This window comes from Leptodactylus fuscus, chromosome 8 (genome assembly GCF_031893055.1).
Source record: "Leptodactylus fuscus isolate aLepFus1 chromosome 8, aLepFus1.hap2, whole genome shotgun sequence".
NCBI classification, from domain to species: Eukaryota; Metazoa; Chordata; class Amphibia; order Anura; family Leptodactylidae; genus Leptodactylus; species Leptodactylus fuscus.
The window spans coordinates 64,612,417-64,684,505 of NC_134272.1; the positions used below are offsets into that span (position 1 = coordinate 64,612,417).

The window sequence follows — 72,089 nt, forward strand, 5'->3', positions numbered from 1 at the left end:
AAGAACTATTCATAAATCTGAGTCTGTGTCACAGATCCCATTATATAATGGGAAAAACAGCGTTGCATCAAAAGGACAGACCCCATTGTAAATGAGTGTTATTTATCAGATACTGCTGGGATCTGTTGTGTCATGTATACAGCTATGCATTGCAGTTTCCATGATAGCAAATGTGAACACAGCTTTAATCCTACTGAGAAGTTGATGTGCCAGTACTGTAATACAATATCACATCCCTTTTTCTTCTGCTGCTTATAAAGTTACATCTAAAGCCAATGTAATTCAATATGACATCTTATCCACATTTGTATTGATACATTTTATAAAGAGTCCACCATTGTATAGAAAATTTAGACATCCAAAGTGTAGACAAGATAACAAAGAAAAACTAGGAGGCTGTATTTTCTAAAAAAGAATATGCCTATTTGGATGGTGCCAACAGGTTCTGCAGTGTTGTACAAAGAATGGAATCTCTCACATTCCTGCCCATGATAGGGGTCATTATCTAAATTCCCTTAAGCATACACTTGTATACAGACATCAATCTTGAGACTTGACAGCTACACGTATGTAATGTGATCTAGAGTCCATGTTAGTTGTGCCTACTTATACTGCACAAGGAAATACAATAGTAATAGAAAAATGATAAGATATGCATTTGCTTAACTTTTTTTTTCTATTGACTATTCCATTAGACAGTGCATTGTTTGCACATCTGTACATGTCACAGACTATATTATTTGCTTGGTAAAGGTATATGCACTCATATAATTTCTGTGCACGTAATAATATATCTTATCTTACAGATACCATGCAGCCCAACCTGTTTGTTTGCTGCCTCCTTCTCCTTTGCTCCGCTCTGGGAGAAGCAGCCACAAGGAAGCCGAAGAAGCAGCCAGCACCTGATGCCAGCAGCAATGCCAAACCTGATTCTGAACCTACTGAAGGGTCTGTGACTCAACCCAAAACCCTTGCAAGAGGCAAGTGCCATTGTGTTCTAGAGGGGAGGTTACTCCCATATGTGTCATAGATTCAATAGAGTCATTATAAATGACAACACCTAAGAAACTGAGACCTGAGGACATTATGGTTAGTGTAATGGCATTGTCTCTGTTTTTTGCAGGCTGGGGTGACAGCATTGAGTGGGTGCAGACCTATGAAGAGGCTTTGGCCAGAAGTAGGGAAGCGTAAGTATAGGCCTTGTGAGATTAAATGTAAATTAAATATTAGGGCCATTCTTATCTTAGGTAGTCCATGCACATATTATACCATGCACGTGTGTGCGTTCACTTTTAATTCACTTATCAAATTCCCTTTACAGAAGGAAACCACTTATGGTGATTCATCACTTGGAAGACTGTCCCTTCAGCCAAGGTAAACCAGAATCCAGGATAGACCTTGTGTAGTAAAAAAAAAAAAAAAAATCCTAGATAAGTTTTCAGCAAGACCTTGACAATTTTTCTGTCTCATGCAGAACTGAAAAAAGCGTTTGCTGCTGATAATATGGCTCAGAAATTGGCTCGGGAAGATTTTATCATGTTGAACGTTGTGGTAAGTCTAAGGTTATAATGTCACTTGAACAGTCTTATGTAGCTTTGGTACATGAAAGGTGCAAAGAGGTATGGAAGAACTACTCCTTGGTAAACTTTGCGTTAAGTAGCCGACAAACATTAGGTATGGCGACTGAACCTGCTTATTTCTATGGGTTTGGCTGACCATCTAATGCAGGGGTAGGGAACCTTGGCTCTCCAGCTGTTGCAAAACTACAACTCCCAGAATGCATACTTGCTCTGCTGTTCTTGGAACTCCCATAGAAGTGAATGGAGCATGTTACGAGTTGTAGTTTCATAGCAGCTGGAGAGCCGAAGGTTCCCTACCCCTGATCTAATGTATATGGGGCCTCCCAACTTTCCATGCTGGCAGATATTGGGGGACATAATGATTGGGCAGTTGGATTTCATGAGCCACTACCATGGCAGATCATTTCTCCTTGCCCACATTCATGTACACATCTACAGCTCAGCCGAGCATGCACATGTTTAGGTGAGTTACATGGCATTCAACAGACAACTATGTCATATGTATGGCTGTCTTTAGCCATAAGACAGTAACAATAATCTTTCCTCCTGAGTGCACTTTCAGCTTACCCCCATTCCATCCCTGCCTAAAGGACACACAAAACCAGAGTATAAATTGGGGCAGCATAGCGGCTCAGTGATTAGCACTGCAACACTGGAGCCCTGGGTTCAAATCCTACCAAGGACAACATTTGCAAAGAGTTTGTATGTTCTTCCTGTGTTTATGTGGATTTCCTCCCACACTCCAAAGACATACCGATCGGGAAAATGTACATTTGCAGCAAAAAAAATAAATAAATCCAGAATACAAATCTTGTCATGCTGCACCCTGACTTCCAATGCACCGTCCTGAGTATTAACCCTAGAATATTGGTATAAGATTCCTGGATTTAATATAATACTAAAATCTAAGCCCTAATACTGCACCGTGCATTTAAAGCCATGACCTATTACGTATGTTTTTGGCAGCAACAAGGTTATTCTGCGTAAATTGGGGGGGGGGGGGGGGATTGTAGAAAGAAAATGCACAAAAATGAAACATTTTGAAAGTGAACCTAAAAATAAAATTGGGAACTTCAACAGTATGGAACAGATGTATACTGTTCACCACACATTACTTAAGGAGACGTCTTTCTTTACAGCACCCTGTAGCTGATGAGAACCAGTCTCCAGATGGATTCTATGTACCCAGAGTCATGTTTGTGGGTAAGGATTTCATCGATTGAAATATTGCTATTACATACTCTGCTTTTTGTCTCTACTTGACTTTTTATTCTATTGTATCTATGAAATGGAGATGTACTAGTTTAATGTAGAAGACTATAAGCCATTCAGGGTCTTTACTATTCTACGTTCTATACCACAGATCCATCAATGACTGTCAGGACAGATCTTGCAGGGCGGTACTCAAACAGACTGTATGCCTATGAAGCTGGTGATATTCCAGAATGTAAGTATAATCCAAAATACACATGCTGTATCTCCATAGACATTCAATGGGGACACAAAAATGAAAATCATTCAAGAACGGAAATTCTCATTTTAACCACTAAGACTGTGAAACTCAATGCAAATCACAACCCTTTTAATATGGGAGTGGCAGTGTTCAGAGGGTCTAGTTTTGAAGACCTAGCAAATGGCTGATTTTGCTGGAAAAAGCTGCAGACAGCTAGATGTGACTATTTAGGACAATGGTCGTCTATACTATACATGGACCAACCAATTCCACCACAGTAAGAAACCGTTGTATTTATGGGATTGCCACTCTCCATTTAGGCTTGTGATAATAGGACATATACACCTTATATTTCTTTGCCTGTTTATTAAGGCTGGAGACAGAAATGCAGCTTCTAATATTAGTCAATGAACCTCCATCGCTGTAGCCTGTCACTCCAACCATGTCTTTGGTTGTGTTTCACTTGCAGTTGTGCAGTTTTTGTAGGGTTACATTGTAGTAACTGTCTGTATACTTCTCTAATCCACAGTGATCACAAACATGAAGAAAGCTAAAATTCTGCTACACACCGAACTGTGAGCATCTGATCTGAGACGTTTCTCCAGTGCGTTGACGGTGACCATGATGCATTGAACGCCACCAAGACAAGAGACTATAGTAGCCCCATAGACAAAAAAAAAAAATCCTTATTACTACCGATCCAGTGTGTCAAAAACTCCGTTAACTTCCTCCCTCTAGAATGCAAAGTCTTCCCTACTGTTACAGTTTCCTACCTCTTGTATAGACTTCAGCTTGTATCATGTACTTGTTCTCTTATGGCCCAGACATCTTGATTCCCTATTTGTTATGTATGAACTTTGGTTAAATTACGTGCTTTGACTTATGCATGTGTTCAGCTAAATATCTATACTATTCGGTGACCGACATAGCGTTGTGCAAACATAAGAAACAGCCTTTGGTCAATATTAGTCTTCTTAGCAGATGATAGATACATTGAATGAATACACAGCACTGAGCTAGTAACAGCAGAAGTATGAAATGTTATGGCGGGTTCTCCTAATATTTTACTTTGACGTTGCTGATAATATTGCTGACAGTGGTCTTTGCACTCATCTTTTAACATTTCTATAATGCGTTCCTTAAATTTCCCACAAAGCATTGCTGCATCTATTTAGATGGTATGCCAATACACAACTGTGGGCAACTGGAAATTCTCATTTACTTCTCTTACCCATATACTATCTGGGCAACAGGTCACTCATGTAACTATAGACATTTTATACAAACTATTTACTATATATTTGTAACAAATAAACATGTTTTGTCTCAAACTTTTTCAACTTATATCTTCGATACGGTCAACTCCTTGCATTTTCAGTGCATATAGGACATATTGGGGGGACATATAGGCAACTGCAACACTTTAGTGGCAAACTATAAGCTAATTCAGACAGTACGAAACATGGCTATGTCAACTGCTTGACAACCAAACTGAGTTCACTACATCATAGATCAGTATGGAAATAATAACAGTAGATCACAGATCACTATTATGCAGTGAGTTCAGTTCAGCCAAGCTGTGGTCAATCCATCATGTGGATCCGTGTGACCTAGATGACCGAACACATCCACCTGAATGGGCCCTTAGGATATAGTTACACATGGCAGATTTATTTCAAAAGTTAAAAAACCCCCAAAACCGGCAAAATCTCCAACAAAAAAGCTGCGTTTCTGTAATGTGGGGCTTCAGTCTGAATTATCCTGCCCAAAATAAAATTTTCATTCTGTTGACCTGTCCAGCTGATCTCTGCAAGGCCCAGGTGTTGGACCCAGACAGATTATGTTCTAGTGTCAAAAGAATTTATTAACATATAGCAGGAACAGAAAATTACTGAAAATATCAAGGCAACAATAATAAAAATGGCACAAAATCCATGATATAATTAGAATACAGAAAAACTACTATATAGGTAAAGTGTGTGTATATATATATATATATATATATATATATTCTCTCTCTATATATATATATATATATTCTCTATATATCTGGCAGGGGATAAAAAGGCACAAAAACCAAAATCAAACATAAGGGGTATGAGTGGGTAGAGGGAGACAAAATATGAGCCAGAAAGAGACCCTATCTGAGTAAAGGGGAATAGGAAGCACATTCGATCTTATCACCCAATCATAGCTGAAGACAGTATGGCAGACCTGAGATATGTGGCCAATTGAACCAGGGCGTCCAGACCTTGTAAAAGATCTGATAGGTGTCAGCGATGGTGGCATTGATTTTTTTTTTTTCATGGAGCATGACCGTGTCAATTCGCCAAACTAAATCGGTCAACGACGTGAATCCAGGCAGCCATCAAAATGTACTGAAGTCATTTGAACTGAGCATATGTGAGGCCTGCGGGTTTAAGATTAAGAAGAAAGCTGGGGGCCGACAACGTGAATGACTGTCCCGAAATCCATTGTGCCTTTCAAAAGTGGTGGGCAGGACCATCAGATATGGATAGTAGCGCCTAGACAGAAACTTTCCATTATACTACAGTTCTGAGATACAGTAGTCAAATAGATTTTCAAAACAAAATGGATATCTTAGTCCTCTGTGTGCCCTCTATATGCGTGGATATGAAAGATGACAATGCGGAGTATCTGCAGCTGTAACTAGTGGGAGCTTTGTGCCAAGTGTGTTACTGTGTTCAATATATAAACCATATCCAATAAGCTTCTAAGTTCCCGGTACAAAAACAAACATTTTCCTTATACCAAGTTCCTTCTAGCAATTCATTGTTAGTAGTCTGTTGGGTAAGCAATGCTTCAGGTAAACTTAGAAACTCCTTTAACCTTTGCAAAAGCAAAATGACATAGACATGAGATTTATCAGAGGAAATATTTATTTTCCATACTCTTAACAGAAATGATTGGTTGCCTCCCCGCCATACAATACACTGCTCCTCATCCATGTCCTGTTGACAGGAGATTTTCCACCTGCAAGCAGCACTTACATTTAGTTTTGCTTTTATCTTAAAAAAAAAAAAAATGACCACAGTTATTGCTCTAGCATTTCTAATATCAATAATATAAATAGGGTTTCTTTATGTTGCAGAATACGACACACTTTTAGCTCTGGAATTGGTATAGAAATGACCTAATGCTCCATCATTTTATGCTTTTCCGTGTTCCTCAGGGGTTTTCGCACCATAAATATTGATACAATTTTGATAAGAACCAAAAGATGCGCCTTTGCCATTATTTTAGAAGCTCCGCTGACTTACCACTGTGTGAAGAATTAACAGCCCAATACTAGGTTATAGTGGGAGGCTTTAATGGCCGGATAACCAATGCATGTACTGGTTAATAAATTAAAGTTATCTTAAGCCTGGTTCACATCTGCGTTTGGGTCATTCCGTTCCCCTCTCCATACAAAAAATGCAGAGAGAAAAGTCCTGCAAGCAGCACTTTTCTCTCCGCAATTTTCATGCAGAAACTACATGGACCCCATTATAGTCTATAGGGTCTATGGGTTTCTTTAGGTAACCGTTTTTCTATGCGGAATAGGTTTCTGTTCAGGGGGTCCCCAAGCGGACTTCCTGAACGGAAACCCATGCGCAGATGTGAACCGGGCCTTAGAGTGGTTGTACAGACTGCAGGTCTTTTTTTTTTTTTGGTCAGTGCAAATCTGCACATGACCACTGAGACTAAATCGGTGGCCCTAGCAGTCGCGGGAAAGTGACCAGTGATGTCTGTAAGTGACTGGTCTCAGCAGCCAGGGCTCTATATATGCTATGTTACATTAGTAGGGCTGACAGTCTTAGGGCCTCACTTCCAGTAGAAGTTCTTTTCATATGGATGTAACAAAGACAACATAGGGGACCTCATAAAACAACTGGTATGGTTTCTATAGCCATGAAATGGAACAGATTGGGCAAACTTTAAACGCAAAGTGTAGCCTCAAGTCTGAACATCCCAATGTTTTCTTGCATGGATCTAGAGTATTAGAATGCAGCTCTAGATGGTAATAAGCTATAAAATATACCGTATATACTCGAGTATAAGCTGAGTTTTTCAGCACAGTTTCCCCCCCTTGGCTTATACTCGAGTGAATAAGTTTTCCCAGTTTTTGTGGTAAAATTAGGGGCCTCAGCTTATATTCGGGTCGGCTTATACTAGAGTATATATGGTACTCCAGTCTGCAGATGCTAAGCATTCCCTGCTTACTAGCAACTATAGCCTTTGCAAAAAGAACTGTACAAAATACAGCATTATAGAAGGTCAGTTGCAATGTGAAAGGGATTGTTCCTAGTAGTCAGAAGTTTCCCTTGCAGATCACAAAGTGTCCATCTGTTGGAATCTGCAACAATCAATTAAGATCAGTGGAAAAAAGCTAGCAGCAAGGGTGCATTCACACAGAGGAAAATGGCGCTGAATTTGAAGTGGAATAAGAGTCAGATTCAGCACTGAAAAAAAAGCCTCCCATTGACTTCAATGGTTTCCTTTTTCTGCTAGCACCCTTAGGGCTAAGTTCACACGGAGGGGCGGGTTTTGGCACGGAGAGTGACACCAGAGAAAACCCGCCTGCCATGACTGTTGCGGCCCCCGACAGTCGCGACTTCCTCCCCCTGGAGTCACCGAGCCGTGGAAACTGCCTGAAGAAAGGGCAGGCTGCTTCTTTTTTCCACTAGCGGCAAAGAACCGCTAATGGAAAATTGAAAGCTAGCGTTTCACATAGGGCCCCTGAAGGCGGATTTTGAGGCGAAATCCACCGTCAAAATTATGCCACAAATATGGTCCATTTTGAGTAATAAATCTCCCCCAATGTGTGAAAACATCTTTTTATACAGGTGTTACATCTTGAACCACACCCCTTCCACATATAGCCACACCCCCTCTTCTGCAATGTGCAGAAGTGTCTAACATATTTCATAAATGTGGCGTAAGTGGCACAAATTATGCAGAATTCTTCTTTTTATAAAATTCATGCATTATCTACAAACATACTAAACGCTGACAGATTTATTAGGGGTTGGAGATCACTAACCATTAACTTTTAATAGGGATATTCCCAACCCTGCAAATAATGGCGAGAGGAGAATAACTAGCCTGAAGACCTGACCCCAAGGGATGGACTTACGGAAACAGCCGTACAGTGCTGCTCTACACTGGTTCAATGATTCCTATTCATTTGTACTGAAATGATGGAAACTGCATAGCGCAGCCCCACTTGGCTGTTTTTGTGCATCCCACCCTTGGAGGTTTGGACTTGCACCCAGTTATTCCGATCTCAGCTGTGCTTTGCTGACATAGGAATAAGTCTTATAAATGACCCTAAGCAAAATGGAGAAGGTTAAAAAAACAAAAAATCTTTACAAATACCAGGAATTTTGCACCAGCACTCCAAGAAAGACGCAAATCCAGAACTATAATAAGCCTACAAGAAGAAATGCTTAGCCTGCGCAAGATCACTGCTATTTTTTCATCAACCCCCTAATACAGGAAAAACGCATTATTTTATTAGATTGCCTCTTTTTTGTTTTAAGTATATTCTCTCTCAGTGGGCTGCACAGGGTTAATATATCTGACAAAGACAGGGCACTATGACAAAGTAACTCCTACAGCAGAATGGGTAAAGGCACATTAAGGAGAATCTCAAAGGTGAATTTCAAGCGGATGTACTGTATACCTGTTGCTCTGTAAAAGACGACTCACTTTACATGACTGTTACCTTGGACTGCAACAAGTACTCCAAAATTGCATGTGTCTGAACAAGCCCTTAAAATTCTATCTAGGAAAAGATTGCATTTAATGAGACCATTCCCTCATTTTTGTAAGAGCGGCGACCAGTGGGAATGTAAATCTTAACCGCGCAATCCCACAATGAAGGGGATCATCATGAGTGGCTGTATTACATGTGAGCTCATGAATATAGTAATGTGCTTTTCTCTAAACACTACAGCAGCAACTGGACAAGAACCGATACAAGTGATTTGCAGGAGATGATGAGAAGAGAAGGCACGTCCACAGAGAAAAATGTCCCTGATGGTTTGCAGAAGAGGTCAGTGACAAGCACTGTAATACAGCAAATCCAGATGGTGCGGCACCGGATGATGACCTCCAGGGGAAGAGAGAGACCAAGATACCGCAAATCACACTGCCTTCCAGTGACAGTATATACCTATCCCTGAGAGAGAGGGAAACCGTATCCCAAACTGTATGCTCCAACCTCTGGAGCAAGTCTTTGTTATCTGAACACTCCCACTCGGATGGAGAGAGGGACTTCTGTCTTCCGAACATTTGGGCGACCTTTTCCATTGCAAAGCGCTGAACTGTAAAAATTAAAGCGGGCACAGAAGTTATGGGAAGGCTAAAGCAATTACTGCATATATTAACAGATGACCATTTGATATCTAACAAAACTGTATCCACAATAAGGGGTCAAGTATCCATACCTGGAGAAATATATATATTTTGTTAGTAGTAACTAAATGGACCTTTAAAAGATAACATCACACCATCTCCGATTCTGTCTAGCCCCTACTGTTCCCAAGCAATCAATGCTGTTAGTGTTGGTACCTGATTTGTTATTTAGGCCCTGTACTGTCAGGAGGGCGGTGTCAGGCAGGGGGTGTGATTCAGAGCTCCAATCAGAGGCAGCCAGTGTCAGAGCTCAGAATCACACCGCCCTGTGGATATGCAAGACTGGATCACCAGAAACATGCGAGTGTTTTTTTTCTTTTTTTTCTCACCTCCCTGAGCCTAATTAAAAAATAATAAATTTATCCTGGACAACCCTTTTAATGCAAAGAAAGTCAACTGTTAAAGAGGACCTTTCATGGATTATGGCACAAGCGGTGTTATATACCGCTGGAAAGCAGACAGTGCGCTGAATTCAGCGCCCTGTCGGCTTTCCCGATCTGTGCCCCGGGTGGTGAGCTATCGGTCCCGATACCGTAGCTCTTCAGTCAGAAGGGCGTTTCTGACACTCTGTCAGGAATGTCCTTCTGCACAGCAGTGCCTACAGAGCTGTACTGTGTGAGCGGGGAGGAACGCCCCCTCCCCTCCTGATAATACTCGTCTATGGACGAACACTGTGAGCAGAGGGAGGGGGCGTTCCTCCCCACTCACACTGTACAGCACTATAGGCACTGCTGTGCAGAAGGACGTTCCTGACAGTGTCAGAAACGCCCTTCTGACTGAAGAGCTATGGTATTGGGACCAATAGCTCTTCACCCAGGGCACAGACTGGGAAAGCCGATAGTACACTGAATTCAGTGCACTGTCGGCTTTCCAGCGGTATATAACACCACCTGTGCCCAAAATCCATGAAAGGTCCTCTTTAAACTGTAAACAAATGACCAGTGTGGTGCAGATACAGGGAATTTCTGCTCCTCTCACAGAACCTGTTTTCACCTGTGGTCACCATCCAGTGCCACCCTCTAACATAAAGATTGACAAATCCTTGATGTGCGATGACCATATGCAAAAAAGTGCGCTGCAGACACATGGCAAGGGCACTGAACGGCAAACTTGCAAGGTATTTACAGCTGATTTTAAACGGTAGCAAGACTACACTTAGCAAACATACCTTTTCCGTGTCAATGTCACTAGCTGCCCCTACAAGTGGTTGTAGATTGCATTCAATATTACTGTACTGTGATTTACTATTATGGTCTGGCATTTTTCCCATTTGTGAACAATATGGATCACCGGATCCTTTTAAAAGTCCCATCCAAAAATACACAAATGTGATTCTTACCTCTTTTTGCCTTCTGCAAGCTGTTTTTGCTTTTCCTTGGCTATAAAATCAGCTTCTGAGCTGAAGTCCAGTCTGTCATCTAGTAAAAGGTTCTGTCCAAAACATTATAGAAGACAAGTCAACAACTAGAATCCTTCCCACATCAATATGCATAGAAATAGTCTGCTCAGAAATACTACTCACCTTCACCCCAATAATGTCACCATCTTTTAGGTAATATGGTGCCCCCTGGAGGTTATCTGCTTTCTTTTTCTTCTTTTTCTTGGAAACTTGCTGAGTCTGTAGAGTAAAATATATCAGATATACATAAGTAGTCTAAGTAATCACAAAAAAACTGAATCTGTCTCTACCATGGATAAATCCATTGTGAAGAGAAGAAACATCAAAGTCATTGGTGATAATAGGCTTGATGAGTAAATTCTAAGAATGGCAAAGTGGACTAGTCTATCTTACCATAAATTTTAGATATCTTTTTTTTCTCTTTTAAATATAAATTGTGAGTCCCATATAGAGCTCAGAATTTACATTTTTCCCTATCAGTATGTCTTTGGAGGGGGCAACACAACGGCCCAGTAGTTAGCACTTGCAGCGCTGTAGTCTTGGGTTCGAAACCCACCAGGAACAACATCTGTATGTCTTTGGAGTATGGGATGAAATCCACGCAAACATGGTGAGAACATACAAACTCCTTACGGATCTTGTCCTTGGCAGGATTCAAACCCAGGACTCCACTGACCAGAGCCAATGTGTTGCCCCCTTGTAAGTTCTATATATCATCAGAAACATTCTCATACATATACTCACCCAGCTGGATATTGGAAGCCATTCATGTTTATCTGGAAAATACTTTGCAATCTCAACTTTATCCACAGGCAAAGAGCAATGGGAGGCAATCTTCTGGCGTAGAGCAGACGCTGTGCAACCACGAGAGATATTCCAAGCAATGTCCACAGATGGGAAGTATCGACATTCCCCTGGGACGGAAAGTTGTACCCGCAGGAGCACATCTTGAGGTCTAATAGGAAGGAAATCCAAGAATTTGTTTCATGCTCTTATAATATCAAGCTACATGTCAGTCAGTAATGTATTGTTTAGTCTCATAATCACCCTAGAATCTCCTCCATCTGTAGTGGCTCAACACAGAGTGTCGTGTTAGTACCCAGTTTGTAGTCACTGCAGAAAAAAAAGGAAATAAAATAAGAATAAATTATCTTAAAGGCTAATCTGGTCTCAAGTATGATGAGGTTCGTCCAACTTTGTCTAGCTTTTTGCAATGGCTGCCATCTTGGATTTATCCATCCTGTTCTATAGGCATTATGGAAACAACTGAGCTTGGCTGTTTTAGTAACTCCCACAGAACAAAACAGCTATATCACAATCTCTTCAATTCTCTGCCTGTATGATGTGGCAACCAGGGGAATGCCTTTCTCAACAGGACCGAGACATTGCAGGTGGAGGACTCAGACATTTACGGTATATTCTTGTGGCATAGAATAAAAGTCTGTTGGGAATGTCCTTTAACAAAAAAAACGCTAACTAGGACTTCCTCTTTCCTCCTTTATTGACTCCATATGTTCACCCTCCCGCACCTTCAGATTTGGCTACTTATATAGGGCCCACATATTCTATAGCACTTTATATCACTCCTCAGTAGGGTTCACTATCTAAATTTCCAATCAGTATGGCTTCGGAGAGTGGAAGGAAACCGGAGTACCCGGAGAAAACCCACGCAAACATGGGGAGAACATACAAACTCATTGCAGATGTGATCAGATCAGTCCAATTGGCTGGAGGAACCTTTCCTACTGCTAATTCAGTTGACGGTGACCAAGTGAGCTAACACTGTACCAAGCAAATGGTCGCTATCAGAAATAAAGGAGAAAACCAGAAGACTATTCCTAGTTTTATCCTCTAGATGCCAAAAAGGGATTGTTAGAGATCAGAGACAACCCCTTCCAGACTTGAATTTTAGATGGGAATACTGAGAGTGGGCCCCCTTCTATGAAGTCCATATGCCCTGCAAGGCACATTGACAAGGGTTGTCTTCTCAGGAGAACCCTTTTTTTCTATCTTTTATCTATCTGTGGCTCTTGACTTCCAGTCAAAGTTGAATGTAGTTCACAGTCAACAAAACAGAATGAGCCATCAGCAATCAGGTTTGTAGGAGGAAGCTGCTGGTTCTTATTGTGAAAAGAATTGTTATTATATAGTGCCTACTGAACACACTAATGTAAAACACATCAATCCTCCCCCCCCCCACGATGCACATATACACTCAGAGGTCACCTGAGTTGTACGTGATTTAACCGCAGTAATTTTCCTAAACGTTTGTTGTCCAATGTCCAGATACGAAGGTACTCAGGAGAGGGAATCCCAAGAGCATCAAAAACTGTTAATGTCATGATCTGAAAAGAGAAGGAAACAATGGAAATGGGCAAACATCTGCAAATCATGGTGGAAAACATGGAGGATTCGTCAAACTTATTTGTTATTGTCACTAAACACAAGACTTAGGTAGACAATTCATGGGATACCCGTCAGCCAAATGCTCATTCAACAAACCTATCCGTTCCAAACGTGCACATTGTATAGGGGAGAAATCTGCTGTCAGACATCTTTACCTGTCTTTATTCCCTCCTATATCATCTACCATCAAAGGGAGTGTCAGTGAGACCCTCAAACACATTAAATGCTTGGATGGTCTTACTGAAATAAGCGAGTTTGGCCGACAACCGTCATGTAATGTGTACGGCCAGCTTTAGCACTAGATGTATAGATACCTGCAATTTAAGGTCTTGTAGTGAAGCATCTTTGGATATCTCTATGTGGCACACAAAGCATAGATCAGACTCCATATCTTCCTGTAAAGAATTATCTGTAAAAGACCAGGAAAGAACATTGAGAATAGTACTAAATAACCCATTACGTTGTTCAGTAGAGAAGTAGTAAAGATCTCTCATGGGTGATGGCCCAAATATCAGTGTCATAAATCTTATATGGGCTTCATCTCTAATGAAACTCAACATTAATAAATCTCATGGTGAACATATCCAGGTGATTTCTATAATACGGAAGATTTCCATGGCTTGGATCAGATCATTGTGATAGAACAGTAATAACAACAAGAACAGAAAATCACCTGCAAAAATAGACATGAACTCGGCTACATTAAGATGATCAAGGTCTTACTTTTTTCTACTTTCCCAACCTATCACTTGATTTTTCAAAGATTTTTTAAGACAAAAGCATACATAATAATTTCCTACATGTTTCACAACATTGTCAACTAAAACTTTGAAGTGAATGGGAAGTGTTTAGAAGCGCTCGCATGTACGGCTCGGAATGAGCCGAGCGCTTACGCCGTGTGAAGGGGCCCTAAAGCACAACTAATAAATATATCCCTTGATAGAGGACTAGGAGACCTCCGTTCTGGTGAGCACTGGGAGTCGGGCGACCAATGACCATACACTTCCACCTATACTGTCCATAAGACATACGTGTTAGTGTTGTATACATGTTGTGTTTTATAGCATAGAAGACCGTTTCTGATAATTAAAAAGCAAAGGAACCTACCTCCAGATGGGGTTATCTGCAGCGCAAATGTACGACAGTTGACATGGTTAACAGAGTTTTGCTGCGTCTTAGGACAGTGCAGCCATATTGGTAACTTCAGGAAGCCCTGTGAGAAAGTTATTACATACAATTAGGTTCTGTACTAGTAGCACTATGGCTTAAAGAAAAATCACACAACGCAGTTGTGATACTAAGTGATAAGAAACGCTGACCTTGGGTGGGAGTCTTCCTTCTGTTATCACAAGAATGTCCCCAGATCCAATTTTTAGATCCTTCAATGAAGAGTCCTGAAAGTACGGGAATAAGAGGATAATATATCATCAGGTGTTTCATCACACTGGTTATAAACAGCGACCATGTATTTGTAGGAAACACACAATCCACATTCACAATAGGTGATTCTTAAGCTTATCAGGTCACAGAGCACGCCTAAAAAACTCTATATGGGGACATATAAAACACTGATAAACCGTGTATGAATATTATTTTTGGGAATGTACTGTACTACCGCCACCGTCTTATTTTTATAAAAAAAAATTCTCTTGGCACATGTGCTTATGCCTCTCCTTTGGCACTGAATTAAAGTAATTTCTTGACAGGTCAATTATTATATAAGGAGGATTTGATGGAATGACTCGCATGACTGAGAACTAAGTAGGATTAGAAGGAACATACAACAGGAACAAAGAAAAACAGGTGACGCCAGCATATAAAATGGTTGCATCCTTAGGTGCCATTACCTCTTCAGTCAGAGCATCTCCAGCTTCATAACACCAGTCCATCTTTCTTAAGTGCCAACCAGCATCACCTAATAAAACAAAGACTCCTATGAAACACAATGCCCTGAGCTAGAGTCTATGTGATAATGCAATAGTGCCGTGTTGGGTGAGCAGGGGGAAATCTTGATGGGGAATATGTAAGCAGTAGAGATGAGCGAGTACTGTTCGGATCAGCCGATCCGAACAGCACGCAGCATAGAAATGAATGGATGCACCTGGTACTTCCGCTTTGACGGCGGCCGGCCGCTTAACCCCCCGCGTGCCGGCTACGTCCATTCATTTCTATGCGAGCGTGCTGTTTGGATCGGCTGATCCGAACAGTACTCGCTCATCTCTAGTAAGCAGGTAGCTTGGGTTTTGGTTTCTTACTTGGTAAGCCAGCTTTCTGCAGCATTTGTTCCAAACACTGAAATAAAACATAAGCAATGAGATATCTAATACTGTGAACTCACCCACTGGAAATGAAAAAGACAACCATTTGGCAAGAAATATTCTCAATTAATATTGTCAAAGAAATCAATAATATGCAAGTTGGAAAGAAAAAAAAAACAATCATGAATTTATACCTATTTGGTACATGAATGATTGATATATTGTATATATATATATATATATATATATATATATATATATATATATATATATATATATATATATATATATATTATATATATATAGGAGCATTTAGGACAACTGTATATAAAGCTATGTAAACTAAAGGGGCATATGGGAAATAAACACGTAATTGAATAGATTACAAAAAATCTGGCTCTAGAAACTAAGAAGCTGAAACAATCTCTGTGCAATAATCAAGATTTATCCTTTATCATTAATATAATGAGCACCGACATCTACCTCCTTTACGGTCAGCGTCTCATCCAGAATAATTTCTTGCTCCTGTCCTTCCTGGAGATCTGTTCCGAGAATAAAAGACAGGAAGACCTGTGGAAGTATACAAATAGTTTATACAAAATGTGATTTATACATGAAACACTCTAAAATTGTATAAAAGGAGATTTCCATACTGGACTTCTATGGCTTATTCACTGCATGAGTCCAACCAACACCTATATATTTAACAGGGGAGCCCTGACCCACCTTGTGGGGTGGCCAAAAGATTAAAGCAGAAAACGACTGGAGAGGAGGTCATATATGCGAGAGTCTTTTTCCATTCACCTCAACTGAGGTGCCTCGATGCTTAAAGTTTATATATATTATCTTACAGCATTACATTAGCGATATGAATATATGAGAAAACAACGGAACCACAGAGCATTAAAGTCCAGAGGGGTCCAGTGATAGTACGGAGCTATTCTCTTACCACCCCTCGACAACAATAGAACAGGATTATGTACCTAGGCACCCCATTCTTATGATCAGTGTGAGTACCAGTAGTTACTCCCCAACCAATATAACCATTACTAGCTGGTACCCGCGACTTCGTCTGCGGTGATTGTAAAAGTGGGTATATGCAGGCGCGGGTAAGGTTTTCGTACTGTGTATAAGGTATGGGATATGAAATGTAACTTTGTATCTTTTTTTTGCTGCAATACCATTATAATATGTTAACAACAGCGGAAGACATTTCAACCAATTTTCCATATTACAAATGTTAGAAGATGATGTTGGTAGTGTCCATGAGCTGGAATGCTTGCAGATTACAGACTAAACCGTTCCTAAATTATATATACTGGATTGATAACATCTCTTTCACACATACCTCAGAGGAGTTAGGAGCTCTGCCCTTGCACAACCCTAAAATGCTCCCAGGTTTAATGTCCGCTTCCGGCACTGTAATATGCTCAGGAACTGGAAGAAAAGAAAACGTGTTACCAAGATAAAGTTAGTAAGGAACAGCTTTACTAGAGACCAAATTTATCTATTAGACTGGATTAATTTGGGTTTAGGATCAGCAATCGGCATAGTTTGCCATATTTCTCACCTGGTGGGAACAGCTTTCCGGTTCTATGCACAGGTCTCAGGCAGGTGTCACCTAATATAAAAAGAAAAATCCAAACAGTATAAATCCTTGTTTTCTGAAACAAACGTCAGGTTTATGTACAGTATGAGCTATCCTGTTATATAAAGAATGAGCGAGGGCACAGAATTGAATTGCTTACCACATTCCCCTGGCAGCTCCATCAGTTCGGCTGCTTTACTGCGGATAGTCAACATTGTCTGAAATCATAAAACAGGGCCATTGATCTTTTCAATTTCCCAAACTTTACATTGAGAGCTCTGAAAATAGCTTATGCTAAAGCTGCATACACCTTAAATAGCTGTTGGCCAAAAGGTATGATTGGTTGACAGCCATTTTCTCCTCTCAGATATGGAGACTTGATTCTTGGAGGCAGTGGACCTTCAGCAGGAACAAAGAATCAGACATACTGAATTCCAGTATGCCCAAATATCTGCCATCTGGGGAAAGATTGGTGTTCTCCACACACAATCGATAGTGTGCTGATTCCATTGACAATGGTAGATTCGGATGATTATCTGTATATTTACTCCCAGTAGGTAATTCTAATGTCTGTGCTAGTAAAAACATGTATAATGTACTAAACATGCCAAGCACTAGCTACAGTACATGACCTGTCACCACGTTTTGGTGTCCTCTATAAGAACAACCTAATGTAGCGACAGCCGTGTTGATTCTAGTGCAATGTCTGTTCTTTGAGTCTGTAAAGTACTTTATAAAAAACTTCAGTGGTCGTGCTCATGTCACACTGGGAGCTTAAATAAGTTGGGTGACTTGTCCTGCCTTCTGACCACTGATTGACAGCTTTCTCCCTATGTACAGTAATAAGAAAGCTATCAATTTAATGCAAGGTTCTGTGGTGCTACCTCGCAGGTCATGATTACATTTACTACTTTGTTATAGCTTACCATTGTCTTTATATGGTCTATACTGGTCGCCATATATTATCATATAATAGGGAAAAACAAATGACGAATGTAACATCCTTATTACTCACAGTGTCAGGATTTGCAGTAACTTGGACAATTCTCTTCTCAGATCCTGAACTATACAAGTCCTGGACTTGAAAGTAGCATAAGTTTGGGTCAACAGCTATCTCCTTTCCTGCAGCAAGAACCATTTCCCTAGAATGACAACGTAGGAATTAAATTGTATATAGTAATCCAGTTATCAAAGAATATTGTGATAAATATGAAATGTGTGTATTCCAACTGTTGAGTCCTTACCCCTCTTCCTGTGAATCTAGCAGAAGAAGGGAGCTGCCATCTTTAAGGCCCAACATTTTGAGGGTTTTGTTCATATCTTCCATGGCAAAAGCACTCCATCCCTCACTTGTTTCTGTGGAGGGGGAGCACAATAGAGACTCTTTTGAGGGGCTACCAGCTAATGTCTGCTGCAGGTCTCTCAGCTGAAAGTTGGATGGGAAAACTTTCTGAGTTTCTGAGTATTTCTGTGAGGAACCGTTGCTTTCAGTTTTGCATGGACGCATGATTGTCAGGAGAAGAGGAGCACAGTCTGGCCCACTCTGGACACACAGGCCGCCAACCTGCAATGCAAAGAAAAGCTGTAAGATAGGCTAACATAGATATCCACACAAGGCTACATATATTACATTTATTATATACTGCATAGGAATAAGGTTTACTACTATAAAGATGATACTATGACCAACTGGCAACTCAATAAGCAGGTTAGTAAACAATGAATGACAGCAAGCAGAGATCTAGAAAAACCATGAGGAATTGATACAGAAAGTATACTGGAAAACTGTATAACTTTTCATCAAGCAAACAATAACTTTCATTTTCTGAAACTGGACAACCCCTTTAAAGAGGACCTTTCACCTCCTGGGTCACATGCGGTGTAATACACCGCTAGAAAGCAGACAGTGCTTTCCCCTTCTGTGCCCCTGGTTTAGAACTACTGATGCCTGGCAGTCAGGAACGCCCCTCTTCAAAGTAGCGTCTATTGCGCTGTACTGAGATGGGATGTTCCTTACCACCAGCCATGACGCTGAGCTGTGAGGAACAGTCTACCCAGTACTTCTCTATGGACGAGTACTATCAGGAGGGCAGGGGCTCTCACAGTACAGTGCAATAGACGCTACTGTGAAGAAGGGCGTTCCTGACTGACTGTCAGAAACACCCTTCTAACAGTGAAGAGCTACGGTAGCGGCACCGATAGCTCTTCAGAATGTGAAAGTTGATAGTGCACTGAATTCAGCGCACTGTCGGCTTTCTAGCGGTATATAAAACCATATGTTAATCAGGAGGTGAAAGGTCCTCTATAAGGAGGATGAATTTTTTATTTTATTTTACCCATTTACCCACTAAATGAGGTTTCAACAGCATATGCCATAAATATGAAACTGTGGGGTCCCACTGCTCAGCCGTGGCCAAGTGAGATTTCGTGTTGTGCCTTACCTGTTTTCCATTCCACACAAATATGTCACTTCCCTCATGTACTCCAGCACTCCCAAGGCTCTGCTCAGCATCTAGAATAAGATAAAACATAAAAGCAATAAGACTTGCTTATAAAAACAAATGCAGATGAACATTTGTTGGATTTCCATTGCCTGCCAGATACATATAAGGAGACAATTGTAAAAAAGACCTACTGTCTCTCAAAGAAATAAGAGTGCAGAAAGATAGGGGCACTGAATGTTAAAATAGCGCCCAACCACTAAACTCTAACAGTGGGCTGCAAGTCAATGTACATAAAATGCCTATATTGATATTATTACTTCATATAAGATATTTTATTCATATTATTTCAGATACCTTTATAAACAATTGTTATAAAGCAACCAGTAGATATATGGTGTATCATTTCAAATAAGTGATAAGTATGACATTGTAAAGAAAATTCTCTATTTTACCTTTCATTATATAGATGAAATTGCAAGTATTTCTAATACTCACCACATAGGTCCTGGAAGACATGTAACCCTGCTGGCAGAAGTTTTGCTATGCTCAGAACATGTCCTTCTACTGATGGATCCAAAAGCTAAAACAAGATGTATGTATAGATTATTTATTTTAGAGCACCATTAAATTCATGTATGTATAAAAAGGGTTACATAAAAGAAAAACAACTAAAATGAGACAGACAGGGAGAGTCCTGCCACAAGGTTTACAATGTATAAGGGAAAGAAATAGGAGATAATGATTCAAGTTAGTGTATTATAGTGACTATAGGCTGTCACAAAGGGTTGGGTTTCCAGGTTGCAATTGTAGGGAACAGTGTGGTGTTTTTCAGTGTGAAACTTCAGAATATGGGGCATGCATAGGAGAAATCTTGGAGATGGTTGTGTTAAGAGAAGAGGAAGAAGGAGGTGTTGTGAGGACCAGAGGTTACGTGTGGTGGTTATCGTGTGTGATTTGTAAGTAAATACACACACGATAATAAATTAGCATGTCAATGTGGATTTTTATGAAGTTGGTCCTAGAGTGTGTGTGTGTGTGTGTGTGTGTATTTGTATGTATGTATGTCAAAACTATTTTTATGTAAATGCAATTTTTTCGTACCTTTTTTTTTTGCATTTGAAAATCTACAAAATGCAGCAAAATTTTAAAATCTGGGTGGAATGCAGAGCACACAGTAGATCTTAAACTGCCCAAAATGTCTGATTTCTAGCATTCTGTCTGACAATGAAAACACCACAAAATGTTCACTGAATATTTTCAGCTGGCTAAAACTATGAGTATTTGGCTGCTTTTTACAGCTCATTAGCCAGTATGCACACAATGCAGCCATAAAAAAATGACAGTCTACGGCCAGCTTTATTCTGATTCTGGATTTAATTTAATTTGTAGGTTAAATCTAATGCAAACCCATGGTAAATATCTCATGTTGCCAAGTATGGATTTTGAAAAAGATGCTCCGATCGCTGTCCGAAATGTGTGAGGATAAGGCCCCATGTATTGAAGCGCAGAAAGCCCGCAGAGTTTTCCTCTGCCGACTTTCTGCCCCTATTAGACCTACACAAGAAAACGCCAGCGTTTCCACAGGTATAACGGACATACTGTGCTTTTCCACTGCAGATTTATTTCTACAATGTGTGGATGGGAATAGCCAGAATCTCATCCACTTTGCAGGTAAAGTAAAACATTGCATTTTTGTAACATGGAGCCTTGGCCTAACACTGTCAAAACATTGCAGGAGCTGCATTCTTTTTTAAGATATTTTTTCTTTGTATTGTTTCAGAGTCAGCTTTGACGAAAGACCAAGCTACAGAGGGCTCCTACAAAAAAGGACCACAAATAAAATAAAAATAAAGAATGAAGCATACAGAATGTAAACTGCTGGGTACATATAATTCAACATAAAGAGGAAAGTAATGTACAATGACAACAAACATAGATTCTGAACCCTTTGCAGTAGAATGACTGACAATGTTGGTATACCGCTGTAGAATAAGTTAGTGCTATACAAGTAAGAAAAAAAATAAATAAAAATAAATCATCAATTTACCTGGAAAATAGTTTGCCTCAAGTCCCCCACAATCCCTCGACCGTCCACACTGATTTCAAGGGTACTGTCTGCTAGGGAATTCACAGGGTGTAGCGCACCATTATCCAAACGGTAGCAAGATGACAAGTGAAGACGCAGGTTCAAGCTATTGACTTTCCTGTCAGATTCCAATCTAAATGGATAGGACATGTTATGAAATGCAGCTATCACTTTAAGGTCTTACCAAACTGAACAGAACAGAAACAGACCTATATAAACTACCGTACTTCTACTACATAACTAACAACGCAATCTATCCATCTAGAAATAATGTTCCTTTAAAGAGGAACACTCAATGTTCTCTGACATCGGCAGTACTACATAACGCTATAAAGTTGGCAGTGTGCTGAACACCACCACTAATGTCAGAGGCCATGAAAGGTCCTCTTTTTAAATGATATCTACACAGAAATAAAGATGAAGACGTACAGATCAGAAATAATAGAAATAGAAGACTGAAATATAGAACATGCCTTTTTTGCTGCAGCTCCTTATTAGCTTCGTCCATCTGGCGTAGGAGGTATTCTGGGACGCCATACTTAGCATTGCCTTTGGCTATAAAGCATAAATATGTATTGTATAGAGTACATTGCAAGTATGTAGAAATATTACATGATGGGGCAGGTAATATAATACATAGTATTACCTTCTTGTGGCCTCTTGAGTTGGCTTTTGCGGTAGAAGAGCATATACGCACTCTCTTTTCCCTGGAACTGTCTCTCAATGTCCTTTTCCTGGATGCACTGCACTGAGGAGTCATTGAAGTCAAACCAGTGACTAGAACTTCTTTGTGGAGGTGTCATTTTTTCTGTATTATTTGGCCTACAACATTGCGGATCGGTGCCATTTACTGAATGTGCCAAGCCAACAAGAGAACCATCTGAACTCAACTGAAAAATGGAGGCATGGTTCTGCAGGAACTAGAAATGAAAGACTGTTTAGCCAACAATATACTCATTGTAAATCGCAACTTATAAAGCTGTTAACAGGAATATGTTTAGTTGAGCTTTGGCTTTGATGTTATTCTCAGATTTTGTTAATACACAGTAACCTTATCAGACCTCACATATAGATCCATAATGATCTCTTAACAGGGGTTGTGAAGACGTACACTCTCTCGTGATGTCATACTAGGCAGTAAAGTATGCCTGGACAACTCCTCTAAAATATTGTATGCCAGATTAAAAAAGGACTTGTCCCCACATTAATGCCATGAGTCACCTACTTGGATACTGAATAGTAAATCAAAATCACTGATTCATGTATTCAGCCTACAAGGAGTGTACTGTGCGTGTACCATGTCCATTTAATGCTTGTACCTTACGGAGGGCTCCATGCTGCTTCCTATAAACCTTATTCCAGGAAGATCCTGTGTGCTCCAGGAGCTTTTGACTCAGTTGATCCATGGGAACCATCTTATCAACACCAGCCTAAGAGAAAATAAAGGAAGGCATTATATTCAGCAATGTTGTGTATAGGTATGTAAATTTATTTCTAGGTTATTTTATACTTCAAAAAAATTAGTATATGCTATTTTTTTTTTTGGCGTACTGCTTCAATCTCTGCCTCCCATTGCAAACAATGGGTGGAAGAATAAAGGTGGAATTCACCTTAAAATCAGCACAAAATTCTATGGGGTTAAAGGCCCCTTATACATGGTGATATGCCGAGTTGAGGGCCTGAGGGGATATTGCATAACAAAACTTTGTGGTTGTCCTTCCCATCTACTATTTAGCCTTAAATATAAATCAACTTTTTCTTTATTTAGTTTTATGTTCGTGTAAGTACCTCTGCAATTATAGCAGCAAGGGTAGCTGCAGGACAGTCTTGTTCATCCGCTAGGTCGCCAACTGCTCTGCTTTTATTCTCTTCCTGTATAGAAAGTAAAGGAGAAATTTAAAATAAGTCATTTTATATATTATTATATACATACATAAAAACACACTTGATACTATTACTGCTGATAATATTCTGTCTTAGGGAAATCCTGCCAAGCCAAATCAGTATTAGAGTCTAATGAGACATGCAGAAAATCTAATGTTTATGACCAGATTTAGGTAAAAAGTGAAACAACTACATTAAAAATTGTAAGTTATGTACAGTTAACAATAGGCTTAATTACCTGACAACTCGAGTGCCCCAATTCATCTACATCCCGGATGTATACATGATAATGACCTCCATAACATCCTCCCTTGTGTATAATAACTGAAAAGAGCTCGTACATTTGTACTGAATCCTCCAAGTGATTCTACATGACAGAAGAGAGGCAGTGAATGACAATGTAAGCGAAGAGGAAAGCATAGGCAAGCACAATATCAGAAGAGTCCTTAAAGGTTGACAAAACGTACTAACGTTTATAGGGGTTTTCTGGTCCCAAATACATTTTTCATACAGATGATCTATCTACAGGATAGATCCTAAGTATCTGATACCTGCCCAGATCAGCTGATCCAGGGTGCAAAAGCAGGCTGCTCCTATTCAAGTAATGGTGGCATACCTGTAATTCCTGGCACCAGAGTGGATTGGGATGGGATGGGATGCGTAGAAAAGGAGCAAACAGCTTCTTCTCCCCATCCACTGTTGTAGCTTATAGTTCCCAGAGGCCTGCTGATCTGTGTGGGTTTGGGTGTTGGACCACCACAGATCAAATACTGATAACCTATCCATCATCAGTATGAAAAATGCATTTGGGGCTGAAAATACTATTTAAGTGGGTATTCCCCATTTGAAATACATATGAAATAGCCACTGAATACTCCACAAAAATCTGATAGGTCCCCCCCCCTTGGGTCACTTTAATAATACTTAAGATAGAAGTAAACTTTAGTAATATTATCCAAATTACAATTGTAAATTTCCCTAATGAATTTCCCTATGGTGGGACTAGTAAAGGATTATCTTATCTTATCTTAATGACAGCAACACTTTTCATCACAATAAATAAAATAGGAGTCAGTGCTAAAATTAGAGAAAGAATCACTCAATTTTTGGGGTATACAAGGCTAACTCACCAATTTCATTTTAACTGTGTCAAATGTGTCACTTTAGCTTAGTTGTACCCATATTTTCTGAACCCCTTCATTATGGGAATGGGTGGACGTGTGATCCCAGACTAACCACCAGCCCACAGCTTACTCTCCTGTATAGAATGCGTATCCTGTGAGCTATAGGATTTCATTAGCTTTTAATAGACCCCTCTGTGCAGCTTTAAGACCCTAACCTGTATGTCCTTCCATGTATAGAAATCTGTCTTATCTAAGGAATCAAGGATGCATTAATATAGTAAGAGATTCCCTGCAATGATTCACTGTAGAACTACAAAACTACCACAACTTACACTGCCTGACTATACTTCCAGTGTATGCAGAACCTTCTGTGGATTTCTAAAAGATGGCGTCTCACACTGCTGTCCCAAGAACCAAGTAATGGTAATTATTCAGACAGCCAAAAGCGATTATCTAAGCCTGGATATTAATGACCTCATCAGTACCAGATAGGATAGGTCGTCAGTATCAGAACTGTATGAATGGAATCTACAATAGCGTAGCATAACCAATACACAGTGCAGCTGGCTTCATTCACTTTGCTCCAAACAACTGATCATGAGGGTGCTAGGTGTTGGACCTCCACCAATCTGAAAATTCATAACCTACATTAAAATAGACCCTCAATATCCAGACTTTGATAACTCCTTAAAGAACGTTCCATTGCAAATTCTCCAAATGTACACACAAGTGCTTATACACAGACATTTATAACAGAAAATAAAAAAGTGAACCCCTTTCAAACCTGCTCACAAAATGGGCGGATGTTGAGGCGCGTAGGGAAGGTGTATCGTGAGGTCTCTTTATACCGTTCACATTTTGTGAAGTCGAAGTTGAACCTCAGAAGAGAAACCGTGAGGAAAGGCGGTAATTTTCCCAGTTTGGCAGACTGTAGAAACAAAAACGGAACAAAATGAATTTTAAATGGGAACTTTCTGGCTGTAGACTTTTAGATTTAAAAGGGGTTTCTAGTGGATAGATCATTAGTATGAAAAATCGATTTGGGGCTAGAAAACCCCTTTAGGCTAAGGCCCCCACGGTCCTAAAGCGCTGCGGAAAGAACCACTGCGTGATCGCATTGCGGTTCTTTCCGCAGCACTTTCAACAGAAAGTTTGCAGAGTTTTCCTCTGCGGACTTTCTGTTACAATTATATCTATGGGAAAGCCGCCGGTGTTTCTGTAGGTATAATTGACATGCTGCGATTTGCAAAGCTGCAACTGCTTTGCAAATCGCAGCGTGTCCGCACTGCGTTTTTTTCCGCAAAAGTGGGCATGGGATTCGCATGAATCCCATCCCCTTTGCTTGCACTGTAAAACGCTGCGATTTACCCGCAGCATCTCCGCTGCGGGCAAATCGCGGCGTTTACGTCCCTTTTTTTTCTAGTTGACACGTCGGAATAGCCTTAAGAAAGATTATTCTCCTATCTTTAGAAGTCGTCTCCGCCCCGCCGTTCGGTTAAAGTCCTGGTTTTCATGTGTATGCAAATGAGTTCCCTTGCAGCACTGGGAGCGTTCCCAATGCTGCGAGAGAACTCTCTCCAGCAAACGCCTCTTCACTCGTCTTTTTCCGGCTGGGGTCACACTTCGACACCTTCGCTGTTGGCTCTACCATCGGGCCGCAGGCACAGCTGAGTGCATATTGCCAATGCCCATTTTTTTGTGGCCGCTTACACGAGCATGCTCAGTACGCTCTGTACTTCATAGAGCTACAGGAGCCGACTGTGCAGGTGTCAAAGTGTGACCACAGCCGGAAGACGACGAGTGAAGAGGCGGTTGCTGAAGAAGACGGAGGCGTCACTGGAGAGAGTTCTCTCGCAGCATTGGGGACGCATCCAGATGAAAACCAGGATGTTAACCGAACGGTGGGGCGGAGACTACTTCTAAAGGTAGGAGAAGAATAGCCTTTCTTAAGCCTTTTAAGAAAAAAAAAAAAGAGAGTTTTATTGGTAGAATCATTTTAAGAGGGCAAACGGAAGAAGTCACCTTAGCGGCAGGGACAAGCTTGTCACAGGCTCCGCAGCGGTACAGGTTATCGCCATCAAAGAATTCTTCTTCCACGTACATACTGTATAAAGACTCCTCTAAACTGCTCATGTCCTTCACGGCTGCAGTAAGATCCAGGAAATCTTCCTGTATATAAGCAGAAGGAATTAAGAAGTAATTAAAGAGAAACTATTACATAATATTTCCACATTTTTACATTATTTAGCTATGACTGTGGAGTAACATTGAAGCCTTCTCATTATTTGTTTTCTGACAGGCCTTTTTAGATGCAGTCAATGAGAGGTCAGTAGACCTTACCTGTCTCTCACTGACATGTCCACATTCCTGGCACTGGATACGGTTGACAATGGTTCCATGATATAAGTTTTTGATGAGATCATGGCCAGAAGTGCCCTCCAGAGAGCTTTCCAAGGCACTAAACAAAATGCGGTTTAACTCCTGGACATCTTGCTGGCCTGTTTCCTGTAAAGGCCAAAGCAAACTAAAACTAGGATACAGAAGGATAAACAACAAAGACCTAATGGGAATACTGTATATTAAGCACCCCTACACAGCCTCAGCTTCACTGATACTCATACTCCACCATACTCAGAAGCTTTAAAGAATTCTGCTGCCAACAGAGAAATAGGGGAAGAACACAGAGGGGATAGAAAGTGGATATCAGCACAGGAAAGGAGTCAAAATACATTTAGAAAATATATTGCTTGTGTATATAAATGTAGTAATGACAGAAATGCTGCCAGAAAATTTTGGTACACTTTAAAAGATTTTCCTGGATTTAGATATCAATGACCTATCCTTAAGGGATACATCTATAGGGTAGGCCATAAGTATGAATACACCCAGATAAAATGGAAATGGTTGCTGATATCACGTTATTGTTTTTGGCATATTAGTACATGGGAGGGGGGAAACATTTGAGGCCAGGTGACACCCATGGCAGCCGTCTGTAAAACTGCAATTTTGGATTCAACTTTTCTTTTTTCAACGGGAAGGGGGTCATGTGACACATCAAGTACAAGGAAAATTGCACAAGAAAAACAGATGGCCGCCATGGGCGTCACCCATCCTCAAATGCCCCCCATGTACTAATATGCCACAAATGGTAAGGTGATATCAGCAACCACTTCCATTTTATCTGGGTGTATTCATACTTATGGCCCAACTTGTAGTTTTAAATTGATGGGAGTCCCAACATCAGACACCCCCGTTGACAAGCTGATGTTCGAAGCAATGGCCCCTAAAACTAAGAGTATATGGAGCCAGAAACATACAGCTCCATACACAGTGCAATGGTTGTTCCTGGTTACTGCAGCTCAGCACCTATTTATATGAAAGAGAACTGAGCTGCAGTAACCCGTTCTACAGTAATCTTAACCAAGAACGGAAACCATCCACATTTGCATACCATAATAGATTTGTCATTTAAAAAATAAATAAATGAATGAATGAAGCTGAACTGACCTCACTATTATCCCAACCAAAGCTGCTTGTAAGGTCAGAGGTTGAAGCAGCCTGTTGATCCACTAAAAGAAGTTGTGCAAACAGTCGCTGTAACTGCAATGGAATGATTCGAACCTGAAAAAGAACAATACTGTAGCAAAAACTAAAAGGTAAAATGTAAGGGCTCGTTCACATCTGCGCTGCCCTCTCCATTGTGCAGGTTTCTGTTTCCTGCCTAAAACAGAGCAGGAGATGGAAACCTGCAGGATTCTTTCTCACCTATTCATTTGAATGGGTGAGAAAGCTGTCCGGCCGTGAGCGGCAGTGAGCGTTTTGCGCTCTCCGCTGCGAAACCGGGTTTTATAATCCGGACACAGAGTCGGACATGCAGTACTCTGTGTCCGGATTAAAAAATCCGGTTTCGCGGCAGAGAGCGCAATACGCTCACCGCCGCTCACGGCCGGACCCGGTCTGTGCTTTGCGTCTTCTGGCATGCAGAAGACGGAAAGCACAGAACGGAAGGCTGAACGCAGGTGTGAACCTAGCGCAAGTCTTATTTCTGTTGTTTCTTTCTCCAAACTTTTGTCACTCCTCAGTCCATTATCTTCCAATTTTACAAAAAAACAAACAAAAAACATTAAAGCTGAAGACCAAACACTGGAAACGCAACTTTTTTTTGTTGCAGATTTTACTTCAGTCTTTTGATCCAAAGTCAGGAGTGGATTTAGTAGAAGGAAGGGAGAAGTTTAAGAACTTCTTAGATATTTCCTATTCCTTTTGAGGCCATTTTTGGCTTTGGCTCAAAAAAGCACAGCAACTCTGCAACAAAAAAAGTTGCGTTTTTGCAATGTGCAGCCTCTGCCTAAATGGAATTATCTAGAGGCTTAGATTTACTTACATCTAGGCTGGGTTCTGACTGTTCTGAACCTCAGGTTTCCAGGCTGCTTCTCAGATAAGCCATGAGATAAGCATCTGGCACCCTCTGCTTGTTCCCTTGTATGAAATACATTATGGGGGCTGGCAGACTCACTCATAGGTAATTGCCAAGCCAGCACTATTCTCTGTTCTTCATTGGAAGTTAGGAAATTTAATAGAAAAGTTATAGTACCTTGGAATTAGGGTCATCTTTTTCATCCAAAGATCCAAGCTCTTCAGGACTCAAGGCAAAAAGGGCTTCTGTGGGCATATAAATACAACTGACTAAATACAAAGGGCCTCTGTTGACATACAAGTACAATTGAAATCAAGATGTTCAGTCACTGGAATCATTGCTATGGCTGGTGGATGTCTGACTTCTGGGATCACCCACACGCAAATCTGGAGAATAAACTAGTGTAGAAATTCCCCTCTAACTTAGCTCTGTCAAAAGGCACACACTACTGTACAGCCATGAGGCATAGCTGGGGTGCTGCAGTATATGGTGCAGTGAATGGGGTTGTAAGGCAACTGGCCTTTTATTCTCAGAACCTGTGGTTATTCATAGGTATCAGTGTAGATGTGTGAAACCAGCATGCAAGATAAATTGGAGCTGATGACTCCCAGAATGTAACCATGACCAGAAGCTACGCTGTCCTGATCTGCAGTGGTCCTGAATATGTGACCCTCACAGATCTAAAATTGATGACCTATCGTAAGGATTGACCATTCATATTAAAAAATGGATAACCTCTTTCAGCTGCTGGACAGGCCAGTTAAGTCCATGCTGCCCTCTGAGCATATGAATACTTTTGGGGTATCAGATGACAGCAGACTATGCCCTCTGCTCACAGTGCTCGTCCATAGACGAGCACTATCAGGAGGAGAAGGGGCGTTCCTCCCCGCTCACACTGTACAGCGCGATATGCGCTGCTGTGGAGAAGGACGTACCTGACAGACTGTCAGAAACGCCCTACTGACTATAAAGCGCTACGGTAACGGGACCGATAGCTCTTTACCCAGGGCACAGACCGGGAAAGCCGACAGTGCGCTGAATTCAGCACACTGTCAGCTTTCCAGCAGTATATAGAACTGCCTGTGCCCATCTCGGTGAAAGGTCCTCTTTAACAGCAGATTTGGCTAATACAATTATAATGACAAATCTAGCCATTCAACTAAATGGCTACCACGATAGCTGTAAAAAATATATTTTATACACCACCTCCCCGTGCTAGCGTTTATGGCATCAGAGATAATAATAATACCAGTAGAACCTAAGATAACATTCCTAATCTACCTCGAAATTCAGGAGTGAAAACTAAGGTCTGCAACAAGGAGTTAAGGTAACAAGTGCTTCCTTGGTTCCTGAGGCCACTTAATCTGGTTTCTCCCCTTGGTTCCAGTACTTCAGAATCTTTGCATTTTGTTTTCCTGCCATTAGTAGCTGTAGTGTTAGAAAGGAATGAGAAGTCCTCATCTTCTTCAAACAGATCCCCAAACATTTCTGATCAAGAGGTGTGAACCTGGGAAATGTATAAAAACAAAACAAAACAAAAAAGCTGAGTAAGTCAATATATACAGCATATAAAAGACCCACCAAATATATGTCATAAAGCCAGGACATCATAACTCCTACCTAACTCTTTTACACATTTTCATCCACTGTGCCTCTTGCCCATTTTTGATCACTACCTCACTGTCCCAGAAGTGTAGCCTCTCCTGCGCAAGGTGCGTCATACTTGAGCAAAAAGGTTCTTCTCCTTACTGTGTCAGTGATGTGATGAGGAGGGCTGGATCTACAAGTCAGTTTTATTACCTATGAAAGCCACTTTCTCCATCATGGCTGATGTTGTGACAGACAAGTGGGGTTGACTTGAGTATTGAACTACGCTGGACAGCCCCCTTATCACATCACCAACACAGAAGTGGAAAATAAGTTCCCTGTCTGCACTTCAGGGACTGCAAATCATTGGTGCAGCTTAGAAAATGAAAGTATTACAATAAGTTTCTATCTTTTGCATTTGAAATAAAATAAATGCATATTCTGTCATTGGATGCCTAACAGGGTAGTAGACAAGGGATACTAGAGTGAGAAAGTATACATGCATGCCTTTCTTCCAATTAAGTTAATTTTAGGGCATGATTATGTACCACCCACCCCACACACAAACAGTATAATGCTCCCAAGTGCTCCCCACCCAAAGTATAATACTTCTTAGTGTCCCCCCACCTACAGCATAATGCTCCTTAGTGTCCCCCACCTATGGTATAATGCTCCTTGGTGTCCCCCACCTATGGTATAATGCTCCTTGGTGTCCCCCACCTATGGTATAATGCTCCTTAGTGTCCCCCACCTATGGTATAATGCTCCTTGGTGTCCCCCACCTACGTTACAATGCTCCTAAGTGTCTCCCACCTACGTTATAATGCTCCTTAGTGTCCCCCACCTACGGTATAATGCTCCTTAGTGTCCCCCACCTACGTTACAATGCTCCTTAGTGTCCCCCCACCTACGGTATGATGCTCCTTAGTGCCCTCCACCTACGGTATAATGCTCCTTAGTGTCCCCCACCTACGGTATAATGCTCCTTAGAGTCCCCCACCTACAGTATAATGCTCCTTAGAGTCCCCCACCTACGGTATAATGCTCCTTAGTGTCCCCCACCTACGGTATAATGCTCCTTAGTGTCCCCCACCTACGGTATAATGCTCCTTAGAGTCCCCCACCTACGGTATAATGCTCCTTAGTGTCCCCCACCTACAGTATAATGCTCCTTAGTGTCCCCCCACCTACGGTATAATGCTCCTTAGTGTCTCCCACCCATAGTATAATGCTCCTCTAGTGCCCAAATGCACCATATATTGCTGCTTAGTGTCCCCCGCACAGTATAATACCACATTAAGAAACATTTTTTTCCTAACTATTCTTGTTCGTTATTTTGTCTGAAAAATACCATAAATACTGGACGTGTTCAGCTGATCCAGCTGATGGTTGACCCCAATAGTACCCCTATTGTGGATCATACACATTCAGCCATCATGATCACAGTTCTCATACTGACACCAGATCAGGATTTTGCAGAAGCTCAGGGCTCAGCTGTCATATCAACATGTATTTATCGGTATCCTGCTACTGACAAATCACAGCTTTACATTACTGCTGACATAAAGGAAGTGCAACGACTACACGTTCCTCCATAGCTGCCTGTGACATGGACGAACTCAGGACTCTTCTTACTCACAACACAGAACTGATGCAAGGCTTAACTGCGCTAGAGAGATTGTTTACCTGCTAGCAACTCGGCCAAGCGGACAGAAATGATAACAAGTGCAAGGTCTGCTACCTGGGAGCCGCCATCTTTGTTGTATGTGCAGTCAATCTAAGAGTGATGCTGGGAAATGTAGTCCTAGCGCCTCAGTATGAATAGCAAATGCGGCCAAGCGAACTACACGTCCCGACATGCCGTGCGCTACCACGACTTCAGGAACTGTAGAAATAGCATGAAATAACTTTATTAGCCATCGAAAAAACACTACAACTGTGTTGTAGGAGCAGGAGAGGGGTCGTGTCTAGAAAGCTGTTGGAAGTAGGATATTACCGGAAAGGGCGGGGCTTCTCCGAGAAGGGCGGAGTCTATTTCATTATTGCTCTGTGTTCTATACAGGAAGAACAGAAAGCAGTGAGGACTGCTGTGGGCTGTGACTAGAATGGATTGGGGTGTGACTAAATACTAGACACCGCAAGGACTTGGTTGGATGAGGCTGAGGGAAGATAGTGATGTAATTGCATGGGACTGCACGTTCAATGAGACTGAGGGAAGATAGTGACGTAGTTACATGGGACTGAATGTTGAATGAGGCTGAGGGGAGCGAGTGATGTAGTTACATGGGACTGCACGTTGGATGAGGCTGAGGGGAGAGAGTGATGTAGTTACATGGGACTGCACGTTGGATGAGGCTGAGGTAAGGAGTGATGTAGTTACGTGGGACTGCATGTTGGATGAGGCTGAGGGGAGCGAGTGATGTAGTTACATGGGACTGCACGTTGGATGAGGCTAAGGGAAGGAGTGATGTAGTTACATGGGACTGCACGTTCAATGAGGCTGAGGTAAGGAGTGATGTAGATACATGGGACTGCACGTTGGATGAGGCTGAGGGGAGAGAGTGATGTAGTTACATGGGACTGCACGTTGGATGAGGCTGAGGTAAGGAGTGATGTAGTTACATGGGACTGCATGTTGGATGAGGCTGAGGGGAGAGAGTGATGTAGTTACATGGGACTGCACGTTGGATGAGGCTGAGGGGAGAGAGTGATGTAGTTACATGGGACTGCACGTTGGATGAGGCTGAGGTAAGGAGTGATGTAGTTACATGGGACTGCATGTTGGATGAGGCTGAGGGGAGAGAGTGATGTAGTTACATGGGACTGCATGTTGGATGAGGCTGAGGGGAGAGAGTGATGTAGTTACATGGGACTGCATGTTGGATGAGGCTGAGGGGAGAGAGTGATGTAGTTACATGCGACTGCACGTTGGATGAGGCTAAGGGGAGAGAGTGATGTAGTTACATGGGACTGCATGTTGGATGAGGCTGAGGGGAGAGAGTGATGTAGTTACATGCGACTGCATGTTGGATGAGGCTAAGGGGAGAGAGTGATGTAGTTACATGGGACGTTGGATGAGGCTGAGGAAAGAGAGTGATGTAGTTACATGCGACTGCACGTTGGATGAGGCTGAGGGGAGAGAGTGATGTAGTTACATGCGACTGCATGTTGGATGAGGCTAAGGGGAGAGAGTGATGTAGTTACATGGGACTGCATGTTGGATGAGGCTGAGAGGAGCGAGTGACGTAGTTACATGGGACTGCATGTTGAATGAGGCTGAGGGGAGCGAGTGATGTAGTTAACATGGGACTGCACGTTGGATGAGGCTAAGGGAAGGAGTGATATAGTTACATGGCACTGCACGTTCAATAAGACTGAGGGAAGAGAGTGATGTAGTTACATGGGACTGCATGTTGAATGAGGTTGAGGGGAGAGAGTGATGTAGTTACATGGGACTGCATGTTGGATGAGGCTGAGGGGAGAGAGTGATGTAGTTACATGGAACTGTACGTTGGATGAGGCTGAGGGGAGAGAGTGATGTAGTTACATGGAACTGCACGTTGGATGAGGCTGAGGTAAGGAGTGATGTAGTTACATGGGACTGCGTGTTGGATGAGGCTGAGGGAAGAGAGTGATGTAGTTACATGGGACTGCATGTTGGATGAGGCTGAGGGGAGAAAGTGATGTTGTTACATGGGACTGCACATTGGATGAGGCTGAGGGAAGGAGTGATGTAGTTACATGGGACTGCACGTTGGATTAGGCTGAGGGGAGAGAGTGATGTAGTTACATGGGACTGCGTGTTGGCTGAGGTAAGGAGTGATGTAGTTACATGGGACTGCATGTTGGATGAGGCTGAGGGGAGAGAGTGATGTAGTTACATGGGACTGCATGTTGGCTGAGGTAAGGAGTGATGTAGTTACATGGGACTGCACGTTGGCTGAGGTAAGGAGTGATGTAGTTACATGGGACTGCATGTTGGATGAGGCTGAGGGGAGAGAGTGATGTAGTTATATGAGACTGCACGTTGGATGAGGCTGAGGGGAGAGAGTGATGTAGTTACATGGGACTGCATGTTGGATGAAGGGAGAGAGTGATGTAGTTACATGCGACTGCACGTTGGATGAGGCTGAGAGGAGCGAGTGATGTAGTTACATGGGACTGCATGTTGGATGAGGCTTAGGGGAGATTGATGTAGTTACATGGGACTGCATGTTGGATGAAGCTAAGGGAAGGATTGATGTAGTTACATGGGATTGCACGTTGGATGAGGCTGAGGTAAGGAGTGATGTAGTTACATGGGACTGCGTGTTGGATGAGGCTGAGGGAAGGATTGATGTAGTTACTTGGGACTGCACGTTGGATTAGGCTGAGGGGAGAGAGTGATGTAGTTACATGGGGCTGCATGTTTGATTAGGCTGATTGGAGAGAGTGATGTAGTGACATAGGACTGCATGTTTGATGAGGCTGAGGGAAGAAAGTGATGTAGTTACATGGGACTGCACATTGGCTGAGGGAAGCGAGTGATGTAGTTACATGGGACTGCATGTTGGATGAGGCTGAGGGGGGAGTGATGTAGTTACATGGGACTGCACATTGGATGAGGCTGAGGTGGGAGTGAGTTACATGGGGCTGCACGTTGGGTAAGGCTGGGGGGGGGTGAGTTATGTAGTTACACGGGACTGCATGCTGGATGATGCTGAAAAGAGAGTGATGTTTTATATGGGACTGTATCCCGGAGGGTCTGGGGGATTGGATTGATGTTTAGGGTGGTATAGAAGTCGTTGGCATGGAGGGAGACAGGGTTCTTTGGGTGTTTCTGGCATTTAAGGGGGCGCAGGAGATCTTTGGGGGTACTGCTGCATCTAAGGGGAGTGGCGTGCACAGTATTACATGCCCAGCAGTGTCCCCCCCCCCACAGTATTACATGCCCAGCAGTGTGTCCCCTCACAGTGTAGCAAACCCAACAGTGCCCCCCACACAGTATTTCATGCCCAGCAGTGTCCCCCCTACACCACAGTATTACATGCCCAGCAGTGCCCCCCCACAGTATAACATGCCCAGCAGTTCCCCCCCACACACAGTATTACATGCCCAGCAGTGTGTCCCCCCACAGTATAACATGCTCAGCAGTGTGTCCCCCACAGTATTATATGCCCAGCAGTGTGTCCCCCCACAGTATAGCAAGCCCAGCAGTGCCCCCCCCACACAGTATTTCATGCCCAGTAGTGTCCCCCCACACCACAGTATTACATACCCAGCAGTGCCCCCCTCCTACACATTATTACATGCCCAGCAATGCCCCCCCACACAGTATAACATGCCCAGCAGTTCCCCCACACACATTACATGCCCAGCAGTGTGTCCCCCACAGTATTATATGCCCAGAAGTGTGTGTCCCCACAATATAACATGCCCAGCAGTGCTCCCCCACACACTATAACATGTCCAGCAGTGCCCCCCCACAGTATTACATGCCCAGCAATGTCCCCCAACACACACAGTATTTCATGCCCAGCAGTGTCCCCCCCCACACAGTATTTCATGCCCAGCAGTGTCCCCCACACACACACACACACACACACACACACACACACACACACACACACACACACACACACACACACACAGTATTTCATGCCCAGCAGTGTCCCCCAACACAGTATTACATGCCCAGCAGTGCCCCCCACACAGTATAACATGCCCAGCAGTGCCCCACCACACAGTATTTCATGCCCAGCAGTGTCCCCAAAACACACACACACACACACAGTATTTCATGCCCAGCAGTGTCCCCCAACACAGTATTACATGCCCAGCAGTGCCCCCCCCCACACACATTATATCTCCAACAGTGCCTCCCCCCCAGAATTATATGCTCCACGGTGATATTATTCTACACTGTGGTCTCCTCACACCCCAGAGTATAATAATCGGAGGCCAAGGGTGGGTGACTAAAAATAACAAACACTAATACTCGCCTTGCCTTTCCTGGGCATCCTGGCTTTGGCAGTCTTCAGCATCTTCCTGAAGTCTCTGTTGAGGCCTGTGATTGGTCCTCAGCAGTCACGTGGGGGTCACTGACGTCATTACGCCGCTGCGCTCCATCTGACTGCTGGGGCCTAATCTCAGGCCTCAGTCACATGATGGAAGACGCCAGAGAGGACGCAGAGAGGTGAGTATATCTATTTATAATTTTAAGTCACCTCCCCTGGACTAGTATCTATTGAAAAAGGGCCTGGCAACATGGCGGTGCCCCTTCTCATATACAATATATATAGTGGTCAGGGAACCAGGCTTTCCCCGACTGCTGTCACATAGTGGTACTGGACCCCGACTATCTATAGGTGGCTGCTGGCTCCATGTCTCACCATGCCAGGTCACAATCGTTACACCCCTGGCAGTGGGTCTTTGAGGTACTGCTGGCATCTAATGGGGGGCACGGGGTCTTTGGGATACTGCTGGCATCTAAGAAGGGGCAGGGGTCCTCGAAGTGCTGCTGGCATAAAGGGGGAGGTCCTTGGGGTGCTATTAGCATCTAAGGTGGATGCTGTTGGCATGGATAGGGGGAAGGTGTCCCTGGCGTGCTTCTGGCAACTAAAAGGGGCGGAGACCCTGGGGTGTCATCGACATCTAATTATGTGGGCATGCATCCTTGGTGTGCTTGGGCATCTAGAGGGGGTGCGGGGTCCTTGGGATGCTGCTGGCATCTAAAGGGGGAGCAAATGTCCCTGGGGTGCTGCTTGCATGTAATGGTGGGCAAGGGCCCCTGGGGTGGCCTGCTGCATGCGTTTGTGTGGGATCTCAGGGATATTAAATTTGTGTTGGGTTCCAGGGGCACTGCTTGTGTTTGAAAGGGAGTTCTGGAGGTGGTCCCAGGGAGCTGTGACCTGTGTCCTTGTTTGGAGGTCCCTGGGATGCTACCTGTTTGTGTGAGGTGGTGCTGGCCCCTTGGGTACTTCCACCTGTGGGCATGTGGCGGAGGTTCCGGGGTACTGCTTTGTTGTGTTTTGGTCATTTGGGTGCTGCCTTCATGTAAATGGGGGATTCCTGCAGTGCTGTTTGTATGTGGGTGGGGGTTGTTGATGGGCCCTAGGATGCTACTACCTGTGTGTGTTTGGGGATGCTGCCTGTGTGTTGGAGGGGTCCAGCACCTGGGGTGATGCCACCTATGTGTTAGGGTGCTCCTGCTGTATACTGAGGGGGATGGGGGGGCTTCAGTCCCTGGGGGGCTGCCATCTGTAACCTGAGAGGGGCATGGGGGCTGCCGTCTGTATGCTAGGGGAGATCCAGGACCTGGGGGCTGCCTCCTGTGTAAGCTGTATGCATAAATATTCTGCACTGCTCACTCTCCAACCCTGCAGTGATCACTAACACCAAACTGATGGTCATTGCTGTATAAAGAAGTTACTCACAATGCAGGGACTCCTTCAGAGCAGGAAGAGTCCCTGCACTAGATGGGGGCGAATCTTAAGACATTACTTGTCTGTGTGTCATAACCGAGTGTAAACCCTTGACTGTGACTCTTGCACTTGGGTTTAGTTGTGGTCAGGTTATGACTGCAATTAACTCTTTCTAGTGCATGAGATAGCAATTCTAACAAATGTCAGTGTCACTTTACTCTCCTTGTATAGCAGGTGTAACCCTAAGGAATTAGGATTAGGGCTGCTATACTTTATTTCAGGGGTCAGCAACCTTCGTCTCTCCAGCTGCTGTGAAACTACAACTCCCAACATGCTCCATTCACTTCCATGGGAGTTCCAAGAACAGCAGAGCCAGTATACATGCTGGGAGTTGTAGTTTTACAACAGCTGGTGTGCCGAAGGTTGCCTACCCCTGCTTTATTTGTATGGCAGGCTGTCTGTGTTCTCTCCCCCCCCCCCCATATATTCATTAATACAACGTGCCCCCTGAAAACCACCAAGTGTGCTGGTGAGCTGTATTCACCACTGACTCCCCCAACCTCCTGCAGTCAGTGATTCTGTCTAAGTGATTGAATTGCTGATTACCCAAGAAGGGGTTAATCACAAGCATGACATGACTGTGGTTAAGGCCCTACGTAGCACCTGCAGCAAAAAAACACTGTTGGAAAAACAGCAACGCATTGGGGTTCTTCCTGTAGAGCTTTGTACAGGTCTCCTCTGTGGACTTTCTGCTTTAATTATGCCAATAGGTAAGCCACCGCCGGTGTGTCCTGGGTTATAACTGGCATGCTCCGATTTCCAAAACCATGACAGTGCAGCGTATCCTCTGCATGTATTTTACTGTAAAATGGGGATGGGATGTTTTTTGTTTTGTTTTTTTCTGCCACATTTCCTCCTCGATGTTTAAGTCATGTGGGCGCCAGCCTCAAGGAGTTATCCACTTTCTCAGGGTAGGCCATCAATATTAGACCTGCAGGGGAACCCCAACACGTGAAACCCCTGCATATCTCCGGTACAGAGTTTGTAATGGTGCATCGCTGTGGTACCTACACTCACCACTACAGTTTGTACAGCATCGGAGATCTGCAGGGGCCCCCGCACATCTAATACTGATGGCCTATCCTGAGGTACTATCCTTTCAGTAGGAGGAGGCCTCACATTCTGGTTCTCCATTAAATAAAAAAGAAGGTCACTGGACTAAACTTGTGGCTAGGTTCACATTGGCTGCAGATATCGGCAGAGAGAAAAGTCCTGCACGGAGGATTGTTCTCTCTGCCCCTTTCAGTGTGGAAACGGCTGACCCCATTAAGTAAATGTAGTCCACTGGTGTCCATGAGTAACTGATGTTTTAGCGATCTGGCTTTTCATCATTCAGCTCACATGACAGATTTAAAGAGGACCTTTCACCTCCTGGGGCACATGGGGTGTAATACACCTCTAGAAAGTCAACAGTGCGCTGAATTCACGTTCTGTGCCCGGTGAAGAGCTATCGGTGCCGGTACCGTAGCTCTTCACTGTCAGAAGGACGTTTCTGACAGTCAGTCAGGGACGCCCTTCCTCAAAGTAGCGTCTATAGTGCTGTACTGTGAGAACGGTGAGGAACGCCCACATCCCCTCCTGATAGTACTCGTCCATCATCGCTGGGCGGTAAGCAATGCCCCCCGCTCTCACAGTACAGCGTTATAGATGACTGACAGTAAGAAACGCCCTTCTGACAGTGAAGAGCTACGGTACCGGCACCGATAGCTCTTCACCAGGGCCACAGAAAGGGAAAGCCGATAGTGGGCTGAATTCAGCACACTGTTGGCTTGCTAGCGGTGTATTAAACCGCATGTGCCCCAGGAGGTGAAAGGTCCTCTTTAAACAAAGTAGAACCTGGCGCACATGTGATCCTGTCTTTACTCCAGTAACACCATCACATGAGACGACAGTGGCTGGTTTATTCCATGAAAGCAGGTAATACTAGACCAGGACAGGTAAGTTGGTGGAAGGGGGAGGGGGAATTGATAGACTATGTTGGTAACTAGTGGAGGTGTTTTTTTGTTTTTTTTTAATGGATAATGAGTATTGTGCGGATGGTATTATTTCAATAAAATATATATTTTTTAAATTGTATGTTTGTTTTATTAATATTACTGTAGGCGGAGCTTATCATAAGATATAGGTCCTATACTGAATAACCTATAGAGAATATACCCAGACCATGAACCTACCTATAGTAACTACAGAATACACCCAGACCATCCACCTACCTACAGTCCTATGAAAAAGTTTGGGCACCCCTATTAATCTTAATCATTTTTAGTTCTAAATATTTTGGTGTTTGCAGAAGCCATTTCAGTTTGATATATCTAATAACTGATGGACACAGTAATATTTCAGGATTGAAATGAGGTTTATTGTACCAACAGAAAATGTGCAATATGCATTAAACCAAAATTTGACCAGTGCAAAAGTATGGGCGCCTCAACAGAAAAGTGACATTAATATTTAGTAGATCCTCCTTTTGCAAAGATAACAGCCTCTAGTTGCTTCCTGTAGCTTTTAATCAGTTCCTGGATGAAGGTATTTTGGACCATTCCTCTTTACAAAACTATTCAAGTTCATTTAAGTGGAAACTGACAGGTTAAATCTCTGAGACAACTTTTTGTATCCTTCCCCTGAACAACTATGTTGAACAATCTTTATTTTCAGATCATTTGAGAGTGGGCTGTCCATGCTCGGCGACCATCAAACTTAACTGAACTTGAATAGTTTTGTAAAGAGGAATGGTCCAAAATAACTTCATCCAGGAACTGATTAAAAGCTACAGGAAGCAACTAGAGGCTGTTATCTTTGCAAAAGACGGATCTACTAAATATGAATGTCACTTTTCTGTTGAGGTGCCCATACTTTTGCACCGGTCAAATTTTGGTTTAATGCATATTGCACATTTTCTGTTAGTACAATAAACCTCATTTCAATCCTGAAATATTACTGTGTCCATCAGTTATTAGATATATCAAACTGAAATGGCTGTTGCAAACACCAAAATATTTAGATAAATAAATGAATTTCCTGCACTCGAATTTATGCTTCCAAATACTGTGAACTTTTATTTACATCCGACAAAATACATCCGACAAAAGACGTTTCGGTCATATACAGACCTTCTTCAGTTTGTCTTAAAATACAAAAGAAATATAAACCAATTAACATAATATAAGTGATTCCATCATATAGACAGGATATACAAACAATAGTAGACAACGATACAATCAAATGGTGTTCAATATATAGCCCAACAGGTATAGGATATATAAAGGCATGTATAGATCTGGGCAGCTTAGTAAGGGTATTAAATAGTAACACCATTTGATCAGCAAACAATAACAGAGAATGCACAAACAGGTACAATAGACATATTGAACATAATGATATACTGCCAAGCCGAATGGAATATGTTGTAGTACTTGTAGTACCAAAATATTTAGAACTAAAAATGATTAAGATTAATAGGGGTGCCCAAACTTTTTCATAGGACTGTATAATAACTACAGAATATACCCAGACCATGGACCTACCTGCAGCAACTCCAATGTAGTCAATTCTGTAGTGAGACAGCTAGAATGGAGTTGCTCTAAGGAGGACCTACCTACAGTCATGGCCAAAAGTTTTGAGAATGATACAAATATTTAATTTTTACAAAGTCTACTGCTTCAGTTTTCCTAATAGCAATTTGCATATACTCCAGAATGTTATAAAGAGTGATCAGCTTAACAGCAATTACTTGCAAAGTTAATATTTGCCTAGAAAATGAACTTTATCCCCCAAAACACATTTCAACATCATGGCAGCCCTGCCTTAAAAGGACCAGCTAACATCGTTTCAGTGATTGCTCTATTAACAAAGGTGTGGGATTCTGGCTCTGACCTCTCATACTGATTCCGGCTCTGATCTCTCATATTGATTCTGGCTCTGACCTCTCATACTAATTCTTGCTTTGACCTCTCAGACTGATTCTGGCTCTGACCTCTCATACTGCTTCTGGCTCTGACCTCTCATACTAATTCTTGCTCTGACATCTCAGACTGATTCTGGCTCTGACCTCTCAAACTGAATCTGACCTCTCAGTCTGATTCTGACTCTGACGTCTCATACTGATTCCGGCTCTGACCTCTCAGACTGATTCCGACTCTTACCTCTCAGTCTGATTCGGACTCTGACCTCTTAGACTGATTCTGGCTCTGACGTCTCATACTGATTCTGGCTCTGACCTCTCAGACTGATTCTGGCTCTGACCTCAGACTGATTCTGGCTCTGACCTCTCATACTAATTCTTGCTCTGACCTCTCATACTGATTCTGACGTCTCAGACTGATTCTGGCTCTGACGTCTCATACTGCTTCTGGCTCTGACCTCTCAGACTGATTCTGGCTCTGACCTCTCATACTGATTCTGGCTCTGACCTCTCAGACTGCTTCTGGCTCTGACATCTCATACTTCTTCTGGCTCTGATCTCTCAGACTGATTTTGGCTCTGACCTCTCAGACAGCTTCTGACTCTGAGGCCTCATACTGCTGATGGCTCTGACCTCTCATACTGCTTCTGTCTCTGACCTCTCAGACTGATTATGGCTCTGACCTCTCATACTGATTCTGGCTCTGATCTCTCATACTGATTCTGGCTCTGACCTCTTATACTGATTTTGTCTCTGACCTCTCATACTGATTTTATCTCTGACCTCTCATACTGATTCCGGCTCTGACCTCTCAGACTGATTCTGGCTCTGACCTCTCATACTGATTCCGGCTCTGACCTCTCAGTCTGATTCCGGCTCTGACCTCTCATACTGATTCCGGCTCTGACCTCACATACTGATTCCGGCTCTGACCTCTCATACTGATTCCGGCTCTGACCTCTCATACTGATTCCGGCTCTGATCTCTCATATTGATTCTGGCTCTGACCTCTCATATTGATTCTGGCTCTGACCTCTCAGACTGCTTCTGGCTCTGACATCTCATGCTTCTGGCTCTGACCTCTCAGACTGCTTCTGGCTCTGACGTTTCATACTGCTTCTGGCTCTGACCTCTCAGACTGATTCCGGTTCTGACCTCTCAGCCTGATTCTGGCTCTGACCTCTCATACTGCTTCTGGGTCTGACCTCTCAGTCTGATTCCGGCTCTGACCTCTCAGTCTTATTAAAGCTCTGACCTTTCAGTCTGGCTCTGACCTCTCAGACTGATTCTGGCTCTGACCTCTCATACTGATTCTGGCTCTGACCTCTCATACTGATTCTGGCTCTGACCTCTCATACTGATTCTGACTCTGACCTCTTATACTGATTCCAGCTCTGATCTCTCATACTGATTCTGGCTCTGACCTCTCAGTCTGATTCCGGCTCTGACCTCTCAGTCTGATTCTGGCAATGAACTCTCATACTGCTTCTGGGTCTGACCTCTCAGACTGATTCTGGCTCTGACTTCTCAGACTGATTTTGGATCTGACCTCTCATACTGATTCCTGCTCTGACCTCTCAGTCTGATTCCAGCTCTGACCTCTCAGTCTGATTAAAGCTCTGACCTTTCAGTCTGGCTCTGACCTCTCATACTGATTCTGGCTCTGACCTCTCATACTGATTCTGGCTCTGACCTCTCATACTGATTCTGACTCTGACCTCTTATACTGATTCCAGCTCTGATCTCTCATACTGATTCTGGCTCTGACCTCTCAGTCTGATTCCGGCTCTGACCTCTCAGTCTGATTCTGGCAATGAACTCTCATACTGCTTCTGGGTCTGACCTCTCAGACTGATTCTGGCTCTGACTTCTCAGACTGATTTTGGATCTGACCTCTCATACTGATTCCTGCTCTGACCTCTCAGTCTGATTCCAGCTCTGACCTCTCAGTCTGATTCTGGCTCTGACCTCTCATACTGATCCTGGCTCTGATCTCTCATATTGATTCTGGCTCTGACCTCTCATACTGCTTCTTGCTCTGACCTCTCAGACTGATTCTGGCTCTGACCTCTCATACTGCTTCTGGCTCTGACCTCTCATACTAATTCTTGCTCTGACCTCTCATACTAATTCTTGCTCTGACCTCTCAGACTGATTCTCGCTCTGACTTCTCATACTGATTCTGACTCTGACCTCTCAGACTGATTCTGGCTCTGATGTCTCATACTGCTTCTGGCTCTGACCTCTCATGCTAATTCTTGTTCTGACCTCTCATGCTAATTCTTGTTCTGACCTCTCAGACTGATTCTGGCTCTGACCTCTCATACTGATTCTGACCTCTCAGACTGATTCTGGCTCTGAGGTCTCATACTGCTGATGGCTCTGACCTCTCATACTGCCTCTGTCTCTGACCTCTCAGACTGATTATGGCTCTCAACTCTTAGACTGATTCTGGCTCTGATCTCTCATACTGATTCTGACCTCTCAGACTGATTCTGGCTCTGATCTCTCATACTGATTCTGACCTCTCAGACTGATTCTGGCTCTGAGGTCTCATACTGCTGATGGCTCTGACCTCTTATACTGATTTTGTCTCTGACCTCTCAGACTGATTCTGGGTCTGACCTCTCATAATAATTCTGTCTCTGACCTCTCAGACTGATTCTGGCTCTGACGTCTAAGACTGATTCTGGCTCTGACGTCTAAGACTGATTCTGGCTCTGACCTCTCATACTGATTCCGGCTTTGACCTCTCATACTGATTCTGGCTCTGACCTCTTAGACTGGATCTGGCTCTAATCTCATACTGATTCTGGCTCTGACCTCTCATATTGCTTCTGGCTCTGACCTCTCAGTCTGATTCTGGCTCTGACCTCTCATAATGATTCCGTCTCTGACCTCTCATACTGATTTCGGCTCTGATCTCTCATACTGATTCCGGCTCTGACCTCTCAGTCTGATTCTGGCTCTGAACTCTCATACTACTTCTGGCTCTGACCTCTCATGCTAATTCTTGTTCTGACCTCTCAGACTGATTCTGGCTCTGACCTCTCATACTGATTCTGGCTCTGACCTCTCAGACTGCTTCTGGCTCTGACATCTCATACTTCTTTTGGCTCTGACCTCTCATACTGATTTTGGCTCTGATCTCTCAGCTTCTGGCTCTGAGGTCTCATACTGCTGATGGCTCTGACCTCTCATACTGCCTCTGTCTCTGACCTCTCAGACTGATTATGGCTCTTACCTCTCATACTGATTCTGGCTCTGACCTCTCATACTGATTCTGGCTCTGACCTCTCATACTGATTCCGGCTCTGACCTCTCAGTCTTATTCCGGCTCTGACCTATCAGTCTTATTCCGGCTCTGACCTATCAGTCTTATTCTGGCTCTGACCTCTCAGTCTTATTCTGGCTCTGACCTCTCAGTCTGATTCCAGCTCTGACCTCTCAGTCTGATTCCGGCTCTGACCTCTCATAGTAATTCTGGCTCTGACCTGTCCGACTGATTCTGGCTCTGATCTCTCAGTCTGATTCTGGCTCTGACCTCTCAGTATGATTCTGGCTCTGACCTCTCAGTATGAATCCGGCTCTGACCTTTCAGTCTGATTCTGGCTCTGACCTCTCAAACTTATTCTGGCTCTAACCTCTCAGACTGATTCTGGCTCTGACTTCTGAGACTGATTTTGGCTCTGACCTCTCAGACTGATTCCGGCTCTGATCTCTCGTACTTCTTCTGGCTTTGACCTCTCATACTGCTTCTGGCTCTCACCTCTTAGACTGATTCTGGCTCTGACCTCTCAGTCTGATTCTGGCTCTGACCTCTCATACTGATTCTGGCTCTGACCTCTCATACTGATTCTGGCTCTGACCTCTCATACTGATTCTGGCTCTGACCTCTCATACTGATTCTGGCTCTGACCTCTCATACTGATTCCGGCTCTGACCTCTCAGTCTGATTCCGGCTCTGACCTCTCATAGTAATTCTGGCTTTGACCTGTTAGACTGATTCTGGCTCTGATCTCTCAGTCTGATTCCGGCTCTGACCTCTCAGTCTAATTCTGGCTCTGACCTCTCAGTCTAATTCTGGTTCTGACCTCTCAGTCTAATTATGGCTCTAACCTCTCTGACTGATTCTGTCTTCGACCTCTCATACAAATTCTGGCTCTGACCTCTCAGTCTGATTCTGGCTCTGACCTCTCAGTCTGATTCTGGCTCTGACCTCTCATACTGATTCTGGGTCTGACCTCTCAGACTGATTCTGGCTTTGGCCTCTCAGACTGATTCTGGCTCTGACCTCTCAGTCTAATTCTGGCTCTGACCTCTCTGACTGATTCTGTCTCTGACCTCTCATGCTAAGTCTTTCTCTGACCTCTTATACTGATTCTGGCTCTGACCTCTCAGACTGATTCCGGCTTTGACCTCTCATACTGATTCTGGCTCTGACCTCTTAGACTGGATCTGGCTCTAATCTCATACTGATTCTGGCTCTGACCTCTCATATTGCTTCTGGCTCTGACCTCTCAGTCTGATTCTGGCTCTGACCTCTCATAATGATTCCGTCTCTGACCTCTCATACTGATTTCGGCTCTGATCTCTCATACTGATTCCGGCTCTGACCTCTCAGTCTGATTCTGGCTCTGAACTCTCATACTACTTCTGGCTCTGACCTCTCATGCTAATTCTTGTTCTGACCTCTCAGACTGATTCTGGCTCTGACCTCTCATACTGATTCTGGCTCTGACCTCTCAGACTGCTTCTGGCTCTGACATCTCATACTTCTTTTGGCTCTGACCTCTCATACTGATTTTGGCTCTGACCTCTCAGCTTCTGGCTCTGAGGTCTCATACTGCTGATGGCTCTGACCTCTCATACTGCCTCTGTCTCTGACCTCTCAGACTGATTATGGCTCTTACCTCTCATACTGATTCTGGCTCTGACCTCTCATACTGATTCTGGCTCTGACCTCTCATACTGATTCCGGCTCTGACCTCTCAGTCTTATTCCGGCTCTGACCTATCAGTCTTATTCCGGCTCTGACCTATCAGTCTTATTCTGGCTCTGACCTCTCAGTCTTATTCTGGCTCTGACCTCTCAGTCTGATTCCGGCTCTGACCTCTCATAGTAATTCTGGCTCTGACCTGTCAGACTGATTCTGGCTCTGATCTCTCAGTCTGATTCTGGCTCTGACCTCTCAGTATGATTCTGGCTCTGACCTCTCAGTATGAATCCGGCTCTGACCTTTCAGTCTGATTCTGGCTCTGACCTCTCAAACTTATTCTGGCTCTAACCTCTCAGACTGATTCTGGCTCTGACTTCTCAGACTGATTTTGGCTCTGACCTCTCAGACTGATTCCGGCTCTGATCTCTCGTACTTCTTCTGGCTTTGACCTCTCATACTGCTTCTGGCTCTCACCTCTTAGACTGATTCTGGCTCTGACCTCTCAGTCTGATTCTGGCTCTGACCTCTCATACTGATTCTGGCTCTGACCTCTCATACTGATTCTGGCTCTGACCTCTCATACTGATTCTGGCTCTGACCTCTCATACTGATTCTGGCTCTGACCTCTCATACTGATTCCGGCTCTGACCTCTCAGTCTGATTCCGGCTCTGACCTCTCATAGTAATTCTGGCTTTGACCTGTTAGACTGATTCTGGCTCTGATCTCTCAGTCTGATTCCGGCTCTGACCTCTCAGTCTAATTCTGGCTCTGACCTCTCAGTCTAATTCTGGTTCTGACCTCTCAGTCTAATTATGGCTCTAACCTCTCTGACTGATTCTGTCTTCGACCTCTCATACAAATTCTGGCTCTGACCTCTCAGTCTGATTCTGGCTCTGACCTCTCAGTCTGATTCTGGCTCTGACCTCTCATACTGATTCTGGGTCTGACCTCTCAGACTGATTCTGGCTTTGGCCTCTCAGACTGATTCTGGCTCTGACCTCTCAGTCTAATTCTGGCTCTGACCTCTCTGACTGATTCTGTATCTGCCCTCTCATGCTAAGTCTTTCTCTGACCTCTTATACTGATTCTGGCTCTGACCTCTCAGACTGATTCTGGCTCTGACCTCTCAGACTGATGCTGGCTCTGATCTCTCATACTTATTCTGGCTCTGACCTCTCAGTCTGATTCTGGCTCTGACGTCTCATACTGCTTCTGGCTCTGAGGTCTCATACTGCTTCTTGCTCTGACCTCTCATACTGCTTCTGTCTCTGACCTCTCATACTAATTCTGGCTCTGACCTCTTATACTGCTTCTGGCTCTAACCTCTCAGACTGCTTCTGGCTCTGACGTCTCATACTGATTCTGGCTCTAACCTCTCTGACTGCTTCTGGCTCTGACCTCTCATACTGCTTCTGGCTCTGACCTCGTAGACTGATTCTGGTTCTGACCTCTCAGACTACTTCTGGCTCTGACATCTCATAATTCTTCTGACTCTGACCTCTCATACTGCTTCTGGCTCTGACCTCTTAGACTGATTCTGGCTCTAACCTCTCAGTCTGATTCCGGCTCTGACCTCTCAGTCTGATTCCGGCTCTGATCTCTCATACTGATTCTGGCTCTGATCTCTCATACTGATTCTGGCTCTGACCTCTCATACTGATTCTGGCTCTGACCTCTCACTATGATTCTGGCTCTGACCTCTCAGTATGATTCCAGCTCTGACCTTTCAGTCTGTTTCTGGCTCTGACCTCTCATACTTATTCTGGCTCTAACCTCTCAGACTGATTCTGGCTCTGACTTCTCAGACTGATTTTGGCTCTGACCTCTCAGACTGATTCCGGCTCTGACCTCTCAGTCTGATTCTGGCTCTGACCTCTCATAGTAATTCTGGCTCTGACCTGTCAGACTGATTCTGGCTCTGATCTCTCAGTCTGATTCTGGGTCTGACCTCTCAGTATGAATCCGGCTCTGACCTTTCAGTCTGATTCTGGCTCTGACCTCTCAAACTTATTCTGGCTCTAACCTCTCAGACTGATTCTGGCTCTGACATCTCAGACTGATATAGGCTCTGACCTCTCAGACTGATTCCGGCTCTGACCTCTCAGTATGATTCCGGCTCTGACCTCGCAGTCTGATTCCGGGTCTGACCTTTCAGTCTGATTCTGGCTCTGACCTCTCATACTGATTCTAGCTCTGATCTCTCATACTGGTTCTGGCTCTGATCTCTCCTACTAATTCTGGCTCTGACCTCTCATACTGATTCTGGCTCTGACCTCATACTGATTCTGGCTCTGACCTCTCATACTGATTCCGGCTATGACCTCTCAGTCTTATTCCAGCTATGACCTCTCATTCTTATTATGGCTCTGCCCTTCATACTGATTCTGGCTCTGATCTCTCAGTCTGATTCTGGCTCTGACCTCTCAGTCTGATTCTGGCTCTGACCTCTCAGTCTGATTCTGGCTCTGACCTCTCATACTGATTCTGGCTCTGACCTCTCATGCTAATTCTGGCTCTGACCTCTCATACTGATTCTGGCTCTGACCTCTCATACTGCTTCTGGCTCTCACCTCTTAGACTGATTCTGGCTTTGACCTCTCAGTATGATTCCAGCTCTGACCTTTCAGTTTGTTTCTGGCTCTGACCTCTCATACTTATTCTGGCTCTGACCTCTCAGTCTGATTCTGGCTCTGATCTCTCATACTGATTCTGGCTCTGATCTCTCATACTGATTCTGGCTCTGATCTCTCATACTGATTCTGGCTCTGACCTCTTATACTGATTCTGGCTCTGACCTCTCACACTGATTCTGGCTCTGACCTCTCACTATGATTCTGGCTCTGACCTCTCAGTATGATTCCAGCTCTTACCTTTCAGTCTGTTTCTGGCTCTGACTTCTCATACTTATTCTGGCTCTAACCTCTCAGACTGATTCTGGCTCTGACTTCTCAGACTGATTTTGGCTCTGACCTCTCAGACTGATTCCGGCTCTGACCTCTCAGTCTGATTCTGGCTCTGACCTCTCATAGTAATTCTGGCTCTGACCTGTCAGACTGATTCTGGCTCTGATCTCTCATACTGGTTCTGGCTCTGATCTCTCCTACTGATTCTGGCTCTGACCTCTCATACTGATTCTGGCTCTGACCTCTCAGACTGATTCTGGCTCTGACTTCTCAGACTGATTTTGGCTCTGACCTCTCAGACTGATTCCGGCTCTGACCTCTCAGTCTGATTCTGGCTCTGATCTCTCGTACTTCTTCTGGCTTTGACCTCTCATACTGCTTCTGGCTCTCACCTCTTAGACTGATTCTGGCTCTGACCTCTCAGTCTGATTCTGGCTCTGACCTCTCATACTGATTCTGGCTCTGACCTCTTATACTAATTCTGGCTCTGAACTCTCATACTGATTCTGGCTCTGATCTCTCATACTGATTATTGCTCTGACCTCTCATACTGATTCTGGCTCTGATCTTTCATGCTGATTCTGGCTCTGACCTCTCAGTCTGATTCTGGCTCTGACCTCTCATACTGATTCTGGCTCTGACCTCTCAGTGTGATTCCGGCTCTGACCTCTCAATCTGATTCTGGCTCTGACCTCTCATAGTAATTCTGGCTCTGACCTGTCAGACTGATTCTGGCTCTGATCTCTCAGTCTGATTCCGGCTCTGACCTCTCATAGTAATTCTGGCTCTGACCTCTCATACTGATTCTGGCTCTTACCTCTTATACTGATTTTGGCTCTGACCTCTCATACTGATTCTGGCTCTGATCTCTCAGTCTGATTCTGGCTCTGACCTCTCAGTATGATTCTGGCTCTGACCTCTCAGTATGAATCCGGCTCTGACCTTTCAGTCTGATTCTGGCTCTGACCTCTCAAACTTATTCTGGCTCTGACCTCTCAAACTTATTCTGGCTCTAACCTCTCAGACTGATTCTGGCTCTGACTTCTCAGACTGATTTTGGCTCTGACCTCTTAGACTGATTCCGGCTCTGATCTCTCGTACTTCTTCTAGCTTTGACCTCTCATACTGCTTCTGGCTCTCACCTCTTAGACTGATTCTGGCTCTGACCTCTCAGTCTGATTCTGGCTCTGACCTCTCATACTGTTTCTGGCTCTGACCTCTCATACTGATTCTGGCTCTGACCTCTCATACTGATTCTGGCTCTGACCTCTCATACTGATTCTGGCTCTGACCTCTCATACTGATTCCGGCTCTGACCTCTCAGTCTTATTCCGGCTCTGACCTATCAGTCTTATTCTCGCTCTGACCTCTCAGTCTGATTTCAGCTCTGACCTCTCAGTCTGATTCCGGCTCTGACCTCTCATAGTAATTCTGGCTTTCACCTGTCAGACTGATTCTGGCTCTGATCTCTCAGTCTGATTCCGGCTCTGACCTCTCAGTCTAATTCTGGCTCTGACCTCTCAGTCTAATTCTGGTTCTGACCTCTCAGTCTGATTCTGGGTCTGACCTCTCATACTGATTCTGGGTCTGACCTCTCAGACTGATTCTGGCTTTGGCCTCTCAGACTGATTCTGGCTCTGACCTCTCAGTCTAATTCTGGCTCTGACCTCTCTGACTGATTCTGTCTCTGACCTCTCATGCTAATTCTGGCTCTGACCTCTTATACTGATTCTGGCTCTGACCTCTCAGACTGATTCTGGCTCTGACCTCTCAGACTGATGCTGGCTCTGATCTCTCATACTTATTCTGGCTCTGACCTCTCAGTCTGATTCTGGCTCAGACGTCTCATACTGCTTCTGGCTCTGAGGTCTCATACTGCTTCTTGTTCTGACCTCTCATACTGCTTCTGTCTCTGACCTCTCATACTAATTCTGGCTCTGACCTCTTATACTGCTTCTGGCTCTAAACTCTCAGACTGCTTCTGGCTCTGACGTCTCATACTGATTCTGGCTCTGACCTCTCTGACTGCTTCTGGCTCTGACCTCTCTGACTGCTTCTGGCTCTGACCTCGTAGACTGATTCTGGTTCTGACCTCTCAGACTACTTCTGGCTCTGACATCTCATAATTCTTCTGACTCTGACCTCTCATACTGCTTCTGGCTCTGACCTCTTAGACTGATTCTGGCTCTAACCTCTCAGTCTGATTCCGGCTCTGACCTCTCAGTCTGATTCTGGCTCTGATCTCTCAAACTGATTCTGGCTCTGATCTCTCATACTGATTCTGGCTCTGACCTCTCAGTATGATTCCAACTCTGACCTTTAAGTCTGTTTCTGGCTCTGACCTCTCATACTTATTCTGGCTCTAACCTCTCAGACTGATTCTGGCTCTGACTTCTCAGACTGATTTTGGCTCTGACCTCTCAGACTGATTCCGGCTCTGACCTCTCAGTCTGATTCCGGCTCTGACCTCGCAGTCTGATTCCGGGTCTGACCTTTCAGTCTGATTCTGGCTCTGACCTCTCATACTGATTCTAGCTCTGATCTCTCATACTGGTTCTGGCTCTGATCTCTCCTACTGATTCTGGCTCTGACCTCTCATACTGATTCTGGCTCTGACCTCTCATACTGATTCTGGCTCTGACCTCTCATACTGATTCCGGCTATGACCTCTCAGTCTTATTTCGGCTCTGACCTCTCATTCTTATTATGGCTCGGCCCTTCATACTGATTCTGGCTCTGATCTCTCAGTCTGATTCTGGCTCTGACCTCTCAGTCTGATTCTGGCTCTGACCTCTCATACTGATTCTGGCTCTGACCTCTCATATTGATTCTGGCTCTGACCTCTCATACTGATTCTGGCTCTGACTTCTCAGCCTGATTCCGGCTCTGATCTCTCGTACTTCTTCTGGCTTTGACTTCTCATACTGCTTCTGGCTCTCACCTCTTAGACTGATTCTGGCTCTGACCTCTCAGTCTGATTCTGGCTCTGACCTCTCATACTGATTCTGGCTCTTACCTCTTATACTGATTTTGGCTCTGATCTCTCATACTGATTCTGGCTCTGATCTCTCATACTGATTCTTGCTCTGACCTCTCATACTGATTCTGGCTCTGATCTATTATGCTGATTCTGGCTCTGACCTCTCATACTGATTCTGGCTGTGACCTCTCATACTGATTCTGGCTCTGACCTCTCAGTGTGATTCCGGCTCTGACCTCTCAATCTTATTCTGGCTCTGACTTCTCATACTGATTCTGGCTCCGACCATTCATACTGATTCTGGCTCTGACCTCTCAGTCTGATTCTGGCTCTGACCTCTCATATTGATTCTGGCTCTGACCTCTCATACAGATTCTGGCTCTGACCTCTTCGTCTGATTCTGGCTCTGACCTCTCAGTCTGATTCTGGCTCTGACTTCTCAGACTGATTTTTGCTCTGACCTCTCAGACTTATTCTGGCTCTGACCTCTCAGTATGATTCCAGGTCTGACCTCGCAGTCTAATTCCGGCTCTCACCTTTCAGTCTGATTCTGGCTCTAACCTCTCATACTGATTCTTGCTCTAACCTCTCAGACTGATTCTGGCTCTGATCTCTCATACTGATTCTGGCTCTGATTTCTCATACTGATTCTAGCTATGACCTCTCATACTGATTCTGGCTCTGACCTCTCAGTCTGATTCCAGCTCTGACCTCTTAGTCTGATTCCGGCTCTGACCTCTTAGTCTGATTCCGGCTCTGACCTCTTATACTGATTCTGGCTCAGGTCTGTCAGACTGAATCCGGCTCTGACCTCTCAGTCTGATTCTGGTTCTGATCTCTTATACTGATTCTGGATCTGACCTCTCAGACTGATTCTGGCTCTTACCTCTCATACTGATTCAGCTTCTGACGTCTCATATTGATTTTGGCTCTCACCTCTCATACTGATTCTGGCTCTGACCTCTCAGTCTGATACCAGCTCTGACCTCTCATACTGCTTCTGGCTCTCACCTCTTAGACTGATTCTGGCTCTGACCTCTCATACTGATTCTGGCTCTGACCTCTCATACTGATTCTGGCTCTGATCTCTCATGCTTATTCTGGCTCTGATCTCTCATGCTTATTCTGGCTCTGACCTCTCATACTGATTCTGGCTCTGACCTCTCATACTGATTCTGGCTCTGACCTCTCAGTCTGATTCCGGCTCTGACGTAAAATTCTGATTCTGTCTCTGATCTCTCATACTGATTCTTGCTCTGACCTCTTATACTGATTCTGGCTCTGATCTCTCAGACTGATTATGGCTCTGACCTCTCAGTGTGATTTTGGCTCTGACCTCTCAGTCTGATTCTGGCTCTGACCTCTCATACTGATTCTGGCCTTGACCTCTCATACTGATTCTGGCTCTGACCTCTTATACTGATTCTGGCTCTGATCTCTCATACTGATTATGGCTCTGACCTCTCATACTGCTTCTGGGTCTGACCTCACAGACTGATTCTGGCTCTGACTTCTTAAACTGATTTTGGCTCTGACCTCTCAGTATGATTCTGACTCTGACCTCGCAGTCTGATTCTGGCTCTGACCTTTCAGTCTGATTCATGCTCTGACCTCTTATACTGATTCTGGCTCTGACCTCTTATACTGATTCTGGCTCTGACCTCTCATGCTGATTCTGGCTCTGACCTCTCATACTGATTCTGGCTCTGACCTGTCATATTGATTCTGGCTCTGACCTCTCAGTCTGATTCTGGCTCCGACCTCTCAGTCTGATTCTGGCTCTGACCTCTCATATTGATTCTGGCTCTGACATCTCAGACTGATTTTGGCTCTAACTTCTCAGACTGATTCTGGCTCTGACATCTCAGTCTGATTCCGGCTCTGACCTCTCAGTCTGATTCTGGCTCTGACCTCTCATACTGATTCGGGCTCTGATCTCTCACACTGATTATGGCTCTGACCTCTCATACTGTTTCTGGCTCTGACCACTCAGACTGATTCCGGCTCTGACCTTACAGTCTGATTTTGGCTCTGACCTCTCAGTCTGGCTCTGACCTCTCATACTGATTGTGGCTCTGACCTCTCATACTGATTGTGGCTCTGACCTATTATACTGATTCTGGCTCTGATCTCTCATACTCATTCTGGCTCTGACCTCTTAGTCTAATTCTGGCTCTGACCTCTCAGTCTGATTCTGGCTCTGACCTCTCACACTGATTCTGGCTCTGATCTCTAATACTGATTCCGGCTCTCATCTCTCATATTGATTCTGGCTCTGACCTCTCATAATGATTCTGGCTCTGACATCTCATACTTCTAGCTCTGACCTCTCAGACTGATTCCGGTTCTGACCTCTCAGTCTGATTCCGGCTCTGACATCTCATACTGCTTCTGGGTCTGACCTCTCAAACTGATTCTGGCTCTGACTTCTCAGACTGATTTTGGCTCTGACCTCTCATACTGATTCTGGCTCTGACCTCTCATACTGATTCCGGCTATGACCTCTCAGTCTTATTCCGGCTCTGACCTCTCATACTGATTCTGGCTTTCACCTCTCATACTGATTCTGGCTCTGACCTCTCATACTGATTCCGGTTCTGACTTCTCAGTATGATTCCGGCTCTGACCTCGCAGTCTGATTCCGGGTGTGACCTTTCAGTCTTATTCTGGCTCTGACCTCTCATACTGATTGTAGCTCTGATCTCTCATACTGGTTCTGGCTCTGATCTCTCCTACTGATTCTGGCTCTGACCTTTCATACTGATTCTGGCTCTGACCTCTCATACTGATTCTGGCTCTGACCTCTCATACTGATTCCGGCTATGACCTTTCAGTCTTATTCCGGCTCTGACCTCTCAGTCTTATTTTGGCTCTGACCTTTCAGACTGATTCTGGCTCTGATCTCTCAGTCTGATTCTGGCTCTGACTTCTCAGTCTGATTCTGGCTCTGACCTCTCAGTCTGATTCTGGCTCTGACCTCTCATACTGATTCTAGCTCTGATCTCTCATACTGGTTCTGGCTCTGATCTCTCCTACTGATTCTGGCTCTGACCTCTCATACTGATTCTGGCTCTGACCTCATACTGATTCTGGCTCTGACCTCTCATACTGATTCCGGCTACGACCTCTCAGTCTTATTCCGGCTATGACCTCTCATTCTTATTATGGCTCTGCCCTTCATACTGATTCTGGCTCTGACCTCTCAGTCTGATTCTGGCTCTGACCTCTCATACTGATTCTGGCTCTGACCTCTTAGACTGATTCTGGCTCTGACCTCTCAGTATGATTCCGGCTCTGACCTTTCAGTCTGTTTCTGGCTCTGACCTCTCATACTTATTCTGGCTCTGACCTCTCAGTCTGATTCTGGCTCTGATCTCTCATACTGATTCTGGCTCTGATCTCTCATACTGATTCTGGCTCTGATCTCTCATACTGATTCTGGCTCTGACCTCTTATACTGATTCTGGCTCTGACCTCTCATACTCATTCTGGCTCTGACCTCTCACTATGATTCTGGCTCTGACCTCTCAGTATGATTCCAGCTCTGACCTTTCAGTCTGTTTCTGGCTCTGACTTCTCATACTGATTCTGGGTCTGACCTCTCAGACTGATTCTGGCTCTGACTTCTCAGACTGATTTTGGCTCTGACCTCTCAGACTGATTCCGGCTCTGACCTCTCAGTCTGATTCTGGCTCTGACCTCTCATAGTAATTCTGGCTCTTACCTGTCAGACTGATTCTGGCTCTGATCTCTCATACTGGTTCTGGCTCTGATCTCTCCTACTGATTCTGGCTCTGACCTCTCATACTGATTCTGGCTCTGACCTCTCAGACTGATTCTGGCTCTGACTTCTCAGACTGATTCTGGCTCTGACCTCTCAGACTGATTCCGGCTCTGACCTCTCAGTCTGATTCTGGCTCTGATCTCTCGTACTTCTTCTGGCTTTGACCTCTCATACTGCTTCTGGCTCTCACCTCTTAGACGGATTCTGGCTCTGACCTCTCAGTCTGATTCTGGCTCTGACCTCTCATACTGATTCTGGCTCTGACCTCTTATACTGATTCTGGCTCTGACCTCTCAGTTTGATTCCGGCTCTGCCCTCTCATAGTAATTCTGGCTCTGACCTCTCAGTATGAATCCGGCTCTGACCTTTCAGTCTGATTCTGGCTCTGATCTCTCATACTGATTCTGGCTCTGACCTCTTATACTGATTCTGGCTCTGACCTCTCAGTCTGATTCTGGCTCTGACCTCTCAGTATGATTCTGGCTCTGACCTCTCAGTATGAATCCGGCTCTGACCTTTCAGTCTGATTCTGGCTCTGATCTCTTAAACTTATTCTGGCTCTAACCTCTCAGACTGATTCTGGCTCTGACTTCTCAGACTGATTTTGGCTCTGACCTCTCAGTCTGATTCTGGCTCTGATCTCTCGTACTTCTTCTGGCTTTGACCTCTCATACTGCTTCTGGCTCTCACCTCTTAGACTGATTCTGGCTCTGACCTCTCAGTCTGATTCTGGCTCTGATCTCTCAGTCTGATTCTGGCTCTGACCTCTCAGTATGATTCTGGCTCTGACCTCTCAGTATGAATCCGGCTCTGACCTTTCAGTCTGATTCTGGCTCTGACCTCTCAAACTTATTCTGGCTCTAACCTCTCAGACTGATTCTGGCTCTGACTTCTCAGACTGATTTTGGCTCTGACCTCTCAGACTGATTCCGGCTCTGATCTCTCGTACTTCTTCTGGCTTTGACCTCTCATACTGCTTCTGGCTCTCAACTCTTAGACTGATTCTGGCTCTGATCTCTCAGTCTGATTCTGGCTCTGACCTCTCATACTGATTCTTGCTCTGACCTCTCATACTGATTCTGGCTCTGACCTCTCATACTGATTCTGGCTCTGACCTCTCATACTGATTCCGGCTCTGACCTCTCAGTATGATTCCGGCTCTGACCTCGCAGTCTGATTCCGGCTCTGACCTTTCAGTCTGATTCTGGCTCTGATCTCTCATACTGATTCTGGCTCTGATCTCTCATACTGATTCTGGCTCTGACCTCTTATATTGATTCTGGCTCTGATCTCTCATACTTATTCTGGCTCTGACCTCTTAGTCTGATTCTGGCTCTGACCTCTCATACTGATTCTGGCTCTGATCTCTCATACTGATTCTGGCTCTGACCTCTCAGTCTGATTCCGGCTCTTACCTCTCATATTGATTCTGGCTCTGACCTCTTATACTGATTCTGGCTCTGATCTCTCATACTGATTCTGGCTCTGACCTCTTAGTCTGATTCTGGCTCTGACCTCTCATACTGATTCTGGCTCTGACCTCTCATACTGATTCTGGCTCTGACCTCTCATACTGATTCTGGCTCTGATCTCTCATACTGATTCTGGCTCTGACCTCTTAGTCTGATTCTGGCTCTGACCTCTCAGTCTGATTCTGGCTCTGACCTCTCATACTGATTCTGGATCTGATCTCTCACACTGATTATGGCTCTGACCTCTTATACTGATTCTGGCTCTGATCTCTCATACTGATTCAGGCTCTGACCTCTTAGTCTGATTCTGGCTCTGACCTCTCAGTCTGATTCTGGCTCTGACCTCTCATACTGCTTCTGGGTCTGACCTCTCAGTCTGATTATGGCTCTGACTTCTTAGACTGATTTTGGCTCTGACCTCTCAGACTGATTCCGTCTCTGACCTCTAAGTATGATTCCGGTTTTGACCTCGCAGTCTGATTCCGGCTCTAATCTTTTAGTCTGATTCTGGCTCTGATCTCTCACACTGATTCTGGCTCTGTCCTCTTATACTGATTCTGGCTCTGACCTCTCAGTCTGATTCTGGTTCTGACCTCTCATACTGATTCTGGCTCTGATCTCTCAGTATGATTCCAGCTCTGACCTTTCAGTCTGAGTCTGGCTCTGACCTCTTATACTGATTCTGGCTCTAACCTCTCAGACTGATTCTGGCTCTGACTTCTCATCCTGATTTTGGCTCTGAACTCTCAGACTGATTCCAGCTCTGACCTTTCAGTATGATTCCGGCTCTGACCTCGCAGTCTGATTGCGGCTCTGACCTTTCAATCTGATTCTGGCTCTGACCTCTCATACTGATTCTGGCTCAGATCTCTCAGTGTGAATCCAGCTCTGACCTCTCAGTCTGTCTCTGGCTCTGATCTCTGATACTGTTTCTGGCTCTGACCTCTTAGTCTGATTCTGGCTCTGACCTCTTAGTCTGATTCTGGCTCTGACCTCTCATACTGATTCTGGCTCTGACCTCTCATACTGATTCTGGCTCTGACCTCTCATACTGATTCTGGCTTTGACCTCTTATACTGATTCTGGCTCTGATCTCTCATACTGATTCTGGCTCTGACCTCTTAGTCTGATTCTGGCTCTGACCTCTCAGTCTAATTCTGGCTCTGACCTCTCATACTGATTCTGGCTCTGATCTCTCATACTGATTCTGGCTCTGACCTCTTAGTCTGATTCTGGCTCTGACCTCTCAGTCTGATTCTGGCTCTGACCTCTCATACTGCTTCTGGCTCTGATCTCTCACACTGATTATGGCTCTGACCTCTCATACTGCTTCTGGGTCTGACCTCTCAGACTGATTCTGGCTCTGACTTCTTAGACTGATTTTGGCTCTGATGTCTCAGACTGATTCCGGCTCTGACCTCTCAGTATAATTCCGGCTCTGACCTCGCAGTCTGATAACGGCTCTGACCTTTCAGTCTAATTCTGGCTCTGATCTCTCATACTGATTCTGGCTCTGACCTCTCATATTGATTCTGGCTCTGACCTCTCAGTTTGATTCCAGCTCTGACCTCTCATATTGATTCTGGTTCTGACCTCTTATACTGATTCTGGATCTGATCTCTCATACTGATTCTGGCTCTGACCTCATATTCTGATTCTGGCTCTTTCCTCTCAGTCTGATTCAGGCTCTGACCTCAAATACTGATTCTGGCTCTGACCACTCAGACTGATTCCGGTTCTGACCTCTCAGTCTTATTTTGGCTCTGACCTCTCAGTCTGATTCTGGTTCTGACCTCTCATACTGATTCTGGCTCTGACCTCTCATACAGATTCTGGCTCTGATCTCTTAGTCTAATTCTGGCTCAGACCTCTCAGTCTGATTCTGGCTCTGACCTCTCACTCTGATTCGGCCTTTGACCTCTCATACTGATTCTGGCTCTGATCTCTCACACTGATTATGGCTCTGACCTCTCATACTGCTTCTGGGTCTGACCTCTCAGACTGATAATGGCTCTGACTTCTTAGACTGATTTTGGCTTTGACCTCTCAGACTGATTCCGGCTCTGACTTCTTAGACTGATTTTGGCCCTGACCTCTCAGACTGATTCCGGCTCTGACTTCTTAGACTGATTTTGGCTCTGATCTCTCATACTGATTCTGGCTCTGACCTCTTATACTGATTCTGGCTCTGACCTTTCATACTGATTCTGGCTCTGACCTCTCATACTGATTCTGGCTCTGATCTCTCAGTCTGATTCCGGATCTGACCTCTCAGTCTGATTCTGGCTCTGATCTCTCAGTTTGAATCCGGCTCTGACCTCTCATACTGCTTCTGGCTCTCACCTCTTAGACTGATTCTGGCTTTGACCTCTCAGTCTGATTCCAGCTCTGACCTCTCAGTCTGATTCTGGCTCTGACCTGTCATTCTGATTCTGGCTCTGACCTCTTATACTGATTCTGGCTCTGATCTCTCATACTGATTCAGGCTCTGACCTCTTAGTCTGATTCTGGCTCTGACCTCTCAGTCTGATTCTGGCTCTGACCTCTCATACTGATTCTGGCTCTGATCTCTTACACTGATTATGGCTCTGACCTCTCATACTGCTTCTGGGTCTGACCTCTCAGACTGATTCTGGCTCTGACTTCTTAAACTGATTCCGGCTCTGACCTCTAAGTATGATTCCGGCTCTGACCTCGCAGTCTGATTCCGGCTCTGACCTTTCAGTCTGATTCTGGCTCTGATCTCTCATACTGATTCTGGCTCTGACCTCTCATATTAATTCTGGCTCTGACCTCTCAGTCTAATTCCGGCTCTGACCTCTCATATTGATTCTGGCTCTGACCTCTTAGTCTGATTCTGGCTCTGACCTCTCATTCTGATTCTGGCTCTTACCTCTCAGTCTGATTCAGACTCTGACCTCAAATACTGATTCTGGCTCTGACCACTCAGACTGATTCCGGTTCTGACCTCTCAGTCTTATTTTGGCTCTGACCTCTCAGTCTGATTCTGGTTCTGACTTCTCATACTGATTCTGGCTCTGACCTCTCATACAGATTCTGGCTCTGATCTCTTAGTCTAATTCTGGCTCTGATCTCTCACACTGATTATGGCTCTGACCTCTCATACTGCTTCTGGGTCTGACCTCTCAGACTGATTATGGCTCTGACTTCTTAGACTGATTTTGGCTCTGACCTCTCAGACTGATTCCGTCTCTGACCTCTCAGTATGATTCCGGCTCTGACCTCGCAGTCTGATTCCGGCTCTGACCTTTCAGTCTGATTCTGGCTCTGATCTCTCATACTGATTCTGGCTCTGATCGCTCATACTGATTCTGGCTCTGACCTCTTATACTGATTCTGGCTCTGATCTCTCATACTGATTCTGGCTCTGACCTCTTAGTCTGATTCTGGCTCTGACCTCTCATGCTGATTCTGGCTCTGATCTCTCATACTGATTCTGGCTCTGATCTCTCATACTGATTCTGGCTCTGACCTCTTATACTGATTCTGGCTCTGATCTCTCATACTTATTCTGGCTCTGACCTCTTAGTCTGATTCTGGCTCTGACCTCTCATACTGATTCTGGCTCTGACCTCTCATATTGATTCTGGCTCTGACCTCTCAGTCTGATTCCGGCTCTGACCTCTCATATTGATTCTGGCTCTGACCTCTTATACTAATTCTGGCTCTGACCTCTCATACTGATTCTGGCTCTGACCTCTCATACTGATTCTGGCTCTGACCTCTTATACTGATTCTGGCTCTGATCTCTCATACTGATTCTGGCTCTGACCTCTTAGTCTGATTCTGGCTCTGACCTCTCATACTGATTCTGGCTCTGACCTCTCATTCTGATTCTGGCTCTGACCTCTCATACTGATTCTGGCTCTGACCTCTTATACTGATTCTGGCTCTAATCTCTCATACTGATTCTGGCTCTGACCTCTTAGACTGATTCTGGCTCTGACCTCTCAGTCTGATTCTGGCTCTGACCTCTCATACTGATTCTGGCTCTGACCTCTTATACTGATTCTGGCTCTGACCTTTTAAACTGATTCTGGCTCTGATCTCTCATACTGATTCTGGCTCTGACCTCTTAGTCTGATTCTGGTTCTGACCTCTCATACTGATTCTGGCTCTGACCTCTCATACTGATTCTGGCTCTGACCTCTTATACTGATTCTGGCTCTGATCTCTCATACTGATTCTGGCTCTGACCTCTTAGTCTGATTCTGGCTCTGACCTCTCAGTCTGATTCTGGCTCTGATCTCTCATACTGATTCTGGCTCTGACCTCTCATATTAATTCTGGCTCTTACCTCTCAGTCTAATTCCGGCTCTGACCTCTCATATTGATTCTGGCTCTGACCTCTTAGTCTGATTCTGGCTCTGACCTCTCATTCTGATTCTGGCTCTTACCTCTCAGTCTGATTCAGGCTCTGACCTCAAATACTGATTCTGGCTCTGACCACTCAGACTGATTCCGGTTCTGACCTCTCAGTCTTATTTTGGCTCTGACCTCTCAGTCTGATTCTGGTTCTGACTTCTCATACTGATTCTGGCTCTGACCTCTCATACAGATTCTGGCTCTGATCTCTTAGTCTAATTCTGGCTCTGATCTCTCACACTGATTATGGCTCTGACCTCTCATACTGCTTCTGGGTCTGACCTCTCAGACTGATTATGGCTCTGACTTCTTAGACTGATTTTGGCTCTGACCTCTCAGACTGATTCCGTCTCTGACCTCTCAGTATGATTCCGGCTCTGACCTCGCAGTCTGATTCCGGCTCTGACCTTTCAGTCTGATTCTGGCTCTGATCTCTCATACTGATTCTGGCTCTGATCTCTCATACTGATTCTGGCTCTGACCTCTTATACTGATTCTGGCTCTGATCTCTCATACTGATTCTGGCTCTAAACTTCTTAGTCTGATTCTGGCTCTGACCTCTCATGCTGATTCTGGCTCTGATCTCTCATACTGATTCTGGCTCTGATCTCTCAAACTGATTCTGGCTCTGATCTCTCATACTTATTCTGGCTCTGACCTCTTAGTCTGATTCTGGCTCTGACCTCTCATACTGATTCTGGCTCTGACCTCTCATATTGATTCTGGCTCTGACCTCTCAGTCTGATTCCGGCTCTGACCTCTCATATTGATTCTGGCTCTGACCTCTTATACTAATTCTGGCTCTGACCTCTCATACTGATTCTGGCTCTGACCTCTCATACTGATTCTGGCTCTGACCTCTTATACTGATTCTGGCTCTGATCTCTCATACTGATTCTGGCTCTGACCTCTTAGTCTGATTCTGGCTCTGACCTCTCATTCTGATTCTGGCTCTGACCTCTCATACTGATTCTGGCTCTGACCTCTTATACTGATTCTGGCTCTAATCTCTCATACTGATTCTGGCTCTGACCTCTTAGACTGATTCTGGCTCTGACCTCTCAGTCTGATTCTGGCTCTGACCTCTCATACTGATTCTGGCTCTGACCTTTTAAACTGATTCTGGCTCTGATCTATCATACTGATTCTGGCTCTGACCTCTTAGTCTGATTCTGGCTCTGACCTCTCATACTGATTCTGGCTCTGATCTCTCATACTGATTCTGGCTCTGACCTCTTAGTCTGATTCTGGCTCTGACCTCTCAGTCTGATTCTGGCTCTGATCTCTCATACTGATTCTGGCTCTGATCTCTCATACTGATTCTGGCTCTGTCCTCTTATACTGATTCTGGCTCTGACCTCTCAGTATGATTCCGGCTCTGACCTCGCAGTCTGATTCCGGCTCTGACCTTTCAGTCTGATTCTGGCTCTGATCTCTCATAAAGATTCTGGCTCTGATCTCTCATACTGATTCTGGCTCTGTCCTCTTATACTGATTCTGGCTCTGACCTCTTAGTCTGATTCTGGCTCTGACCTCTCATACTGATTCTGGCTCTGACCTCTCATACTTATTCTGGCTCTGACCTCTTAGTCTGATTCTGGCTCTGACCTCTCATACTGATTCTGGCTCTGACCTCTTAGTTTGATTCTGGCTCTGACCTCTTAGTTTGATTCTGGCTCTGACCTCTCATACTGATTCTGGCTCTGATCTCTCATACTGATTCTGGCTCTGACCTCTTAGTCTGATTCTGGCTCTGACCTCTCATACTGATTCTGGCTCTGACCTCTCATTCTGATTCTGGCTCTGACCTCTCATACTGATTCTGGCTCTGACCTCTTATACTGATTCTGGCTCTAATCTCTCATACTGATTCTGGCTCTGACCTCTTAGACTGATTCTGGCTCTGACCTCTCAGTCTGATTCTGGCTCTGACCTCTCATACTGATTCTGGCTCTGACCTCTTATACTGATTCTGGCTCTGACCTTTTAAACTGATTCTGGCTCTGATCTCTCATACTGATTCTGGCTCTGACCTCTTCGTCTGATTCTGGCTCTGACCTCTCATACTGATTCTGGCTCTGACCTCTCATACTGATTCTGGCTCTGACCTCTTATACTGATTCTGGCTCTGATCTCTCATACTGATTCTGACTCTGACCTCTTAGTCTGATTCTGGCTCTGACCTCTCAGTCTGATTCTGGCTCTGATCTCTCATACTGATTCTGGCTCTGACCTCTCATATTAATTCTGGCTCTGACCTCTCAGTCTAATTCCGGCTCTGACCTCTCATATTGATTCTGGCTCTGACCTCTTAGTCTGATTCTGGCTCTGACCTCTCATTCTGATTCTGGCTCTTACCTCTCAGTCTGATTCAGGCTCTGACCTCAAATACTGATTCTGGCTCTGACCACTCAGACTGATTCCGGTTCTGACCTCTCAGTCTTATTTTGGCTCTGACCTCTCAGTCTGATTCTGGTTCTGACTTCTCATACTGATTCTGGCTCTGACCTCTCATACAGATTCTGGCTCTGATCTCTTAGTCTAATTCTGGCTCTGATCTCTCACACTGATTATGGCTCTGACCTCTCATACTGCTTCTGGGTCTGACCTCTCAGACTGATTATGGCTCTGACTTCTTAGACTGATTTTGGCTCTGACCTCTCAGACTGATTCCGTCTCTGACCTCTCAGTATGATTCCGGCTCTGACCTCGCAGTCTGATTCCGGCTCTGACCTTTCAGTCTGATTCTGGCTCTGATCTCTCATACTGATTCTGGCTCTGTCCTCTTATACTGATTCTGGCTCTGACCTCTCATACTTATTCTGGCTCTGACCTCTCATACTGATTCTGGCTCTGATCTCTCATACTGATTCTGGCTCTGATCTCTCATACTGATTCTGGCTCTGACCTCTTATACTGATTCTGGCTCTGATCTCTCATACTTATTCTGGCTCTGACCTCTTAGTCTGATTCTGGCTCTGACCTCTCATACTGATTCTGGCTCTGATCTCTCATACTGATTCTGGCTCTGACCTCTCATATTGATTCTGGCTCTGACCTCTCAGTCTGATTCCGGCTCTGACCTCTCATATTGATTCTGGCTCTGACCTCTTATACTAATTCTGGCTCTGACCTCTCATACTGATTCTGGCTCTGACCTCTCATACTGATTCTGGCTCTGACCTCTTATACTGATTCTGGCTCTGATCTCTCATACTGATTCTGGCTCTGACCTCTTAGTCTGATTCTGGCTCTGACCTCTCATACTGATTCTGGCTCTAACCTCTCATTCTGATTCTGGCTCTGACCTCTCATACTGATTCTGGCTCTGACCTCTTATACTGATTCTGGCTCTAATCTCTCATACTGATTCTGGCTCTGACCTCTTAGACTGATTCTGGCTCTGACCTCTCTGTCTGATTCTGGCTCTGACCTCTCATACTGATTCTGGCTCTGACCTCTTATACTGATTCTGGCTCTGACCTCTTAAACTGATTCTGGCTCTGATCTCTCATACTGATTCTGGCTCTGACCTCTTAGTCTGATTCTGGCTCTGACCTCTCATACTGATTCTGGCTCTGACCTCTCATACTGATTCTGGCTCTGACCTCTTATACTGATTCTGGCTCTGATCTCTCATACTGATTCTGGCTCTGACCTCTCATACTGATTCTGGCTCTGATCTCTTACACTGATTATGGCTCTGACCTCTCATACTGCTTCTGGGTCTGACCTCTCAGACTGATTCTGGCTCTGACTTCTTAAACTGATTCCGGCTCTGACCTCTAAGTATGATTCCGGCTCTGACCTCGCAGTCTGATTCCGGCTCTGACCTTTCAGTCTGATTCTGGCTCTGATCTCTCATACTGATTCTGGCTCTGACCTCTCATATTAATTCTGGCTCTGACCTCTCAGTCTAATTCCGGCTCTGACCTCTCATATTGATTCTGGCTCTGACCTCTTAGTCTGATTCTGGCTCTGACCTCTCATTCTGATTCTGGCTCTTACCTCTCAGTCTGATTCAGACTCTGACCTCAAATACTGATTCTGGCTCTGACCACTCAGACTGATTCCGGTTCTGACCTCTCAGTCTTATTTTGGCTCTGACCTCTCAGTCTGATTCTGGTTCTGACTTCTCATACTGATTCTGGCTCTGACCTCTCATACAGATTCTGGCTCTGATCTCTTAGTCTAATTCTGGCTCTGATCTCTCACACTGATTATGGCTCTGACCTCTCATACTGCTTCTGGGTCTGACCTCTCAGACTGATTATGGCTCTGACTTCTTAGACTGATTTTGGCTCTGACCTCTCAGACTGATTCCGTCTCTGACCTCTCAGTATGATTCCGGCTCTGACCTCGCAGTCTGATTCCGGCTCTGACCTTTCAGTCTGATTCTGGCTCTGATCTCTCATACTGATTCTGGCTCTGATCGCTCATACTGATTCTGGCTCTGACCTCTTATACTGATTCTGGCTCTGATCTCTCATACTGATTCTGGCTCTGACCTCTTAGTCTGATTCTGGCTCTGACCTCTCATGCTGATTCTGGCTCTGATCTCTCATACTGATTCTGGCTCTGATCTCTCATACTGATTCTGGCTCTGACCTCTTATACTGATTCTGGCTCTGATCTCTCATACTTATTCTGGCTCTGACCTCTTAGTCTGATTCTGGCTCTGACCTCTCATACTGATTCTGGCTCTGACCTCTCATATTGATTCTGGCTCTGACCTCTCAGTCTGATTCCGGCTCTGACCTCTCATATTGATTCTGGCTCTGACCTCTTATACTAATTCTGGCTCTGACCTCTCATACTGATTCTGGCTCTGACCTCTCATACTGATTCTGGCTCTGACCTCTTATACTGATTCTGGCTCTGATCTCTCATACTGATTCTGGCTCTGACCTCTTAGTCTGATTCTGGCTCTGACCTCTCATACTGATTCTGGCTCTGACCTCTCATTCTGATTCTGGCTCTGACCTCTCATACTGATTCTGGCTCTGACCTCTTATACTGATTCTGGCTCTAATCTCTCATACTGATTCTGGCTCTGACCTCTTAGACTGATTCTGGCTCTGACCTCTCAGTCTGATTCTGGCTCTGACCTCTCATACTGATTCTGGCTCTGACCTCTTATACTGATTCTGGCTCTGACCTTTTAAACTGATTCTGGCTCTGATCTCTCATACTGATTCTGGCTCTGACCTCTTAGTCTGATTCTGGTTCTGACCTCTCATACTGATTCTGGCTCTGACCTCTCATACTGATTCTGGCTCTGACCTCTTATACTGATTCTGGCTCTGATCTCTCATACTGATTCTGGCTCTGACCTCTTAGTCTGATTCTGGCTCTGACCTCTCAGTCTGATTCTGGCTCTGATCTCTCATACTGATTCTGGCTCTGACCTCTCATATTAATTCTGGCTCTTACCTCTCAGTCTAATTCCGGCTCTGACCTCTCATATTGATTCTGGCTCTGACCTCTTAGTCTGATTCTGGCTCTGACCTCTCATTCTGATTCTGGCTCTTACCTCTCAGTCTGATTCAGGCTCTGACCTCAAATACTGATTCTGGCTCTGACCACTCAGACTGATTCCGGTTCTGACCTCTCAGTCTTATTTTGGCTCTGACCTCTCAGTCTGATTCTGGTTCTGACTTCTCATACTGATTCTGGCTCTGACCTCTCATACAGATTCTGGCTCTGATCTCTTAGTCTAATTCTGGCTCTGATCTCTCACACTGATTATGGCTCTGACCTCTCATACTGCTTCTGGGTCTGACCTCTCAGACTGATTATGGCTCTGACTTCTTAGACTGATTTTGGCTCTGACCTCTCAGACTGATTCCGTCTCTGACCTCTCAGTATGATTCCGGCTCTGACCTCGCAGTCTGATTCCGGCTCTGACCTTTCAGTCTGATTCTGGCTCTGATCTCTCATACTGATTCTGGCTCTGATCTCTCATACTGATTCTGGCTCTGACCTCTTATACTGATTCTGGCTCTGATCTCTCATACTGATTCTGGCTCTAAACTTCTTAGTCTGATTCTGGCTCTGACCTCTCATGCTGATTCTGGCTCTGATCTCTCATACTGATTCTGGCTCTGATCTCTCAAACTGATTCTGGCTCTGATCTCTCATACTTATTCTGGCTCTGACCTCTTAGTCTGATTCTGGCTCTGACCTCTCATACTGATTCTGGCTCTGACCTCTCATATTGATTCTGGCTCTGACCTCTCAGTCTGATTCCGGCTCTGACCTCTCATATTGATTCTGGCTCTGACCTCTTATACTAATTCTGGCTCTGACCTCTCATACTGATTCTGGCTCTGACCTCTCATACTGATTCTGGCTCTGACCTCTTATACTGATTCTGGCTCTGATCTCTCATACTGATTCTGGCTCTGACCTCTTAGTCTGATTCTGGCTCTTACCTCTCATTCTGATTCTGGCTCTGACCTCTCATACTGATTCTGGCTCTGACCTCTTATACTGATTCTGGCTCTAATCTCTCATACTGATTCTGGCTCTGACCTCTTAGACTGATTCTGGCTCTGACCTCTCAGTCTGATTCTGGCTCTGACCTCTCATACTGATTCTGGCTCTGACCTTTTAAACTGATTCTGGCTCTGATCTATCATACTGATTCTGGCTCTGACCTCTTAGTCTGATTCTGGCTCTGACCTCTCATACTGATTCTGGCTCTGATCTCTCATACTGATTCTGGCTCTGACCTCTTAGTCTGATTCTGGCTCTGACCTCTCAGTCTGATTCTGGCTCTGATCTCTCATACTGATTCTGGCTCTGATCTCTCATACTGATTCTGGCTCTGTCCTCTTATACTGATTCTGGCTCTGACCTCTCAGTATGATTCCGGCTCTGACCTCGCAGTCTGATTCCGGCTCTGACCTTTCAGTCTGATTCTGGCTCTGATCTCTCATAAAGATTCTGGCTCTGATCTCTCATACTGATTCTGGCTCTGTCCTCTTATACTGATTCTGGCTCTGACCTCTTAGTCTGATTCTGGCTCTGACCTCTCATACTGATTCTGGCTCTGACCTCTCATACTTATTCTGGCTCTGACCTCTTAGTCTGATTCTGGCTCTGACCTCTCATACTGATTCTGGCTCTGACCTCTTAGTTTGATTCTGGCTCTGACCTCTTAGTTTGATTCTGGCTCTGACCTCTCATACTGATTCTGGCTCTGATCTCTCATACTGATTCTGGCTCTGACCTCTTAGTCTGATTCTGGCTCTGACCTCTCATACTGATTCTGGCTCTGACCTCTCATTCTGATTCTGGCTCTGACCTCTCATACTGATTCTGGCTCTGACCTCTTATACTGATTCTGGCTCTAATCTCTCATACTGATTCTGGCTCTGACCTCTTAGACTGATTCTGGCTCTGACCTCTCAGTCTGATTCTGGCTCTGACCTCTCATACTGATTCTGGCTCTGACCTCTTATACTGATTCTGGCTCTGACCTTTTAAACTGATTCTGGCTCTGATCTCTCATACTGATTCTGGCTCTGACCTCTTCGTCTGATTCTGGCTCTGACCTCTCATACTGATTCTGGCTCTGACCTCTCATACTGATTCTGGCTCTGACCTCTTATACTGATTCTGGCTCTGATCTCTCATACTGATTCTGACTCTGACCTCTTAGTCTGATTCTGGCTCTGACCTCTCAGTCTGATTCTGGCTCTGATCTCTCATACTGATTCTGGCTCTGACCTCTCATATTAATTCTGGCTCTGACCTCTCAGTCTAATTCCGGCTCTGACCTCTCATATTGATTCTGGCTCTGACCTCTTAGTCTGATTCTGGCTCTGACCTCTCATTCTGATTCTGGCTCTTACCTCTCAGTCTGATTCAGGCTCTGACCTCAAATACTGATTCTGGCTCTGACCACTCAGACTGATTCCGGTTCTGACCTCTCAGTCTTATTTTGGCTCTGACCTCTCAGTCTGATTCTGGTTCTGACTTCTCATACTGATTCTGGCTCTGACCTCTCATACAGATTCTGGCTCTGATCTCTTAGTCTAATTCTGGCTCTGATCTCTCACACTGATTATGGCTCTGACCTCTCATACTGCTTCTGGGTCTGACCTCTCAGACTGATTATGGCTCTGACTTCTTAGACTGATTTTGGCTCTGACCTCTCAGACTGATTCCGTCTCTGACCTCTCAGTATGATTCCGGCTCTGACCTCGCAGTCTGATTCCGGCTCTGACCTTTCAGTCTGATTCTGGCTCTGATCTCTCATACTGATTCTGGCTCTGTCCTCTTATACTGATTCTGGCTCTGACCTCTCATACTTATTCTGGCTCTGACCTCTCATACTGATTCTGGCTCTGATCTCTCATACTGATTCTGGCTCTGATCTCTCATACTGATTCTGGCTCTGACCTCTTATACTGATTCTGGCTCTGATCTCTCATACTTATTCTGGCTCTGACCTCTTAGTCTGATTCTGGCTCTGACCTCTCATACTGATTCTGGCTCTGATCTCTCATACTGATTCTGGCTCTGACCTCTCATATTGATTCTGGCTCTGACCTCTCAGTCTGATTCCGGCTCTGACCTCTCATATTGATTCTGGCTCTGACCTCTTATACTAATTCTGGCTCTGACCTCTCATACTGATTCTGGCTCTGACCTCTCATACTGATTCTGGCTCTGACCTCTTATACTGATTCTGGCTCTGATCTCTCATACTGATTCTGGCTCTGACCTCTTAGTCTGATTCTGGCTCTGACCTCTCATACTGATTCTGGCTCTAACCTCTCATTCTGATTCTGGCTCTGACCTCTCATACTGATTCTGGCTCTGACCTCTTATACTGATTCTGGCTCTAATCTCTCATACTGATTCTGGCTCTGACCTCTTAGACTGATTCTGGCTCTGACCTCTCTGTCTGATTCTGGCTCTGACCTCTCATACTGATTCTGGCTCTGACCTCTTATACTGATTCTGGCTCTGACCTCTTAAACTGATTCTGGCTCTGATCTCTCATACTGATTCTGGCTCTGACCTCTTAGTCTGATTCTGGCTCTGACCTCTCATACTGATTCTGGCTCTGACCTCTCATACTGATTCTGGCTCTGACCTCTTATACTGATTCTGGCTCTGATCTCTCATACTGATTCTGGCTCTGACCTCTCATACTGATTCTGGCTCTGATCTCTTACACTGATTATGGCTCTGACCTCTCATACTGCTTCTGGGTCTGACCTCTCAGACTGATTCTGGCTCTGACTTCTTAAACTGATTCCGGCTCTGACCTCTAAGTATGATTCCGGCTCTGACCTCGCAGTCTGATTCCGGCTCTGACCTTTCAGTCTGATTCTGGCTCTGATCTCTCATACTGATTCTGGCTCTGACCTCTCATATTAATTCTGGCTCTGACCTCTCAGTCTAATTCCGGCTCTGACCTCTCATATTGATTCTGGCTCTGACCTCTTAGTCTGATTCTGGCTCTGACCTCTCATTCTGATTCTGGCTCTTACCTCTCAGTCTGATTCAGACTCTGACCTCAAATACTGATTCTGGCTCTGACCACTCAGACTGATTCCGGTTCTGACCTCTCAGTCTTATTTTGGCTCTGACCTCTC

The 72,089-nt window shown here is 44.5% G+C and overlaps 2 protein-coding genes across 2 annotated transcripts; one reads left to right on the plus strand and one right to left on the minus strand.

The window, feature by feature from the left end:
* The first annotated feature begins 808 nt into the window (after positions 1–808).
* Positions 809–4,353, plus strand: LOC142217028 (anterior gradient protein 1-like). The gene is made up of 7 exons (XM_075285186.1): positions 809–980; positions 1,124–1,187; positions 1,322–1,374; positions 1,475–1,551; positions 2,720–2,783; positions 2,944–3,027; positions 3,563–4,353. The coding sequence occupies exons 1-7, from the start codon at positions 812–814 to the stop codon at positions 3,610–3,612; spliced, it is 561 nt and encodes a 186-aa protein (XP_075141287.1). The 5' UTR covers positions 809–811; the 3' UTR covers positions 3,613–4,353.
* A 4,014-nt stretch (positions 4,354–8,367) lies between these two features.
* USP40 (ubiquitin specific peptidase 40) lies at positions 8,368–32,409 on the minus strand. Its single transcript, XM_075283938.1, has 32 exons — positions 32,333–32,409; positions 30,341–30,566; positions 29,237–29,304; positions 28,150–28,263; positions 26,983–27,147; positions 26,665–26,811; positions 25,427–25,570; positions 23,757–23,885; positions 23,423–23,506; positions 22,954–23,064; positions 22,281–22,554; positions 22,108–22,189; positions 21,596–21,767; positions 20,044–20,128; positions 19,546–19,616; positions 18,349–18,668; positions 18,120–18,246; positions 17,265–17,322; positions 17,087–17,137; positions 16,865–16,953; positions 16,000–16,086; positions 15,514–15,550; positions 15,106–15,173; positions 14,578–14,652; positions 14,366–14,471; positions 13,573–13,667; positions 13,079–13,197; positions 11,900–11,965; positions 11,597–11,807; positions 10,976–11,071; positions 10,793–10,884; positions 8,368–9,362 (listed from the first exon to the last, which is right to left on the minus strand). Exons 2-32 carry the CDS (start codon positions 30,543–30,545, stop codon positions 9,278–9,280), a joined length of 3,633 nt encoding a protein of 1,210 aa, XP_075140039.1. The 5' UTR covers positions 30,546–30,566; positions 32,333–32,409; the 3' UTR covers positions 8,368–9,277.
* Positions 32,410–72,089: the final 39,680 nt, after the last annotated feature.

Coding starts and splice junctions, on each gene's coding strand:
- USP40 (XM_075283938.1), bottom strand. CDS start 30,545: ATGTTTGGGGATCTGTTTGAAGAAGATGAGGACTTCTCATTCCTTTCT. Junction 15,551..15,999: donor AGACGCTGACCGTAAAGGAG/GTAGATGTCGGT, acceptor GTTTTATTTCAG/TGTTTGGAACAAATGCTGCA. Junction 11,808..11,899: donor CAGATGGAGGAGATTCTAGG/GTGATTATGAGA, acceptor CCTTCCTATTAG/ACCTCAAGATGTGCTCCTGC.
- LOC142217028 (XM_075285186.1), top strand. CDS start 812: ATGCAGCCCAACCTGTTTGTTTGCTGCCTCCTTCTCCTTTGCTCCGCT. Junction 981..1,123: donor ACCCAAAACCCTTGCAAGAG/GCAAGTGCCATT, acceptor TGTTTTTTGCAG/GCTGGGGTGACAGCATTGAG. Junction 3,028..3,562: donor AGCTGGTGATATTCCAGAAT/GTAAGTATAATC, acceptor TCTAATCCACAG/TGATCACAAACATGAAGAAA.